The 70,689-nt window shown below is 41.6% G+C and overlaps 1 protein-coding gene and 2 long non-coding RNA genes across 5 annotated transcripts; all 3 read left to right on the forward strand.

Annotated features, from left to right (window-relative positions):
* The first annotated feature begins 20,257 nt into the window (after positions 1–20,257).
* Positions 20,258–26,821, forward strand: LOC115207761 (uncharacterized). 3 transcript variants are annotated; one of them, XR_003881050.1, is made up of 3 exons: positions 20,258–20,393; positions 22,739–22,841; positions 26,233–26,821. It is a non-coding gene; the product is annotated as an uncharacterized LOC115207761 (long non-coding RNA). The 3 variants fall into 3 exon arrangements; XR_003881049.1 differs by lacking the exon at positions 20,258–20,393 and having other exon boundaries at positions 22,466–22,841; XR_003881051.1 differs by lacking the exon at positions 20,258–20,393 and having other exon boundaries at positions 22,466–22,841; positions 26,648–26,821.
* A 7,382-nt stretch (positions 26,822–34,203) lies between these two features.
* On the forward strand, positions 34,204–34,772 carry LOC115207769 (uncharacterized). Its single transcript, XR_003881052.1, has 2 exons — positions 34,204–34,322; positions 34,602–34,772. It is a non-coding gene; the product is annotated as an uncharacterized LOC115207769 (long non-coding RNA).
* A 1,070-nt stretch (positions 34,773–35,842) lies between these two features.
* LOC115207742 (NLR family CARD domain-containing protein 3-like) lies at positions 35,843–60,627 on the forward strand. The gene is made up of 6 exons (XM_029775194.1): positions 35,843–37,638; positions 37,894–38,067; positions 41,478–41,651; positions 58,701–58,874; positions 59,038–59,084; positions 59,521–60,627. Exons 1-6 carry the CDS (start codon positions 35,858–35,860, stop codon positions 60,069–60,071), a joined length of 2,901 nt encoding a protein of 966 aa, XP_029631054.1. The 5' UTR covers positions 35,843–35,857; the 3' UTR covers positions 60,072–60,627.
* Positions 60,628–70,689: the final 10,062 nt, after the last annotated feature.

Below are 70,689 nucleotides of genomic sequence, written 5' to 3' on the forward strand. Positions count from 1 at the left end.
AAAGAAGAAGCCACTGCTCCAAAACCGCATGAAAATGCCAGACTATGGTTTTCAACTGCACATGTGGACAGAGATCGTACATTTTGTAGAAATGTCCTCTGGTCTGATGAAACAAAAATAAAACTCTTTGGCCATAATGACCATCGTTATGTTTGGAGGAGGATTGAAAGCCGAAGAACACCGTCCGAACCGAACTGGTGCACTTCACAAAATAAATGGCATCATGAGGATGGAAAATTATGTGGATATATTGAAGCATCATCTCAAGACATCAGTCAGGAACTTAAAGCTTGGTCGCAAATGGGTCTTCTAAATGGACAATGACCCCAAGCATACTTCCAAAGTTGGGGAAAAATAACTTAAGGACAGCAAAGTCAAGGTACTGGAGTGGCCATCACACAGCCCTGACCTCAATCCTATAGAACATTTGTGGGCAGAACTGAAAAAGCTTGTGCGTGCAAGGAGGCCTAGAAACCTGACTCAGTTACACCAGCTCTGTCAAGAGGAATGGGCCAAAATTCACCCAACGTATTGTGGGAAGCTTGTGGAAGTCAGCCCAAAACGTTTAACCCAAGTTAAACAATTTAAAGGCAATGCTACCAAATTGTATTTGTCACATACACATGCTTAGCCGATGTTAATGCAAGTGTTGCGAAATTCTTGTGCTTCTAGTTCCGACCTTGCAGTAATATCTAACAAGTAATCTAATCTAACAATTTCACAGCAACTACCTTATACACACACAAGTGTAAAGGAATGAATAAGAATATGTACATAAAAATATATGAGTGAGTGATGGCCGAACGGCATAGGCAAGATGCAGTAGATGGTATAGAGTACTGTATATACATATGAGATGAGTAATGTAGGGTATGTAAACATTATATAAAGTGGCATTGTTTAATTAAAGTGGCTAGTGATACATTTATAACATCAATTTTTCTTTATTAAAGTGGCTAGAGATGAGTCAGTATGTTGGCAGCGGCCACTCAATGTTAGTGATGGCTGTTAAACAGTCTGATGGCCTGGAGATAGAAGCTGTCTCTCGTTCCCCGCTTTGATGCACCTGTACAGACCTCGCCTTCTGGATGATAGCGGGGTGAACAGGCAGTGGCCCAGGTGGTTGTTGTCCTTGATGATCTTTTTAGCCTTCCTGTGACATCGGGTGGTGTAGGTGTCCTGGAGGGCAGGTAGTTTGCCCCCGGTGATGCGTTGTGCAGACCTCACTACCCTCTGGAGTGCCTTACGGTTGTGGGCGGAGCAGTTGCCGTACCAGGAGGTGATACAGCCCGACAGGATGCTCTCGATTGTGCACCTGTAAAAGTTTGTGTGATTTTGGTGACAAGCCGAATTTCTTCAGCCTCCTCCTTCCTTACCAGGTTGTCTGTGTGGGTGGACCATTTCAGATTGTCCGTGATGTGTACGCCGAGGAACTTAACTTTCCACCTTCTCCACTACTGTCCCATCGATGTCTATATGGGGCTGCTCCCTCTGCTGTTTCCTGAAGTCCATGATCATCTCCTTTGTTTTATTGACATTGAGTGTGAGGTTATTTTCCTGACACAACACTCCGAGGGCCCTCACCCCCTCCCTGTAGGCCGTCTCGTTGTTGTTGGTAATCAAGCCTACCACTGTAGTGTCGTCTGCAAACTTGATGATTGAGTTGGAGTTGTGCATGGCCACGCAGTCATGGGTGAACAGGGAGTACAGGAGAGGGCTGAGAATGCACCCTTGTGGGGCCACAGTGTTGAGGATCAGCGGGGTGGCGATGTATTTAAACTTGTGAAGTGTTTGTGAACTGTATGTAAACTTCTGACCCCCTGGAAATGTGATGAAAGAAATACAAGCTGAATTAAATAATTCTCTCTACTATTATTCTGACATTTCACATTCTTAAAATAAAGTGGTGATCCTAACTGACCTAAAACAGGGAATTTTTACTTGGATTAAATGTCAGGAATTGTGAACAACTGAGTTTAAATGTATTTGGGTATGTAAACTTCCCACTTCAACTGTATATATTTTGTTACATTGTTTGCAAACTGATATGTGACATGTATTAATGCCAAAATAACATGCATAACAGGCAAGCCCCCCCCCAAAATATTTATATTTAAAAATATATGTATGTATATATTTTTTGTTGCTAAATATGTGGGTCTCAAAACAGGATGAGTGACGGGTTGCCACTGCGTACTTGGTCATATTAAATATAAGCTGTAGTTCTACAGAAGCAGAAATCAGCGACACCAAAGTTTAGAAAGTGTTTTGACAATGTGTGTGTCTGTGTATGTGTGGCACATTTGTGTTACATTAGAAATGTGTGTGCATACGGATGTGTGTGTGTAATTATTGGGAATAAGTGTTTTTTATATTATCATGCAGTATAACATATGATCATTCAACAAGTCTTAAGTTACCTTAACTTCTCATTTTAATACCTAGAAACATCTACATTAAATTAATTAGTGAAAAGTGAGTTAACATTCTAATGTGAATTATGATGATTTCTAATATTGTGTCTGGTTTCATCCATCTGATGCCTGTGATCTCACACTGGACCCAAACACAGTAAACAGACACCTCTCTCTGTCTGAGGAGAACAGAAAGGTGACACGTAGGAGAGAGAAGCAGCCGTATCCTGATCACCCAGAGAGATTTGAGGACTGGTACCAGGTGCTGTGTAGAGAGGGTCTGACTGGGCGCTGTTACTGGGAGATAGAGTGGGAGGGGGTCTTACATAGGAGTGACATATAAAGGAATCAACAGGAGAGGATGTGTTAATGAATGTATTATTGTATACCATGACAAGTCCTGGAGTCTGGACTGCTCTGACAAAACTTACAGAGCCTGGCACAATTACAATCCCACTACCATAGACGTCCCCCCTCCAGCCCCCACAGAGTAGGAGTGTATCTGGACTGGCCAGCCGGCACTCTGTCCTTCTACAGAGTCTCCTCTGACACACTGACCCACCTGTACACATTCCACACTACATTCACTGAGCCCCTCTATCCAGGGTTTAATGTTTGGGTTGAATCCTCAGTGTCCCTGTGTCAGGTGGTCCCTGTGTCAAACACAACATGATGTTTCACTCTGATCATGTGTTTCATGTTTGATCAGAATATGACATTTACATACATAGAGTAACACACACACACCAGTTTGGACCAGTTTATTACTGTAAATAATAACCATGGTAACTCTGTGTCTGTCTCTTTCTGTGATCCTGAACCCTGTGAGAACGGTTCAGATGCACCACACACACACTGGGCACACACACACTGGATACACACTGGACACACAAACACATACTGGACACATACACACTTACCAGACACATCCTTACACACTGAACACACTGTACACACACAGGACTCACACACACACACACTGGACAAATACTGGACCCACACACACTGGACACACACACGCACAGTATTGTACAGCTAACCTTGTGGGGAAACACAATTCAGTTTCCATAAACCCTAACCCTAAAGCTAACCCGTACTCATACCCTAACCTTAACACAAATACCTAACCCTAACCTTAACCCTAACCTTAACCCAAAAACCTAACCCTAAAACTAAGCTTAGCTCCTAACCCTTAAATTAATTCTAACCTTAACCCTAAACCCCCTAGAAATAGCATTTGACCTCGTGGGGACAACAAAATGTCCCCAGTTGGTCAAATTTTTTGTTTGTTTACTATTCTTATGAGGAATCCTGGTCCCCACAATAATAGTTAAACATGTCCACACAGGACACTCACACTGGACACACACACACACACTTGACTCACACACACTGGACACCCACCAGTTTGGGCCAGTTTATTTCTGTAAATACACTGAACAAAAATATGAAGACAACATGTAAAGTGTTGGTCCCATGTTTCATGAGCTGAAATAAAAGATCCCAGAAATGATCCATACTGTACACACAAAAAACGTATACGTTTTATATTCCTGTTAGTGAGCATTTCTCCTTTGCCAAGATAGTCCATCCACTTGGCAGGTGTGACATTTCAAGAAGCTGATTAAACAGCATGATATTACAAAGGTACACCTTGTGCTGGGGACAGTAAAAGGCCACTCTAAAATGTGCAGTTTTGTCACATAACACAATGCCAGAAACGTTTTGAGGGAGCTTGCAATGGGCATGCTGACTGCAGAAATGTCCAACAGAGCTGTTGAATATACATTTTTCTAAGTCGCCTTGAACGTTGTTTTAGAGAATTTGGCAGTACGTCCAACCGGCCTAAAAACCGCAGACCACATGTACGGCACCATATGGGCGAGGGGTTTGCTGATGTCAACGTTGTGAACAGTGTCCCATGGTAGTGGTGAGGCTATAATATGGGCAGGCATAAGCTACGGACAACGAAAACAAGTGCATTTTTTCAATGGCAATTTGAATGCACAGAGATACCGTGATGAGATCCCATTGTCGTGCCATTCATCCACCACCATCACCTCAGCATGATATTGCACGGCCCCATGTCGCAAGGATCTGTACACAATTCCTGGAAGTTATTCCACGGCCTGAGTACTCACCAGCATGTTTGGGATACTCTAGGTAGGTGTGTACGACAGCGAGTTCCAATTCTCACCAATATCCAGCAACTTTGCACAGCCATTGAAGAGGCAGGGACACTATTCCACAGGCCACAATCAACAGCCTGATCAACACTATGCAAAAAGAGATGTGTCGTGCTGCATGAGGCAAATGGTGGTCACACCAGATACTGACTGGTTTTCTGATCCACGCTCCTACTTTTTAATTAAGATATCTGTGACCAACAGATGGATATCTGTATTCCCAGTCATGTGAAATCCATAGATTAGGGCCTAATGAAGTCATTTCAGTTGACTGATTTCCTCATACGAACTGTAACTCAGTAAAATCTTAGAAATTGTTGCGTTTATATTTTAGTTCAGTATAATAAAAAAGAGCAGTTCTAAATGTTTTATGTTTGATATGATGTTAGTAGAATATAAAACATGAGCTGGCGCACACCCAGAAAAAATATTTTGTGTGAAGGTGCTGACTAACGGCGAATAAACTATAAACTTTTTAAATAAAGAGAGTCACACACTCCATATATAAACTCCCCCCCACACACTCACACAGTAACATGCACACCTGCATACACACACGTTTCTTGGAAACGTCTCTCTTCTGATAAAAGTCGAGGATGTCACTACACTCTTAGAAAAAAGGTTTCCAAAATGGTTCTTCGGCTGTCCCCATATGGGAGCCCTTTTTGGTTCCAGGTAGAACCCTTTTTGGGTTCCATGTAGAACACTCTGTGCAAAGGGTTCAACGTCAAACTCAAAAGGGTTCAGTCTGAAAACCAAAGGGTTCTACCTGGAACCAAAAATGTTTCTTCAAAGGGTTCTCCTATCGGGACAGCCAAAGAACCCTTTTAGGTTCTAGATAGCTGTCACGGCTGTCGTAGGAATGAGAGGACCAAAGTGCAGCGTGTGTGTCGTTCCACATTTTATTTATACTGTGAAACTATGCAATACATAAATACACTGAAAGAAAAAACAACAAACCGTGACGCAGAGATGAACACAGACACAACTCAAAAATAATCACTCACAAAACCCAGGTGGAAAAACCCCTACTTAAGTATGATCTCCAATTAGAGACAACGAGGACCAGCTGCCTCTAATTGGAGATCATCCCGAACAAAACCCCAACATAGAAATACAAAACTAGAACCTAACCATAGAAATAGAAAACATAGAGAGAAAACAAAACCTGTCACGCCCTGACCTACTCTACCATAGAAAATAACATATTTCTATGGTCAGGACGTGACAGTACCCCCCCCCCCCCCCAAAGGTGCGGACTCTGACCGCACCTAGGACAAAACAACAACAAACCCCCCCCAAAAAATGGAGGGCAGGATGGGTAACGTGTCTATGGTGGCTCTGGTGCAGTACACAGAATCCTATCATCCAGAGGATCCTCCCAAAGAGGAGGCGGCTCCGGTTCGCGGCGTAACCCCCCGCTCCGCCCGCTGATCCCTCTGCTTCAGTGCCACCAGACCGTGGATCGTCATCGGAGGAACCGGACTGTAGATCATTGCCAGAGGCTCTGTACTGCAGACCGCCGCTGGAGGTTCTGGGCTGCAGACCGCCGCCGGAGGTTCTGGGCTGCAGGCTGTTGCCGAAGACTCTGGGCTGCAGGCCGTCGCCGAAAACTCTGGGCTGCAGGCCGTCTCCGAAGACTCTGGGCTGCAGGCCGTCTCCGGAGGTTCCGGGCTGCAGGCCGTCTCCGGAGGTTCCGGGCTGCAGGCCGTCTCCGGAGGTTCCGGCTGCAGGCCGTCTCCGGAGGTTCCGGGCTGCAGGCCGTCTCCGGAGGTTCCGGGCTGCAGGCCGTCTCCGGAGGTTCCGGGCTGCAGGCCGTCTCCGGAGGTTCCGGGCTGCAGGCCGTCTCCGGAGGTTCCGGACTGCAGGCCATCTCAAGAGGTTCCGGACTGCAGGCCGTCTCAGGAGGTTCAGGACTGTAGGCTGTCTCAGGAGGTTCCGGACTATAGAACGTCGCCGGATGCTCTGGACTGGGAACTGTCGCCGGAAGCTCTGGACTAGGAACTGTCGCCGGAAGCTCTGGACTGGGAACTGTCGCCGGAAGCTCTGGACTGGGAATGCGCACTGGAGGCCTGATGCGTGGGGCTGGCACAGGTAAACATCTTTCTATGGTCAGGACGTGACAATAGCTCCTTTTTTTCTAAGAGTGTAGTCACTAGTTTGAGGCAACAGAAAAGCTGACTGGATAGTTTAGGATCTGAGAGAAGTCTTTATCTTCACCTGCAACTAGCCAATGTTTAAACCAAGGCTGTCTCTTCCTTCAGACAGAAACTAATGTCAGTCTCACAATGAGAGATAGAGTTAGAGAAAATGGGACAGGAGACAGGGAGAGAGGGATTCAAGGAGAGAGGGAGTCAGTAGATACAACAGGGAGTCTGTAGATACAAGAGGGAGTCAGTAGATACAACAGGGAGTCAGTAGATATAACAGGGAGTCAGTAGATACAACAGGGAGTCAGTAGGGAGAGGTTGTCAGTAGAGAGAGGGAGTCAGACGAGAGAGGGAGTCAGTAGAGAGTAGATACAACAGGGAGTCAGTAGAGAGTAACAGTGAGTCAGTAGCTACAACAGGGTGTCATTAGAATTAACAGGGAGTCACTAGATACAACAGGAAGTGAGTAGATATAACAGGGAGTCAGTAGATACAACAGGCAGTCAGTAGATACAACAGGCAGTCAGTAGAGAGTGGTAGTCAGTAGAGAGAGGGAGTCAGTAAAGAGAGGCAGTCAGTAGATACAACAGGGGGTTACTAGAGAGAGGGAGTCAGTAGAGAGAGTGAGTCAGCAGAGGGAGGTAGTCAGTTGAGAGAGGTTGTCAGTAGAGAGAGGTAGTCAGCAGAGAGAGGTAGTCAGCAGAGAGAGGTAGTCAGTTGAGAGAGATTGTCAGAAGAGAGAGGTCGTCAGTAGAGAGCTAGTCAGAAGAGAGAGGGACTCGGGCAGAGAGTGGAGTCAGTAGAGAGTAGATACAACCGGGAGTCAGTAGATACAACAGTGAGTCAATAGATTTAACAGGGAGTCAGTAGAGAGAGGTAGTCAGTACAGAGACATAGTCCGTAGAGAGAGGTAGTCAGTAGAGAGAGGTAGTCAGTAGATACAACAGGGAGTCAGTAAAGAGTAGATACAACAGGGAATCACTAGATATAACAGTCAGTAGAGGTAGTCAGTAGAGAGAGGGAGTCAGTAGATACAACAGGTAGTCAGTAGATACAACAGGGAGTCAGTAGTCAGTAGATATAACAGGGAGTCAGTAGTCAGTAGATACAACAGGGAGTCAGTAGATACAACAGGGAGTCAGTAGTCAGTAGATACAACAGGGAGTCAGTAGATACAACAGGGAGTAAGTAGTCAGTAGATACAACAGGTAGTCAGTAGATACAACAGGGAGTCAGTAGTCAGTAGATATAACAGGGAGTCAGTAGTCAGTAGATACAACAGAGAGTCAGCAGATACAACAGGGAGTCAGTAGTCAGTAGATACAACAGGTAGTCAGTAGTCAGTAGATACAACATGGATTCAGTAGATACAACAGGGAGTCAGTAGATACAACAGGGAGTCAGTAGTCAGTAGATATAACAGGGAGTCAGTAGTCAGTAGATACAACAGAGAGTCAGTAGATACAACATGGAGTCAGTAGTCAGTAGATACAACAGGGAGTCAGTAGATACAACAGGGAGTAAGTAGATACAACAGGGAGTCAGTAGTCAGTAGATATAACAAGGAGTCAGTTGATACAACATGGAGTCATTAGATACAACAGGGAGTCAGTAGTCAGTAGATATAACAGGGAGTCAGTAGTCAGTAGATATAACAGTAGAGTCAGTAGATACAAAAGGGAGTCAGTAGATACAACAGGGAGTCAGTAGATATAACAGGGAGTTAGTAGATACAACAGGGAGTCAGTAGTCAGCAGATACAACAGGGAGTCAGTAGATAGAACAGGGAGTCAGTAGTCAGTAGATTTAACAGGGAGTCAGTTGATACAACAGGCAGTCAGTAGAGAGAGGTTGTCAGTAGAGAGAGGTTGTCAGTAGAGAGAGGCAGTCAGTAGAGAGAGGTAGTCAGTAGAGAGAAGGAGTCAGTAGATACAACAGGGAGTCAACAGATACAACACGGAGTCAGTAGATAGTAGATACAACAGGGAGTCAGTAGATATAACATGGAGTCAGTAGATACAAGAGGGAGTCAGTAGATAGTAGATACAACAGGGAGTTAGTAGATACAACATGGAGTCAGTAGATACAACATGGAGTTAGTAGATACAACATGGAGTCAGTAGATACAACAGGGAGTCAGTAGATACAACATGGAGTCAGTAGATACAACATGGAGTTAGTAGATACAACATGGAGTCAGTAGATACAACAGGGAGTCAGTAGATACAACAGGGAGTCAGTAGATACAACACGGAGTCAGTAGACAGTAGATGCAACAGGGAGTCAGTAGATACAGCAGGCAGTTAGTAGAGAGAGGTAGTCAGTAGAGAGAGGTCGTCCGTATAGAGAGGGAGTCAGTAGAGAGAGGTAGTCAGTAGATACAACAGGGAGTCAGTAGATAGTAGATACAACAGGGAGTCAGTAGATAGTAGATACAACAGGTGGTCAGTAGACACAACAGGGAGTCAGTAGGTACAACAGGCAGTCAGTAGATACAACAGGGAGTCAGTAGATACAACAGGCAGTCAGTAGATACAACAGGGAGTCAGTAGATACAACAGGGAGTCAGTAGATACAACAGGCAGTCAGTAGATACAACAGGGAGTCAGTAGATACAATAGGCAGTCAGTAGATACAACAGGCAGTCAGTAGATACAACAGGGAGTCAGTAGATACAATAGGGAGTCAGTAGATACAACAGGGAGTCAGTAGATACAACAGGGAGTCAGTAGATACAACAGGGAGTCAGTAGATAGTAGATACAATAGGGAGTCAGTAGATACAACAGGGAGTCAGTAGATACAACAGGGAGTCAGTAGATAGTAGATACAATAGAGAGTCAGTAGATACAATAGGGAGTCAGTAGATACAACAGGGAGTCAGTAGATGCAACAGGGAGTCAGTAGATACAATAGGGAATTAGTAGATACAATATGGAGTCAGTAGATACAACAGGCAGTCAGTAGATATAACAGGGAGTCAGTAGATACAACAGGCAGTCAGTAGATATATATATTTTAGGTGGATGACCTTGCCCTTAGTCTGCCTCCTGTCCCTCCTACCGCCATGGGTACACCTTCCTGAAAACAATGACTCCATACTTTGCTTAAACCTGTTCTGCCAGTTCATGTCCTTAAAGACTAGAATGTTCCAATGTGGTTAGCCAAAAAGATGACAGGATAGTTCACACATTCATCCTTCAGGGTTACTGTCAAACAGATATATCAAATTTCTGCTTTGTCCAAAACTTGTTTCCTGCTCGTAGCAGGCCGTGGTTACAGGAATCCTTTCTCTAACTATAAATTCTATGATTTCATGAGAATATTTTTTTTGCAGTGAGAGTGTAATGCAAGTCAAGGTGTCCTTGGATGAATGTCAACAATATTTATAACCAGCATTGCTAAATGAACCGTAATAAAAAATAATAATAGTAATAAAAAATTATGAAAATAATAAAATGTATTGTCACAGACACCGGATAGGTGCAGTGAAATGTGTTGTTTTACAGGGTCAGCTATAGTAGTATGACACCCCTGGAGCACATTAGAGTTAAGTGTCTTGCTTAGGGCACATCAACAAATTTTCACCTTGACAGCTCAGGTATTCAAACCAGTGACCTTTCAGTTACTGGTCCAACGCTCTAACCACTAGGTAATCTGACCATACCATACCAGTTCACACCCCTAAAAGAAAACAATGTTCAAATGTAGTCCATGAAGAGGTATTAGGAGTATGATTTCAATCGTATTGAAATGCAAATACCCAGATAATGGTAAGAAATATAGCAAATAAAATATGTAAAAGTTAGCTAATATAAAGAAAATGACAGCGTTGATAGGAATACAACGTCAAAATATATCTGAAGTATAAACATTCTCCGTGTTGAATTAGTTCTTACCTTATGGATAAATAAAGCTTGAGGGTAACTACAATACAACATTCAAAACATGAAAACAAAACTACATAACATCAGTATATACAGTTGCAATGTAGTTAGAACTCAAACTATTTCCATCTAACAGAAAAACAACAAGAAAGTTTGATCAACACATTTAGATTTTTAAATACTGCACTTTGCTTTTGCATTACCCATATAGTTGTTTAAGGGCATACAAAGACAGTATCGGTATTTTAGGGGTCATGGGTCAGATCAGTGGTCATATGGTACAATATGTTAAAATAATTTTATTGTAATTTTACCAATATCTTATTGGGCTCATTTCTGGAGGTGGAAATTGTATTTTAGATGTGGTCAGCATAATTTTTTTGGTCCGTTTTGTCACCAGAACTGAGCTTCTCAAAAAGTATCCCCAGGAGGACCCCGGAAACCCTAAGCAAGGGGACTGGAATAGTCTGAAGCAGGCATTAGATTACGAGTGTTTTCAAGTGTAACAATAATAACAATGGTTTTGGGAAACATCTAGAGATTTAACAATGCTCCTACGAAGGTTCTAACGATGAATGTTCTCTTAAGATACTATTGACATGCTGGACCCTGGATAAGACCATCTACTAAATATCTAAAATGTCAAATGAATATATTTTTCACACAGATCTCAAATTACTGTATAGATTATTATTTATTGTTAATTGATGTCAGAAATATATTATTTAAACAGTTCTTTATTAAAAATGCAGTTATGTGCTACATTTGAATGTGTAAAACTTATCAGTACTACATATTTCTCTGAGAGTGAGGCAGATATATAGCATTTAGCAAAAACATGATTATATGTCTCTCTGAAATGAAACCATCAAGTGATAGATTTTAAACAAGTAAATGTCTGTCATTGAACAACCCCATGCCATGATTAACTACCCCTGGAAGGTATCCCCTGACGATGTCCACTTGGACAGTTCTGCATTATTTCTTCAACAGTTGAGTTCATTACATTATTATTATACATTCCCTGCAGTCCGAGGATGGCACATGTTGAATGAATGTGTCCTACCAAATTAAGGATTGGAACAGTCCCCCATCTGAACTGTCCAAATGGTCATCGTCGGGGATAGCTTCCAGGGGTAGCTGGCTATCAATGGGCAACAACTCTGGAAGAAATAATACTAAATAACGTTCTCTAATGCAGCAGTGTAATCCTTTTCAAGAGGCAGATGATCATTTGGCAGATGATCGTAGGTTGGAGGGGACAAGACAGGATCAAGGTCAGCCCGCTACATCTGCAGCAGCCAGGAGGGAAGATTGTGTCACTAACCCGGGCCGGAGGACAAAGACAAAGAGGCTGATCATGCAGGACAAACTGGCCATGGAATTTCATGAGCAAAAACGAATGTATTTAAAAGAATAGCATGATATGAAGATGTGAATCCTTCATGTTGAGTTGTCTATGAAGGAGGAGGGGAGAAACATGAAGCAGCAGCAGTACCAATGTTCTTCATGTTGAGTTGTCTATGAAGGAGGAGGAGGAAAACATGAAGCAGCAGCAGTACCAATGTTCTTCATGTTGAGTTGTCTATGAAGGAGGAGGAGAGAAACATGAAGCAGCAGCAGTACCAATGTTCTTCATGTTGAGTTGTCTATGAAGGAGGAGGAGGGAAACATGAAGCAGCAGCAGTACCAATGTTCTTCTCAAACCAGCACCAGTTCGGGGTCCCAATATTTCCATTTGGGAATTAAAAAGCTTTTTGTTACCAATCCATGGCTATTGTTTGCTTCAATCATTTGAGATATCTTTGTTGTGAGAAGTGTTGCATAGCAAAAGCATCTCTGCAGGCTTGTCCATTTCTGTCATTGTCTGCCTCAACCATGAGAACATGGGGGTCAACCTCATTTTTAATGTGAGGATCTGGGCAGCCATGCTGTTTGAGGTCATAGATCTGGGCAGCCATGCTGTTTGAGGTCATAGATCTGGGCAGCCATGCTGTTTGAGGTCATAGATCTGGGCAGCCATGCTGTTTGAGGTCATAGATCAGGGCAGCCATGCTATTTGAGGTCATAGATCTGGGCAGCCATGCAGTTTGAGGTCATAGATCTGGGAAGACATGCTGTTTGAGGTAATTGTGGATCAGCCATGCTGTTTAAGGTCATTGTGGATCAGCCATGCTGTTTGAGGTCATTGTGAAGCACTGCTGTTACAATTATGACAATGCTGCATATTTTTGGTTGAAAGCACAATGTGTTTCTGAGACACTGGAAACGACTCTTCCATACATCAAACATGCGCTCCACTACACCTCTGGTGTGGATATGAACTTGGTTGTACCATTGTTGCTCAGGTCCTTTTGCATGAAGATATGGGGTGTACAAGAAGTTAGTCTGTGCATAGCCACTGTCACCAAGTATGATTCCACTATGTTGTCATCGTTCAAGCTGCGCATACAAAGAGGAGTTTTGGAAAATCCTTGAGTCATGAATTGCACCTTTCAAACGTGCAACAATGTTGGAGAACTGCAAATTGGGAGTGTACCATAATTTCCGGACTATAAGCCGCAACTTTTTTCCCACGCTTTGAACCTCGCGGCTTAAACAATGACGCGGCTAATATATGGATTTTTCCCGCTTTCAATTTTTTTTTCTACAAAAAAACATTCTGTGACGTGCTCAGTTTTTTGGCGGCATGAAGCTTTCATTAGACCAATGAAATTGCCGAACGGGTTAAGGTCAAACAACTTTTTTGTTTACTGTTTAGATTAAATCGAGCGCTCTCAAACTTCCCATCATTCTGATTACGGTAGTCATTTTGTCACCCTCATCATGGCAAAGACACGGAGAAATGCATATGATGCAGCTTTCAAGTTGAAGGCGATTGATCTGGCTGTTGGAAAAGGAAATAGAGCTGCTGCACGGGAGTTTGGTCTTAATGAGTCGATGATAAGACGTTGGAAACAGCAGCGTGAGGAATTGACTCTAAAGACAACTAAAGCTTTCAGAGGGAAGAAAAGCAGATGGCCTGAACTAAAAAATGAGGTCGAAGTCTGGGTCAACACACAGAGAGCAGACGGCCGAGGTGTTTCAACTGTGCAGATCCGACTGAAAGCCAAAACAATCGCCACCGCAATGATGTTTGAGGATTTTAGAGGTGGACCATCGTGGTGTCTCAGATTTATGAGACGTAAAGGCCTGTCCATCAGGGTACAGACGAGTCTGTGTCAGCAGCTCCCTCCCGACTACGAGGAAAACATTTCAAACTTCCGCAAATTCACTGTTTCAGTGCACAGGAGGAGGAAGATAGTGACAAATGACTTTCTTGGAAGGCTACTGTTTACTGCTAATTTTTAATTTTTTGTTACAAGCCGTGTTTCGTTAAAGCCTATTTATTTTTGATACAAGCCGTGTTTTGTTAAAGCCTATTTATTTTTGTTACAAGCCATGTTTCGTTAAAGCCTGTGTAAAGTTCATTTGTTTCAATGTACCGGTAGGCACCTGCGGCTTATAGACATGTGCGGCTTATTTATGTTAAAAATATATATATTTTTTAAATTCAGTGGGTTCATATTCTTATATTCAGGTGCGCTCAATAGTCCGGAAATTACGGTACATTTATTGAGAACCAGTTTTTATGATTCCTGTACTCTGCTGTAGAGGGACACTTACTGGGAATATGACATCCATCTATACAGCCAATGACTCCAGGGAAGTTCCCATATTCATAGAACTCTACCTTGTAGTTGGCTTGGGCAGCAGCAGCATCAGGGAACTTGAAGTAAATGTGTTTCAGTTCACATATAGCATTGCAAACTTTGTGGACTATCCTGATACAGTCGGTTCACTTACACCACACAAATCTCCTGTGTCATGATAGAAAGTTCCAGATACCAAAAACCTCAAGGTGATCAGTACTTGTAGGGAAGGAGGGATGGGCCTTCCCCTAAGAGAGTCAGGAGAAAGCCTTGGCTCAAGCAAACAAATTATGTCAGCTGCATTTCCTTTGTACATACAGAAACGGTCACGGAAATTGATTTAATCAAAATCATTCAGTGGATGATTCTGTCTATAACCGCCCTTCTGTCTGGCCTTGGAGGTGCTCTTTGATCATCATTGAAATAGTCCAGATAACCCATTTACCTCCATTGCCAAGGTCTACCTTGGGGCTAACATCCATTAATATGAAGTTAAACCTACTTCTGACCAGGTTCATTTTAAGACTTCACTTAGATCTAGATTCTAATCGTCCTTCTGGAAATCAGACTTTTTCAATCTAGTCTGAGACTATTTTAAAACATGTCAGAAGAATGCCATTTCAGTTAGTCCAGTTAAATAGTAGATTGTAGGTGAACAAGACATTGAAAATACATAGACCCTTAAATTATGTGTCCTCAATGTAATCTATAAATCTCACATTAGCTGGTAGAACTGACAAAATGAAATTAATCATAGAGGTCTTATAACTTATTCCATTCTACAAGTCAATTATTTTGTCTCATGTCTCTTTATATTCATATACCCTGGGGACTATGTAGCTTCTTATCTGTCATGTCTCTTTATATTCATATACCCTGGGGGCTATGTAGCTTCTTATCTGTCATGTCTCTTTATATTCATATACCCTGGGGGCTATGTAGCTTCTGATCTGTCATGTCTCTTTATATTCATATACCCTGGGGGCTATGTAGCTTCTGATCTGTCATGTCTCTTTATATTCATATACCCTGGGGACTATGTAGCTTCTGATCTGTCATGTCTCTTTATATTCATATACCCTGGGGACTATGTAGCTTCTTATCTGTCATGTCTCTTTATATTCATATACCCTGGGGGCTATGTAGCTTCTTATCTGTCATGTCTCTTTATATTCATATACCCTGGGGGCTATGTAGCTTCTTATCTGTCATGTCTCTTTATATTCATATACCCTGGGGACTATGTAGCTTCTGATCTGTCATGTCTCTTTATATTCATATACCCTGGTGGCTATGTAGCTTCTGATCTGTCATGTCTCTTTATATTCATATACCCTGGTGGCTATGTAGCTTCTTATCTGTCATGTCTCTTTATATTCATATACCCTGGGGGCTATGTAGCTTCTTATCTGTCATGTCTCTTTATATTCATATACCCTGGGGGCTATGTAGCATCTGATCTGTCATGTCTCTTTATATTCATATACCCTGGGGACTATGTAGCTTCTTATCTGTCATGTCTCTTTATATTCATATACCCTGGGGGCTATGTAGCTTCTGATCTGTCATGTCTCTTTATATTCATATACCCTGGTGGCTATGTAGCTTCTGATCTGTCATGTCTCTTTATATTCATATACCCTGGTGGCTATGTAGCTTCTTATCTGTCATGTCTCTTTATATTCATATACCCTGGGGGCTATGTAGCTTCTGATCTGTCATGTCTCTTTATATTCATATACCCTGGGGGCTATGTAGCTTCTTATCTGTCATGTCTCTTTATATTCATATACCCTGGGGACTATGTAGCTTCTTATCTGTCATGTCTCTTTATATTCATATACCCTGGTGGCTATGTAGCTTCTGATCTGTCATGTCTCTTTATATTCATATACCCTGGTGGCTATGTAGCTTCTTATCTGTCTTGTCTCAGATAAGAGACAGCTTCAGAAGAGGGCAGACAAGAGACAGCTTCAGAAGAGGGCAGACAAGAGACAGCTTCAGAAGAGGGCAGACAAGAGACAGCTTCAGAAGAGGGCAGACAAGAGACAGCTTCAGAAGAGGGCAGATAAGAGACAGCAACAGACGGCACAGAGAAAGTGATGGAGAGAGGCAGAGGAGGGGAGACCAAACAGTAGACTGTATCACTTAAAGTTGGTCTATGAATTCAAATTACTGCACAGTGTGTGTGTGTGTGCGTGCGTGCGTGCGTGCGTGCGTGTGTGAGAGAGTGGTGTTTGGGTACTGTGGGATTCTTTAATCAGTTTGGCTCATTGGACAGGTCAGAGTCTATGTTTGAAATTGTTGAGTGGTTTTTGGCAATACATTGTAGATGTATGTGTTCCAGAGTAGAGAGTGTTCCAGAGTAGAGAGTGTTCCAGAGTAGAGAGTGTTCCAGAGTAGAGAATGTTCCAGAGTAGAGAATGTTTCAGAGTAGAGAATGTTCCAGAGTAGAGGGTGTTCCAGAGTAGAGAGTGTTCTAGAGTAGAGAGTGTTCCAGAGTAGAGAGTGTTCTAGAGTAGAGAGTATTCCAGAGTAGAGAGTGTTCTAGAGTAGAGAGTGTTCTAGAGTAGAGAGTGTTCCAGAGTAGAGAGTGTTCTAGAGTAGAGAGTGTTCCAGAGTAGAGAGTGTTCTAGAGTAGAGAGTGTTCTAGAGTAGAGAGTGTTCTAGAGTAGAGAGTGTTCCAGAGTAGAGAGTGTTCCAGAGTAGAGAGTGTTCTAGAGTAGAGAGTGTTCCAGAGTAGAGGGTGTTCCAGAGTAGAGGGTGTTCTAGAGTAGAGGGTGTTCTAGAGTAGAGGGTGTTCTAGAGTAGAGAGTGTTCCAGAGTAGAGAGTGTTCTAGAGTAGAGAGTGTTCCAGAGTAGAGAGTGTTCCAGAGTAGAGGGTGTTCTAGAGTAGAGAGTGTTCCAGAGTAGAGGGTGTTCTAGAGTAGAGAGTGTTCTAGAGTAGAGGGTGTTCTAGAGTAGAGAGTGTTCCAGAGTAGAGAGTGTTCCAGAGTAGAGGGTGTTCCAGAGTAGAGGGTGTTCCAGAGTAGAGAGTGTTCCAGAGTAGAGGGTGTTCCAGAGTAGAGAGTGTTCCAGAGTAGAGAGTGTTCCAGAGTAGAGAGACCCACAGTAGCAACTAGAATTGAGTACTGGCAGTGTCTGCTGTGGCAGCTGGGAAGGTGCAAGTTACATGAAAAAGATCTAATCTCTCAATGTTCACATTTTTTATATATTTTTTGTATTTAACTAGGCAAGTCAGTTAAGAATAAATTCTTAATCTCTAAATGTTCTTCTCAAAGTCCACCAAATTTATGCATTTACCTGTTAAAATTGTGTTTTTTTCAGGGTGGAGGGAATGTCCCAGACCCCCCTACTGGCTTCGGGCTAAGCCCCCCAATGTCTTCAAATCCTAGAAATGCCCGGGGACAGGCCTCACTCCAGCCACCGCTACAACCGTCACCACGAACTACCATTACTGCTACTGCAACTGCTGGGGAGAGAGGAGCTGCTACCCCTGAGGAGAGAGGAGCTGCTACTCCTGGGGAGAGAGGAGCTGCTTCTCCTGGGGAGAGAGGAGCTGCTAGCCCTGAGGAGAGAGGAGCTGCTACTCCTGGGGAGAGAGGAGCTGCTACTCCTGGGGAGAGAGGAGCTGCTACTCCTGGGGAGAGAGGAGCTGCTAGCCCTGAGGAGAGAGGAGCTGCTACTCCTGGGGAGAGAGGAGCTGCTAGCCCTGAGGAGAGAGGAGCTGCTACTCCTGGGGAGAGAGGAGCTGCTAGCCCTGGGGAGAGAGGAGCTGCTACCCCTGAGGAGAGAGGAGCTGCTACTCCTGGGGAGAGAGGAGCTGCTAGCCCTGAGGAGAGAGGAGCTACTACTCCTGGGGAGAGAGGAGCTGCTAGCCCTGAGGAGAGAGGAGCTGCTACCCCCATGGGGAGAGAGGAGTTGCTAGCCCTGGGGAGAGAGGAGCTGCTACTCATGGGGAGAGAGGAGCTGCTAGCCCTGAGGAGAGAGGAGCTGCTACTCCTGGGGAGAGAGGAGCTGCTAGCCCTGAGGAGAGAGGAGCTACTACTCCTGGGGAGAGAGGAGCTGCTAGCCCTGAGGAGAGAGGAGCTGCTACTCCTGGGGAGAGAGGAGCTGCTTCTCCTGGGGAGAGAGGAGCTGCTAGCCCTGAGGAGAGAGGAGCTGCTACTCCTGGGGAGAGAGGAGCTGCTACTCCTGGGGAGAGAGGAGCTGCTACTCCTGGGGAGAGAGGAGCTGCTAGCCCTGAGGAGAGAGGAGCTGCTACTCCTGGGGAGAGAGGAGCTGCTAGCCCTGAGGAGAGAGGAGCTGCTACTCCTGGGGAGAGAGGAGCTGCTAGCCCTGGGGAGAGAGGAGCTGCTACCCCTGAGGAGAGAGGAGCTGCTACTCCTGGGGAGAGAGGAGCTGCTAGCCCTGAGGAGAGAGGAGCTGCTACCCCCATGGGGAGAGAGGAGTTGCTAGCCCTGGGGAGAGAGGAGCTGCTACTCATGGGGAGAGAGGAGCTGCTAGCCCTGAGGAGAGAGGAGCTGCTACTCCTGGGGAGAGAGGAGCTGCTAGCCCTGAGGAGAGAGGAGCTACTACTCCTGGGGAGAGAGGAGCTGCTAGCCCTGAGGAGAGAGGAGCTGCTACTCCTGGGGAGAGAGGAGCTGCTAGCCCTGAGGAGAGAGGAGCTGCTACCTCTGGGGAGAGAGGAGCTGCTAGCCCTGAGGAGAGAGGAGCTACTACTCCTGAGGAGAGAGGAGCTGCTAGCCCTGAGGAGAGAGGAGCTGCTACCTCTGGGGAGAGAGGAGTTGCTATCCCCATGGGGAGTGAGGATCTGCAACCCCTGGGGAGAGACTGCAACCCGGCTCGAGAAGAGCTTAACGATTGGTGATTGTTGGGACAAGTTTGGCAGGACCTTCAGTGATGAAAATTGCTCAACTTGCTGATGTTTCACAATTTGCGATGGCTGTTTCAGTCACCAAATCAAATCAAAGTGTATTTGTCACATGCACCGAATACAACAGGTATTCACCTTACAGTGAAATGCTTACTTACAGGCTCTAACCAATAGTGCGAAAAAAAGGTGTGTGTGTGTGTGTGTGTGTGTGTGTGTGTGTGTGTGTGTGTGTGTGTGTGTAGGTAAGTAAAGAAATAAAACAACAGTAAAAATACATTTGAAAATAAGAGTAGCAAGGCTATATACAGACACCGGTTAGTCAGGCTGATTGAGGTAGTATGTACATGTAGGTATGATTAAAGTGACTATGCATATATGATGAACAGAGAGTAGCAGTAGCATAAAAGGAGGGGTTGGCGGGTGGTGGGACACAATGCAGATAGCCCGGTTAGCCAATGTGCAGGAGCATTGGTTGGTCGGGCCCATTGAGGTAGTATGTACATGAATGTATAGTTAATGTGACTATGCATATAAGATAAACAGAGAGTAGCAACAGCGTACAAGAGGGGTTGGTGGGGCACACAATGCAAATAGTCCGGGTAACCATTTGATTACCTGTTACGGAGTCTTATGGCTTGTGGGTAAAAACTGTTGAGAAGCCTTTTTGTCCTAGACTTGGCACTCCGGTACCGCTTGCCATGCGGTACCTGAGAGAACAGTCTATGACTGGGGTGGCTGGGGTCTTTGACAATTTTTAGGGCCTTCCTCTGACACCGCCTGGGGTAGAGGTCCTGGATGGCAGGCAGCTTTGCCCCAGTAATGTACTGGGCTGTACGCACTACCCTCGGTCGGAAGCAAATGCCGTACCAGGTAGTGATGCCACCGGTCAGGATGCTCTCGATGCCACAGCAGACACTGCTAGGTCTCAACCTAATTCAACACTTATGGGAGATTCTGGAGAAGCTCCATCAACAAAACACCAAATGGTGGAATTTCTCGTGGAAGAATGTCACATCCCTCGAATAGAGTTCCAGACACTTGTAGAATGTATGCCAAAGAGCGCTATAAAGAGAGAGGGAGTGGGAGAGAGAACAGGCAGAACCTGATATGTAAATGAGTAAAGCAAATGAAATTAACTTTCGACGACCGAATGATCATTCCAGACTCTGCTTCTGTAGAGAGATAAAAGGTAAGACAACAGTTGTTATGCGTATTCATATTGTTGATGATATTGTTATGTGTATTCATATTGTTGATGATATTGTTATGTGTATTCATAAAGTAGATCATAGTGTTTTGTGTATTCATATAGTTGATGATATTGTTATGTGTATTCATATAGTTGATGATATTGTTATGTATATTCATATAGTTGATGATATTGTTATGTGTATTCATACAGTTGATGATATTGTTGTGTATTCATATAGTTGATGATATTGGAATGTTTTTTTACTGTATATAGTTGACTAACAACAACTTACACTTCCTCAAACAGGTAGTGTGTGTTCATTAGTGTCCACCATAGCAAACGTTTGGCAACGGAGACTGTTTAGGTCACGTTGTACAGCGTTTGGAGTAAACTGTTTATTTAACATTTTAAAACTGTTGGCTGTGGTGTAAACTAATGAATACGACCCAGGTAGTAGCCTACGACTCGGCTGTTGATCTCTGCCTGATATGGAAACTATGATGCAAGCTAGATGTACTGGTTTTCTAAAGCTAGCCAACTTCAGTTAGCTTCACATTCCAGCTCAGGCCACATCCATAAGAATATACAGAGCACTAGTCATCAGGAAGGTGCTCTCTCAGTAGGACGGAACATATCTCAATGATTTGGCAAATTAAGATTCTACATCTGTACACATAACTTTACATGGTGATATGGTGCTGCTAGTGACAGTAAACATTTAGAGACAGAATACAGACAGGAGTTTACACAAAGTTTAGGTACAACATTATACACAACTAGGGAGAGTGAGCATAGAGCTATAAGAGAATGAGCAGTGGATATACACATATACAGCACAGTGAGTATACAGTTGATATACAGTGGATATACAAATATACAGTACAGTGGGTATAGAGTTGATATACAGTGGATGTACACATATACAGTACAGTGGGTATACAGTTGATATACAGTGGATTGTGGTGGCTAATCTCTGCATTACCAAATGAGGAGAGTTAAACTTCACACACCAGTCAGAGTTATACTTAAACTACATCTTTAATCATTAAGAGCTTTTGCAAAAGCACTTTGACTTTCAATGATGCGCTATCTCTAATGAACCATTGAAAAGTGATTACACAAAAGTACAAAGATCTTTTATAGCCTAGATACACCCCTCTCAACGTACATGACGAACCACAGATACATAGAATGGGTCACAAGGTTACGTTTTGTATGAAAGATATCTATAAAACATAGCAGACAGCAACTGCTGTGTCAACAAGTTTCATTGTATAGACCAGTGTCTGGTCCTCCTACTCCAAACTGGAACCGTCCCTCACTGGTACGGTATAGAACAGAACCATTAGCTCATGTCCTCTGGAATGCTCTTTAGGCGTTATTATCAAAAGACATCGTAAATCTCCTCTGTCAGTGCTATCTCATAGAGGCCCATCCTCATGTAACGGCTGTCGAAGAGATGAGACCAAGGCGCAGCGGGTACCTGAATACTCATACTTTAATATTATTATTATTTAAAGTGAGTAACGGGGAAAAACAAGAAACAGAACGACGGCTAACAGATTTGCAGGCTAAACAAACAGCAGTGCAAATACAACTACCCACAAAAACACACCTATATATAGGACTCTCAATCAGAGGCAACTAGAAACACCTGCCTCCTAAACATAGAAAAACTAAACTAGACAGAACGTAGAAATACATACAAAACACAAACCCTCTGCCACGTCCTGACCAAAACTAATACAATTACTCCCTCTGCTGGTCAGGACGTGACACCTCAGTAAAACACACACACATATGTAGACAATGTTCCAATCTGTCCTCTTCCCTTTCTGATATTCTGCATAGCACCAGGGACATGTAAAAGACAAGCCTGACCTCTCCCCCCTCTGGGCCCCAAGTGACTGAGCCCCAGCTGAGGGAAAAATGCAACTGAAAGACACCAGAGTCCAAAGGGATACATTCTAATGACAATTATCTCACATAAGCATATTATGCAAATAAAACATCTTAATTATCTATGTTACCCAACTAATTCTGATTCATCCGCCACAGGATGTACACATTTACAGTATCAGTATAAATATATCTAAGAGAGATGAACAGAGTGCAAATGCAGTATAGTGAGGTTATTTAGTGTACAGATCAGAGATGGCTTGATGTGGTGTGCAGCTTAGAGTGTATAGTATTTTAGTCTCTATGGACCAGATGGTCTGTTGGTGAGGGCCACAGCACTGGGAAGGAATACCTTTAAAGTACATGGCTATATCAGAAGGACAGGATTCTCTTTTGACCATTCTTGTTTAACCATTTGACATATTTTATGCACTGTTGTTCAGGCCGGTTGAATGAATTACATATGACAGGCTACTTCATCTGCAAGAAAACAGGTGGCAGCACCAGTGATCATCAGAAATGTGATTTTATCATATGAAATGAAAAGTAAGTTCGTAGCCTATGCAGTTACAATATGGTGGTTGAAACTGTGGCACACATTTATATGCAACATTACAAGTCAGATAAATGTATTGATTTGAAGGAAAGATGGGCATAGAACTATTATAGAACTATCATAGAACTGTTATATTTAATAGTCAAGTTAGTTTGATATAGTGCATTCGGAAAGTATTCAGACCTCTTAACTTTTTCCACATGTTGCTAAGTTATTCTAAAATTGATTAAATAGTTTTTTCCCCCTTATCAATATACACACAATACCCCATAATGACATAGTAAAAACTGATTTCTAGACGTTTTTGCTTCACCGTAGGGATGGTGCCAGGTTTCCTCCAGATGTGCGCTTGGCATTCAGGCCAAAGAGTTCAATCTTGGTTTCATCAGAGCAGATCATCTTGTTTCTCATGGTCTGAGAGTCCTTTAGGTGCCTTTTGGCAAACTCCAAGCAGGCTGTCTTGTGCCTTTTACTGAGGAGTGGCTTCCATCTGGCCACTCTACCGTAAAGGCCTGATTGGGGGAGTGCTGCATCTCCACAGAGGTAGTCTGGACCTCATGGCTTGATTTTTGCTCTGACTTGCACTGTCAACTGTGGAATCTTATATAGACAGGTGTGTGCCTTTTCAAATCATGTCCAATAAATTGAATTTACCTCCGGTGGACTCCAATCAAGTTGTAGAAACATCTCAAGGATGATCAATGGAAACAGGATGTCAATTTCGAGTCTCATAGCAAAGGGCCTGAATACTGTAAATAAGGTGGGTCTGTGGTCAAACGACCACCCCTCATCACTGTCAAACGCTCCCTAAAACACTTCAGCGAGCAGGCCTTTCTAATCGACCTGGCCCAGGTATCCTGGAAGGATATTGACCTCATCCCGTCAGTAGAGGATGCCTGGTTATTCTTTAAAGTGATTTCCTCACAATCTTAAATAAGCATGCCCCATTCAAAAAAAATTGAACCAGGAACAGATATAGCCCGTGGTTCACTCCAGACCTGACTGCCCTTGACCAGCACAAAAACATCCTGTGGCGTACTGAATTAGAATCGAATAGTCCCCGCAATATGCAACTTTTCAGGGGAAGTTAGGAACCAATATACACAGGCAGTTAGGAAAGCAAAGGCTAGCTTTTTCAAACAGAAATTTGCATCCTGCAGCACAAACTCCAAAAAGTTCTGGGACACAGTAAAGTCCATGGAGAATAAGAACACCTCCTCCCAGCTGTCCACTGCACTGAGGCTAGGAAACACTGTGACTACTGATAAATCCACGACAATTGAGAATTTCAATTGAGAATTTCTCTTTCTAAAATTATCACCCGAAATTGTTGCAACAATTATCACCCAAAATTGTTGCGATCATTTTAGAAAGAGAGGGTCCAGATTGTCTAGTCCTGCTGATTTGTAGGGGACCAGATTTTGCAGCTCTTTCAGAACATCAGCTGTCTGGATTTAGGTGAAGAAGAAATGGGGAGGCTTGGGCAAGTTGCTGTGGGGGGTGCAGGGCTGTTGACCAGGGTAGGGGTGGCCAGGTGGAAAGCATGGCCAGCCGTAGAAAAATGCTTATTGAAATTCTCAATTGTCGTGGATTTATCAGTGGTGACAGTGGTGACAGTGTTTCCTAGCCTCAGTGCAGTGTTCAACCTCTCTTCAACCTCTCTTTTGTATCATCTGAAATCCCCAAAGATTGGAAAGCTGCCGCGGTCATCCTCCTCTTCAAAGGGGGAGACACTAGACCCAAACTGCTACAGACCTATATCTATCCTACCCTGCCTTTCTAAGGTCTTCGAAAGCCAAGTTAACAAACAGATCACCAACCATTTCGAATCCCACCGTACCTTCTCCGCTATAAAATCTGGTTTCCGAGCTGGTCATGGGTGCACCTCAGCCACGCTCAAGGTACTAAACGATATCATAACCTCCATCCATAAGTGACAATACTGTGCAGCTGTATTCATCGACCTGGCCAAGGCTTTGGACTCTGTCAATTACCGCATTCTTATCGGCAGACTCAGCAGCCTTGGTTTTCCAAATGACTGCCTCGCCTGGTTCACCAACTACTTCTCAGATAGAGTTCAATGTGTCAAATCGGAGGGCCTGTTGTCCGAACCTCTGGCAGTCTCTATGGAGGTGCCACAGGGTTCAATTCTCGGGCCGACTCTTTTCTCTGTATTCATCAATGATGTCGCTCTTGCTGCTGGTGATTATCTGATCCACCTCTACGCAGTCGATACCATTCTTTATACTTCTGGCCCTTCTTTGGATACTGTGTTAACTAACCTGCAACGAGCTTCAATACCATACAACAATACCGTGGCCTCCAACTGCTCTTAAATGCATGTAAAACTAAATGCATGCTCTTCAATCGATCGCTACCAGCACCTGCCCGCCCATCCAGCATCACTACTCTCGACGGTTCTGACTTAGAATATGTGGACATCTACAAATACCTAGGTGTCTGGTTACACTGTAAACTCTCCTTCCAGACTCGCATTAAGCATCCAAAATTAAATCTAGAATCGGCTTCCTATTTCGCAACAAAGCATCCTTCACTCATGCTGCCAAACATACCCTCGTAAAACTGACTATCCTACCGATCCTTGACTTCGGCGATGTAATTTACAAAATAGCTTCCAACACTCTACTCAGCAAATTGGATGCAGTCTATCACAGTGCCATCCGTTTTGTTACAAAGCCCCATATACTACCCACCACTGCGACCTGTATGCTCTTGTTGGCTGGCCCTCGCTTCATATTCGTCGCCAAACACATTGGCTCCAGGTCAGGTAAAGCCCCGGTGCTAGGTAAAGCCCTGCCTTATCTCAGCTCACTGGTCACCATAGCAGCACCCACCTGTAGCACGCGCTCCAGCAGGTATATTTCACTGTTCACCCCCAAAGCCAATTCTTCCTTTGGCCGCCTTCCTTCCAGTTCTCTGCTGCCAATGACTGAAACGAATTGCAAAAATCACTGAAGCTGGAGTGTTATATCTCCCTCACTAACTTTAAGCACCAGCTTAAGAGCAGCATACAGATCACTGCACCTGTACATATCCCATCTGTAAATAGCCCATCCAACTACCTCTTCCCCATACTGTTATTTTGTATTTTTTGCTCCTTCGCACCCCAGTATCTCTACTTGCGCACATTCATCTTCTGCACATCTATCACACCAGTCTCTATCACTCCAGTGTTTAATTGCTCAATTGTAACTACTTCGCCACTATGGCCTATTTATTGCCTTACCTCCCTTATCTTACCTCATTTGCACACACTGTATATAGACCTTCTATATTGTGTTATTGACTGTACGCTTGTTTATTCCATGTGTAACTCTGTGTTGTTGTTTGTGTCGCACTACTTTGCTTTATCTTGGCCAGGTCGCAGTTGTAAATGAGAACTTGTTCTCAACTAGCCTACCTGGTTAAATAAAGGTGAAATAAATAAAAAGGTATTTCTAGTTTTTATTCAGACACGTTTAGAAAAGAACAGATTGAAAGACAATAAATAGCTTACTTTTAATGAATAAAAATAAGTGTGAGACATGTCCTTGTGTTGCTGCACTTTCTAGAACTACCTTAACAAACTGACTTATTATTATTAGTATTATTGACAGTTAACATGGAGAAGAGATGTCACAACTACATGTGATTGCATTAAATCACCAGACTGTTTGGATGTGTCTGTTAGTAAATGTTTTATTTCTAAGATATAGTGAATAATAGAGATCAATTGACATTCAATAATTTGTTGTCACTGTGTTAACCACAACCAACATGCTGGATCTCTGTTTAGGGGTCAGTGCTCTAAAATGAGTCTCTCTGGGGAGAAAGAGGAGGGGGGCCCTGCCTCTAAATTGAGTCTCTCTGTGGAACATGACACCAAAGCTAAGAGGTGAGATGACACACTTTTTAAATCATTTCTGAACAGTTTATTTCCAAAACGCTATATTCACAAAATGAAAAAAAAGTTCTTAATAAATTATTGCTTTTTGTTACCTTACATTTTTTGATGTGTATGAAAATGTTAGTTTTTTTGTAAAATGCTATATATCCATTGTTTAGCTGTAATTGAATGTTTATATTCTGTATATTTGACTGTGATATGTGGTTGTCTCACTTAGCAATCTTAAAATTAATGCACAAATTGATACATTTGACCCATTTTTGAACAGCAGGAAAATAATCTTGCAGCAGCAGGAAATGTAAATTATTATGTGTTTTATAATGATTGGACATTTTTTTGTAGGGGTTGATACACATTTTTCAATCAAGTCTGAAATTGAAAGTGGAAATTTTAAACTTTAGAAGCCTTTTTATATCTCGACTACACTACAAGTTTGCATTGCCTGCTGTGTAGGACCATTTGTGCAACAACAGGATTATCAAATTATTAAGATACGGCAACTGTACTCTATGAATGAATGAATGACTGAAAACTATTTTCGTGTCAAATCGGCAGTTGGCAAGCCATCCCTTATTGGAATAATTGACACATAAACAAATATTACAGTAATTCGCTGTGGTAATTCAGTGATAATTCTTCTTCCAGTGCTCTCTACATTGCACATAGCATAAAGAGGGAAAACATTAAAGATTCAAATCAAAACATAATAATAAATAAGGTTATCCAAACAATAATTATATCCCTAGAGCAGTAAAAAATATAGATACATACATATATACATATACACAAACATACATACATACACACTGTATATACACATACAAACATACATACATAACATATACAGATAAATACATCCAGAAAAATGAAAGAGAAGGAATTTGAACCCAGTCTGGCACAAAGAGAAGATTCATATGGGAGACAAGCCTATACACAATCAATATACTGTACACACGTACCATTTACCACATAGAAACTAAATATCTTTATAATTTAATTATAGCTAACCCTTTTTCTTTTATTCCAGGATTTATCTAAATATTCCGCAAACAGAAATACACAACGGGAAAACAACATTTCAGTTTCTCGTCATGTCTCAGCCACATAATTCCAGGGTATATCTGGTGGGCTTTCTGGAATAAGAATCATACGTATATCGTGGTAGAAAGGGAAATAGAGGATAAAATAAGTATCCGTGTCTATTTCTTCGAGGTCACAATAGTTACATAATCTTTCCTCTTCCATTTCACCACAATACCTGTTTCAATAAGCAGAGGCAATATCCCTGATCTTACCTGTTTCAATATGCAGAGGCAATATCCCTGATCTTACCTGTTTCAATATGCAGAGGCAATATCCCTGATCTTACCTGTTTCAATATGCAGAGGCAATATCCCTGATCTTACCTGTGCACATAAAGATCTCTTGCTTTTAGGTAGGTTATACATAATATCTCTCACACACACAAATTCACCCTTAATCCAAAAATGTTTTAACTTTCTTTTGCCAAATAATTTACAAACATAGCAAACAAAGTCAGTGATAAGGCGTCTCCTTGTCTTACACCCGAGGATGTGGGAAACCAATCTGTACGATATTCATTAACACGCACACAAGCAATTGGTACTTTGTAAAGAGACTGGATTGCATGATACAATTTCCCATCAACCCCTGTCTTTAACAAAATATAGGCTAAAATATCCCTATCTTGTTAGGGCTAGGGTCCTTTTTTCAGAATTTCCGCCTGACTGACATGCCCAAAATAAACTGCCTGTTACTCAGGCCCAGAAGCCAGGATATGCATATAATTGGTAGTATTGGATAGAACACACTTTGAGGTTTGTAGAAATGTTAAGATAATGTATGAGACTATAACACAGTTGATAAGGTAGGAGAAAATCCAAAGAAAGACCAACCTGAATTTTTTTTGTTCCCATGCTCTTTTGTTCCCATGCTCTTATAACGGAACGCTATTGGTCCTATGCAATTCCAGCTGCCAGATTGCAATTCCTATGGCTTCCACTAGATGTCAACAACAGTCTTTGTTCAAGGTTTCAGGCTTGTTCCTTCCCAAACAAGGAAGAATTTTGAGTTTTGATACCGGGAGTCACAGTTGGAAAAATGATAGGCTAAAATATCCCTATATATAGAAAATCAAAATCTTTCTGGAAATTAATGAAAGATGAAAAAGTAGGCTTCTCTTCATTACACTATTTTGGATTATTGTACAGACCCAGCAGATATGATCTATACAGGCTCTGGATTTACCAAAACCATTTTGTTCTTCAACCAGAATATGTTGATCATCCAATAAAGTCATTAGATTTTGTTGAGGATGGATAAATATAATTTATAAACTGTACTTAATAAACGTATGCCTCTATAGTTCAAAGGAACACTCAATTTTTTTATTTTTTATTTGGGACGGAATTCACTATAGAATTATACCAAGTGGATGGCAGTAAACTGTAATCAAAACAAATTTGGAGAAAATCATAAAGGACGTCAATTAATTTAGGGGATTTTAAAACTTCATTAGGCAGTTAATCAATGCTGAAAGCTTTCCCATTTTTGCTGCATCAATCACCTTCTTAACTTCTGCCACAGACAGCTCCTTATTTAACTACGGGATACATATACAGTTGAAGTTGGAAGTTTACATACACTGAGGTTGGAATCATTACAACTCGTTTTTCAACCACTCCACAAATTTCTTGTTAACAAACTATAGTTTTGGCAAGTCGGTTAGTACATCTACTTTGTGCATGACACAAGTCATTTTTCCAACAATTGTTTACAGACAGGTTATTTCACTGTATCACAATTCCAGTGGGTCAGAAGTTTACATACACTAAGTTGACTGTGCCTTTAAACAGCTTGGAATATTCCAGAAAATGATGTCATGGCTTTAGAAGCTTCTGATAGGCTAATTGACATCATTTTAGTCAATTGGAGGTGTACCTGTGGATGTATTTCAAGGCCTACCTTCAAACTCAGTGCATCTATGCTTGACATCATGGGAAAATCAAAAGAAAGCAGCCAAGACCTCAGAAAAAAATTGTAGACCTCCACAAGTCTGCTTCATCCTTGGGAGCAATTTACAAATGCCTGAAGGTACCACATTCATCTGTACAAACAATAGTACGCAAGTATAAACACCATGGGACCACGCAGCCGTCATACCGGTCAGGAAAGAGACGCATTCTGTCTCCTAGAGATGAACGTACTTTGGTGCGAAAAGTGCAAATCAATCCCAGAACAACAGCAAAGGACCTTGTGAAGGACCTGGAGGAAACAGGTATAAAAGTATGTATATTCATAGTAGAACAAGTCCTATAGCGACATAACCTGGAAGGACACTCAGCAAGAAAGAAGCCACTGCTCCAAAACCGCCATAAAAATAGCCAGACTACGGTTTGCAACTGCACATGGGGACAAAGATTGTACTTTTTGGAGAAATGTCCTCTGGTCTGATGAAACAAAAATAGAACTGTTTGGCCATAATGACCATCGTTATGTTTGGAGGAAAAAGGGGGAGGCTTGCAAGCCGAAGAACACCATCCCAACCGTGAAGCACGGGGGTGGCAGCATCATGTTGTGGGGGTGCTTTGCTGCAGGAGGGACTGGTGCACTTCACAAAATAGATGCCATCATGAGGTTGGAAAATGATGTGGATATATTGAAGCAACATCTCATGACATCAGTCAGGAAGTTAAAGCTTGGTCGCAAATGGGTCTTCCAAATGGACAATGACCCCAAGCATACTTCCAAAGTTGTGGCAAAATGGCTTAAGGACAACAAAGTCAAGGTATTGGAGTGGCCATCACAAAGCCCTGACCTCAATCCCATAGAAAATTTGTGGGAAGAACTGAAAAAGTGTGTGCAAGCAAGGAGGCCTGCAAACCTGACTCAGTTACACCAGCTCTGTCAGGAGGAATTGGCAAAAATTCACCCAACTTATTGTGGGAAGCTTGTTGTGAAAGGCTACCCGAAACGTTTGACGTAGCAATTTAAAGGCAATGCTACCAAATACTAATTGAGTGTATGTAAACTTCTGACCCACTGGAAATGTGATGAAAGAAATCATTCTCTCTACTATTATTCTGACATTTCACATTCTTAAAATAAAGTGGTGATCCTAACTGACCTAAGACAGGGATTTTTTACGAGGATTAAATGTCAGGAATTGTGAAAAACTGAGTTTAAATTTATTTGGCTAAGCTGTATGTAAACTTCCGACTTCAACTTTATAAGAGTCTTCTAATACTGTATTTTCCAGTTTAGTTCTCAGGAAACATATATCTTTATAAAAGTTATTCTTCAAAATATGCCACATTTTCGTTACATGAGAACAAACTAGCAAACCCCTTCTCCCACTCCTTAAGAGCCTGTGTAATATCAGAGTTCAGCCCACCTGCTCTTCCCTGACTTCCATTGCAATTTTATTATGCCGTTTTGGTCCTAACTTGTTTATTTGGCTTCAAAACTGTTCAGGATTTCTTGTCTGTATCTCCTTAAGGTGTAGTAACTGCCCTCTCTGATATCTCCATTTGAATAGGCACAGTCTTTTATCAAACATATGCTGTTGTTTCTTAAATTCCTTCCTAAAATGTTATCTTGTATTCCTATCATTACTGACCATAGACCCCCTAACTCATCATTCCTATAAGGCGTGTTCGGCTTGTAAACTTTCCTGGACTTCGGGATGTATTCTTTATTTGCATCGTTGTTCCCCATTTCAGAATATATGATATCACAAAATGTTTCATATCACACATATACATTTAGAGACGGCAGGTAGCTTAGCTGTTAGAGCATTAGGCCAGTAACCGAAAGGTTGGTAGTTCGAATACCTGAACCGACAAGGTGAAAAAACCTGTTGAGGCGTCCTTGAGCAAGGAACTTAACCCTAATTTGCTCCAGGGGTGCCGTACTGCTATGTCTGACCCTGTAGGTAGGCTGTCATTGTAAATAAATAAAAGTTACAAAAAAATCAAATGTTGTATCTTTGCAGAGTTTCGATGAGTTCCACCAGAGCTCTACATGCCATTTCAGAACATAGAAAGTCATTTGGAATATTTATGTTCTTACATTTAGGCCTATATGGGGTATCTTTAGCCCCGAATGATGCACAGTAATACCTGGTTGAGAAAGTTTGTGACCAACAGGGAATATCATAAATAAAAGAAAATGATCAGGAAGTCTACTTTTTTCTCCAATTAAGTCAAAACATCGGCATTCTTCAACCATCTGGTTACTGGGTAACAGCTTACATTCCAAACACGTTTCTAACTATATAGTCCACTACAGCTTTTCCTTTGCCAGATATAGATGTAAAGTTATCGCTTAAGGGGCATATCCTTCCATTAGTAATATACATTTTAGAATCCCTGAAAGAATTCTAATAGGGTTTCCCCATGATGATTAACATAATCATCCAAATCAAAATGTGATGGAATATCATCAATATCATTTATATAGTCATCTAACCTCCCAATTCGACTGTTAAGATCCCCACATATGTAAATAGCACCTGGTTCTGTAACTATTGTCGTGTGTGGAGGACCAAGACGCAACAGGGAAGTGTATACTCATCTTCTCTTTTTAATATATAAGAAGGAGAAACAAAATAAACACATATACAATTAACAGAAACGACACTAACAGTTCTGTCATGTGACAAGCACAAAACAGAATACAACTACCCACAAACCACAATACAAACACACCCCTAATTATAGGACCTTCAATCAGAGCCAACGATAGACAGCTGCCTCCAACTGAAGGCCCCAACACCAATTAACTAAACATAGAAATACAAATGACTAGACAGAACATAGAAATAAACTAACATAGAACAATAACCAAAACCCTGGGCTAATAAATCAAATACCCCTCTCTACATGGACACATACACACAACCACCCTGAACCACATAAAACAAATAACCCCTGCCACGTCCTGACCAAACTAAACACTAACAAATCACCTTTACAGGTCAGAACGTGACAGGTTCTGTATATAGGTATACTTGACTTAACATATGACTATAGAAGGGGGATGCATCTCTACCCCATGTGGACTGTTCAGGTGGCAAAAAGCATGAAAACACAACATAACAATAATCTGACACACTATGTTCAAAGCGCAAACCCATAATTCCTTCTATGGCTGTTTCGATCATTTAAATGTAATATGTAACATGTGGTTCCTACGTACACATGCACCACGCAGAGAGAACGGTCGCTATGTGCGTCCTAGGAGTACGTGTCGAAATTGATTGGATCGAAAGAAAGGGATCGCTGCTCTCAAATCAGCTTTCTACATTCAAATCTTTCCTTAACATTATGATTATTTCACAAAACTGACAACGGATCAACTCCGAGAGAGATATTACCACCTACGGCTGCAAACATTGAGGCGGCTTATTCTAATGCATACCCCATAAAAATGCATTCAATCACGGATTTGGCACATCATTGTGTACGTGTTAGGCTACACATCATGGAATATATTGAGACAAATTACAGACCATAGTCTACAAGTAGCAAATTAGAACTCAATTGATATAACATGAAATGTATTTCAATATGGTTGAAATAGACCTCGCCTACTGTTTATATTTTAATGCATTAATGCGGTCATCTCTGTTTTAATTTGAATAATATTTTTCTACGTCACTTGTTTGTATCAATTGCAAAGACATTGGCAACTTTGTATTTGTAGTCAACTTTGTTCTAAAGTTATCGGTGGTCACAGATAGACAGATAAACCATGTGATTTTATGTTTAGTAGAGATCTTCTGTGTATAAATTGGAACAGGAGGGCAAAAAAAGTATCTAACGACTCACTTAGCTGTTCTGATTGGTCTGAGGCAAGCGTTAGATTATAGACTTGTTCAAGTGCAACGTTAATATTGATGGTTTGGGGAATTAACTCTGAAAACCTTTGCGAAACTGGGCCTTGGTTAAGAGCATCTGCTAAATGACTCAAAGTAAATTGTAAATATTTACATACAGATCTCATATTTCTTTATTGAATTATTTATATTTAATATATATATATAATATATGTATGTATGTATATATATATAACTAATTAATCATTTGTACCGTTCTTTATTAAACATTTAGTTATTTGTTACATTTGACTGTGTTAAACATAGCAGTACTACATATTTCTGAGATTGAGGCAGATATTTAGCAAAAAAAACATGATTATTTGTCTCTCTAAAATGAAACCATTAAGTGATAGACATGTATTTGTTTTTAACCCCATGCCATGATTAGATAGGGAAAAAACACATTTTTTATCATTTTTTTAAACAATGAAAGCTAATTTACCAACATTTCTGAAATTGGATATATAGCGTTTTGGAATGAAACTCCTCTTATGTTTCACCATCTGAGCTCAGAGAGATGTAATGTTTGTCTCTGTTGTGTTGAAGCCTAATCAAACAGGAGGGACCAGCCTCCCCTGTAGCCAGCTGTGTGTCTATGAAGAGTGACCGGTCTATGGAACCTCCTATATATTTTAGACAGGGAGACTTTTCTACTGAACGAAGGTAAGAATAACTCTTGGGTCATGGTCAGTGAGTTAAATAACACTGTCTCTAGTCATTTCTCCTCTCAAATTTTCCAATTAGTTTTGTTCTTTTCATAATATTCAGGCTAATACTTTTTTCCATTTCTTAGTACTAAAACAATGTTAAACAAACACAACATTCCCTCGGTGTGTGTGTGTGTGTGTGTGTGTGTGTGTGTGTGTGTGTGTGTGTGTGTGTGTGTGTGTGTGTGTGTGTGTGTGTGTGCACTCCCTGGATAATCTCATGTTTTGTCCACAGAAACCAACAGGAGAGATCAGAGTCAGAGATTCTCAGTGGTCAGTCTTCCCTAAGTCATCAAACAGACCTGGCCTCCATATTCAGTGTATGTGGTCCTGTTATGTACATTTACTTTTGTTTACATCAAGTAAAGTTGATCTGTCAATCATTCATTAATGTGTTAATGAGAAAGCATTTCTTCTCTTGCTTAACTTATTTACTTTATTTATTTCAGTTGCTTGAAGAGAATATTATGACATTTGTGAAGAATGAGCTGAAGATGTTCAAGAGGATTCTTGGTTCAGAACTCCCAGAAGGCTTTGAGAGTCAGAAGCAGGATAAGGAAGTGGTGGATGCTGAGGATGAGAAGCAGGAGAGCAGTGCTAGAGAGGGGGCTCTGAAGATCGCACTGCATGTCCTGAGGAAAATGAACCAGAAGGAGCTTGCTGACACACTGGAGAAAAGTAAGAACTGTCTGCCTCATGTTGAAGGTTGTTTTAAAACAAACATATAAAAGCTGTAGCTAAAGTAGCTGTGTAACTCAATTATATTCTAGCATCCTTAACATAACACCTAGTGGCCTCATCAAGTTGCAATGGAATGTGTTGTGTTGATGAATTTAGACAGAGAGAAGAGGAGAGACAGAGGAGAGACAGAGAGGAGAGAGACAAAATATTAATGATACCATCAATAATAATAATAATAATTGTCACGTCCTGACCCTTGTAAGATGTCATTTTCTATAGTAGAGTAGGTCAGGGCGTGACAGGGGGTGTTTTGTGTTTTCTATGTTTTCTATTTCTATGTTTAAGTTCTAGGTTTTCTATTTCTATATTGGGTTTTTTGGGGTTGATCTCTAATTGGAGGCAGCTGGTCCTCGTTGCCTCTAACGAGAGATCATATTTAAGTAGGGGTGTTTCTTCCTTGGGGTTTGTGGGTTATTCATTTTTGAGTAGTGTTTATTTTCGCTCTGTCACTTTTTTTTGTTGTTGTACAATTCAAGTTTATTATTGTATTGCATTAAGTTTCACTGATTAAATAATATGTGGAACTACACAAACGCTGCATCTTGGTCCGCTCCTTCAAACAACCGTGACAATAATAAGTCACACTAGTGTGTAATGCATTATGAAAACATTTACACATTATATAGGCAGTTAAGAAAATTAATTATTACTAAGTACAACTTTATAACACATTCCTACAGCACTGTAAGCATTAAAACAGACGTAATATTAATTTCCTCTGTGTTATTTCTTTTTTCAGATGAGTTTGCTATGATTTGCCAACGTGAACTCAAATCTCATCTAAAGAAGAAGTTTCAATGTGTATTTGAGGGGATCGCTAAACAAGGAAACCCAACACTTCTCAATAAGATCTACACAGAGCTCTACATCACAGAGGGTGGAAAAGGAGAGGTCAATAATGAACATGAGCTGAGACAGATTGAGACAACAACCAGGAAACAAGCAAGGCCAGAGACTGCAATCAAATGTAACGACATCTTCAAACCCTTAACTGGACAAGACAAACCTATCAGAACTGTGCTGACAAAGGGAGTCGCTGGCATTGGAAAAACAGTTTCTGTGCAGAAGTTCATTCTGGACTGGGCTGAAGGAAAAGCAAATCAGGATGTCCAATTTGTATTTTCATTCCCTTTTCGGGAGCTGAATTTGATGAACGGGGAAAACCACACTTTAATTGAACTTCTCAATCACTTCTCAATGGAAACCAAAGAATCAAGAATCTCCAACTACGACAAGTACAAAGTTCTGCTCATCTTTGATGGTCTGGATGAGTGCCGACTGCCCCTAGACTTCAAGAAGAACAAAATATGTTGTGACGTCACAAAGTCAACCTCAGTGGATGTTCTGCTGACAAATCTCATCAAGGGAAACCTGCTTCCCTCTGCTCTCCTCTGGATAACTACCCGACCTACAGCAGCCAATAAGATTCCTTCAGGGTGTGTTGACCAGGTGACATATGTACGAGGGTTCAATGACCCACAGAAGGAGGAGTACTTCAGGAAGAGATTCAGTGATGAGGACCTGGCCAGCAGAATCATCTCACACATAAAGACATCAAGGAGCCTCCACATCATGTGCCACATTCCAGTCTTCTGTTGGATTTCTGCAATAGTCCTTGAACACATGCTGAAACATAAGAGAGAAGAGATGCCCAAGACTCTGACTGAGATGTACACACACCTTGTGGTGTTTTATACCAGACAGAAGAATGAAAAGTATCTTGGGAAAGAAGAGACAGGTCCACATTTGAATAAAGAGAGCATTCTGTCACTGGGAAAACTGGCTTTTCAACAGCTTGTCAAGGGCAATCTGATTTTCTATGAAGAAGACCTGAAAGAGGCTGGCATCGATGTCAATGAAGCCTCAGTCTACTCAGGATTGTGCACACAGATCTTTAAAGAGGAATGTGGGCTGTACCAGGACAAGGTGTACTGCTTCGTGCATCTGAGCATTCAGGAGTTTCTGGCTGCTGTATATGTGCTCCTCTCATTCATCAACAACAATGACAATCTAATGGTCAAACTGCAATCAACGAGCAGTGACTTTTCTTCGCTATTCAGAGACCAGCTTGAAGTTGCTTTCTACAAGAGTGCTGTGGATAAAGCCTTACAAAGTGACAGGGGAAACCTGGACCTTTTCCTCCGCTTCCTTCTGGGCCTCACACTGGAGTCCAATCAGAAGCACTTACGAGGTCTACTGACAGAGACAAGAAGCAGCTCACAGAGCCATGAAGAAACAGTCAAGTATATCAAGGAGAAGATCAGGGAGAATCCCTCTCCAGAGATGTGCATCAATCTGTTCCACTGTCTGAATGAACTGAATGACCATTCTCTAGTGGAGGAGATTCAAAGCTACCTGAGCTCAGGAAGTCTTTCTCGAGGAAAACTGTCACCTGCACAATGGTCAGCTCTGGTCTTTGTGTTGCTAACTTCAGAAAAGGAGCTGGATGTGTTTGACCTGAAGAAATACTCCAGATCAGAGGAAGGTCTTCTGAGGCTGCTGCCAGTGGTCAAAGCCTCCAGAGCTGCTCTGTGAGTCCATAAAATGACATTTAAGTACTAATTATCAGGAAGATTTTTCAGTTTAGAGAACAATATGTATTATTGAACATCATATTGAATCAATACATCGATGTTCACATTAGTATAACAATTTGACCATACAATTGTAGGAGATGGAAGATGAATCTATATCTTGTTTTAAAGACTAAACCAAAAGCATCCACCATTGTCCTTCTACACTACTGGTGTTAAATTAACAGTGTATTTGTGAAATCCCTTTGTTAGGCTGTCAGGCTGTGGAGTCAAAGAGAAAGGCTGTGCTTCTCTGGCCTCAGCTCTGAAGTCAAACCCCTCACACCTGAGAGAGCTGGATCTGAGTAACAATGACCTGAAGGATTCAGGAGTGAAGCTGCTCTCTGCTGGACTGGGGAATTCACACTGTAAACTGGAGACTCTGAGGTCAGTATTCCTGTAGTTGGTCAACAAGTGATAACTGTTCACCAGATTCACATGTGTTTACCAGGCACACATAGTCCACTCCATATGTGTTTGGACAGTGAAACTTACAGTTTTAAATGTTGAGGTATCGTCCAGCATTTTGGATTTGAGATAGAATGTTTCATATTATGCGACAGTGGAGAACGTCACCTTTTATTTCAGTGTTCATACATACCTGTTTTACTGTTTAGAAATTAAAGCACTTTATGTATCTAGTTCTCCCATTTGAATAATTCCTAATGATTTGGATTAATTCACTGATAGTATATTAAAGTCATAAGTTTAGTTTTTGGTCTCATTTTTGGTCTCATATTCCTTGCCTGCAGTGATTACATCAAGCATGTGACTCTACACACTTATTGAAAGCATTTGCCGTTTGATTTGGTTGTGTTTTGGAATATGTTTTTCCCAATAGAAACTGAATAATAAGTACTGACCTGTCATTTTGGAGTCACTTCACTTGTACTGTCAGTAAGAATAGAAGAATGTTTTTGAACACTTCTACATTAATGTGGATACTACCATGATTATGAATAATCATGGATGAATCGTAAATGATGATGAATGACAAAGTTATAGAGGTGCAAAGCTCAGAAAAAATGCTATCCTCCCTGTTATTGGTAGCGGTAAGAGCTTAGCATGTTTTGTTGGAGCATCTGTAACTTCCTCAATTATTATTATTATTCATGAATCCTTCCTGCTTTTTCTTAATCATGGCATCATCAGGATTAGTTTAGTAGTTTTTAGAAACATGTTATCTACCAACTTAGGAATTAAAATTACTCCAGTCACCATCACAACCCAAACAAACTGCAAATGTAACCAATGAGTTTGAGTCACAAGCTTGATGTAGTCATTGCATGCAAGAAATATGGGACCAAATACTAAACTTTTAACTACTTTAATACACTATAAGTGAATTTGTCTAAATTCTTATGACTTCTTCAAATGGGGGGACTAGATACATAAAGTGCTTTCATTTCTAAGCGGTGAAACATACTGTAACGCGGGTTGTATAAAGGGGACCAAGGCACAGCATGTAAAGTGCTCATCCTTTACTTTAATGAAAACACTTAAACAAAACGACAGCCAACAGTTCCGTCAGGTATTCTAACAAAACGGAAACCAACTACCCACACCAACACAGGAAAAACAGGCTGCCTAAGTATGGCTTCCAATCAGAGACAACGATAGACAGCTGCCTCTGATTGGAAACCATACCTGGCCAAAACATAGAAAACAAAAACATAGAATGCCCACCCACCTATCACACCCTGACCTAACTAAACAGAGAAAACACAGCTCTCCTAGGTCAGAGCGTGACACATACCCTTTAATAAAAGGTGACATTATATACTGTTGTCACGTCCTGACCAGTATAGGGGTTATTTTGTTATTGTAGTTTGATCAGGACGTGGCAGGGGGCGTTTGTTTTATGTGGTTCAGGGTCTGTTTTGTGTATGTGTTTAGGTAGAGGGGTATTTGATTTATTAGTCCGGGGTTTGTTAGTCATTGTTCTATGTGAGTATATTTCTATGTTCTATCTAGTCTTTTGTATTTCTTTGTTTAGTTAATTGGGGTTGCACTCTCAATTGGAGGCAGCTGGTTATTGTTGCCTCTGATTGAGGGTCCTATAATTGGGAGTTTGTTTTCATGGGTTTTTGTGGGAGATTGTTTCTTGTTTTGCGTTATGCCTGACGAGACTGTCAAGTTCGTTTGTTTTTTTGTATACGATGTATGTGTTTTCCTTCTTCACTCAATAAAAAGAAGATGAGTATACATTTTCCCGCTGCGTTTTGGTCAACACCCTATGACAACTGTCACCTCATATGAAACATTTGAACTCAAATCTCAAATGCTGGAGTATAGAGCCAAATTTAAAAATGTTATCTTCACTGTCAAAATAGATATGGTGTGGACTGTATACTTAATACAATCTAAATTTGATACCTCACTGTCTGTCTTTTGATTGATACTGCTTTTTAAATTGGTCTGGTCAGTCTACTCAAATATTTGACCTTACATTTGACATTTCTAATAATGATTCATGAATATACTATATATGGCATGTTTCAAGATGTATCTGAAAATGTGAAAAAATACACTGCCCTCAAAGCTGATCACTAAGCTAAGAACCCTGGGTTGAAACACCTCCCTCTGCAACTGGATCCTTTACTTCCTGACGGGACGCCCCAGGTGGTAAGGCTAGGCAACAACACATCTGCCACGCTGATCCTCAACACGGGGTCCCCTCAGGGGTGCGTGCTTAGTCCCCTCCTGTACTCCCTGTTCACCAATCGACTGCTTGGCCAAGCACGACTCCAACACCATCATTAAGTTTCCTAACAACACAACGGGGACAGGCCTGATCGCCAACAACAATAAGACAGCTTATAGGGAGGAGGTCAGAGACCTGGCAGTGTGGTGCTAGGACAACAACCTCTCTCTCAACATGATCAAGACAAAGGAGATGATCGTGGACTACAGGAAAAGGATGACTGAGCACACCCCCATTCTCATCGACAGGGCTGTAGTGGAGCAGGCTGAGAGCTTCAAGTTCCTTGGTGTCCACATCACCAACAAACTGTCATGGTCCAAACACACCAAGAAAGTTGTGAAGAGGGCACGACAACGCCTATTCCCCATCAGGAGACTGAAAAGATTTTGCATGGGTCCTCAGATCCTCAAACAGTTCTACAGCTGCACCATCAAGAACATCATGACTGGTTGCATCAACCACTGGTATGTGAACTGCTCAGCCTCCGACCGCAAGGCGCTACAGAGGGTAGTGCAAACGACCCAGTACATCACTAGGGCCAAGCGTTCTGCCATCCAGGGCCTCTATACCAGGCAATGTCAGAAGATGACCCTTAAAATTCATAGACTGTTCTCTTTGCTACTGCATGGCAAGCGGTACTGGAGCGCCAAGTCTTCTTAAGGCTTCTTAACAGCTTCTACCCCAAAGCCATAGGACCGCTAAACAGCTAATCAAATGGCCGCCCGGAATATTTACATTTTTCTTTACGCTGCTGCTGTTTATTGTCTATGCATAGTCACTTAACCCCTACCTACAGTTACATATTACCTCAACTAACCTGTAGCCCTGCACATTGACTCGGTACCGGTACCCCCTGTACATAGCCTCGCCATTGTTATTTTGTTGTTGATCTTTTATGTTTTACTATTTTCTTTACTCTTAATTTTCTTAAAACTGCATGGTTGGATAAGGGCTTCTAAGTAAGCATTTCACAGTAAGCTCTACACCTGTTCTATTCAGCGCATGTGACAAACACAATTTGATTTGATTTTCCACTCTATTTTCAACACCAAAGAGTAGCAGAGTGATTTTTAAATTATTTTACTCTTTGCAGGCTGTCAGGCTGTGGAGTCACAGAGGAGGGCTGTGCTTCTCTCGTCTCAGCTCTGAAATCAAACCCCTCACACCTGAGAGAGCTGGATCTGAGTAACAATGACCTGAAGGATTCAGGACTGGATCTGCTCTCTGCTGGACTGGGGAATCCCCACTGTAAACTGGAGACTCTGAGGTCAGTATTCCTGTAGTTGGTCTACAAGTGGTAACTGTTCACCAGATCCACATGTGTTTACTAGGCACACAGTCTACACCATATGTGTTTGGACAGTGAAGCTTACAGTTTGCAATTTGCCACTATGCTTCAGCATTTTGGATTTCAGGTAGAATGTTTCATATTAGGTGAGACTTAAGAATGTCACCTTTTATTTGATGGTATTCAAACATATCTGTTTTACCGTTTAGAAATTAAATCACTTTATGTAAGTACTTCTCCCATTTAAAGGGAGATTTTATTTGGACAAATTCACTTATAGTGTATTAAAGTTGTCAAAAGTTTAGTATTTAGTTCTGTAAGGCAGCCCCCGAAGTCACTCTTCCTATCAACTGTATGCAAAAATGTGCCATGTTGTCTTAAGAATTCAGCATTCTCTGTGTTGGTCTTGCCAACCCCTATTGTGACACCTCTGAGAAGCAGAGGTTACATCATGTAGGTCTGATATCTTATTGGAGGTTAACTTTACAGTAATACAATTGGTCAACAACTCAGGTTTTGAATCTAAACTACTCAGACACTTATAAAGGGGTCTAAGAGTCGTTGTTCATTCTCTTATTCGTCTGTGACCTGCTATGGTGAGATACTCTTTCTCTATCTCTCTCTCTCCGCCCCATGCACTTTTGAGGCATGGCCTTTCAGGCTAGAGGTTTCTTTATCTCGCTCTCCACCACATAGACTTTTGCGGCATTTCAGGCAAGAGGTTTCTCTCTCTCTCTGACTATTCTTAGAATAATGACTTATAATGCTTGTTAATGCCTTGTAACTTAAGTTTATGTCTTGTATTTGAATCCATTCATTTTACGAAGTGATTAAATACACTTGTATTTAGAATCCATTTTCAGACATGTCTTCATTGCTTATTAGTGTAACTCAACCATAGCATCTTGCATATTGCTAATTATCTTTATCGAGTCAGATAAAAATTTTAATGGGCTAATTGCTTAGTCTTTTTACGAGTTTACGAGTTATTTACAGTGCATTCGGAAAGTATTCAGATCCCTTGACTTCTTCCACATTTTCTTACGTTACAGCCTTATTAAAACATTTTTTTTAATCCTCATCAATCTACATTCAACACCCCATAAGGACAAAGTGAAAACAGATTTTTTTTACATTTTTGCAAATTTAAAAAATAAAATAAATAAATAAATACCTTATTAAATAAAGGTGAATTAAAAAAAATAAAAAAATTGGTGGAATGCTGCAGAGATGGTTGTCCTTCTGGAAAGTTCTCCCATCTCCACAGAGGAACTCCGGAGCTCTTTCAGCGTGACCATCAGGTTCTTGGTCACCTCCCTGACCAAGTCCCTTCTCCCCTGATTGCTCAGTTTTGCCGGGCGGCCAGCTCTAGGAAGAGTGTTGGTGGTTCCAAACTTCTTGCATTTAAGAATAATGGAGGCCAGGTCTTTTTGGGAGACCTTCAATGCTTCAGAAAATGTTTTGGTACCCTTCCCCAGATCTGTGCCTCCACACAATCCTGTCTTGGAGCTGAACGGACAATTCCTTCGACCTCATTGCTTGGTTTTTGCTCTGACATGCACTGTCAACTGTGGGACTTTATATAGACACGTGTGTGCCTTTCCAAATCATGTCCAATAAATTGAATTTACCACAGTCAAGTTGTAGAAACATCTCAAGGATGATCAATGGAAACAGGATGCACCTGAACTCAATTTTGAGTTAGTAAAGGGTCTGAATACTAATGTAAACCAGGTAGGCCAGTTGAGAACAAGTTCTCATTTACAACTACGACCTGGCCAAGATAAAGCAAAGCAGTGCGACACAGACAACACGGAATTACACATGGGATAAACAAACATACAGTCAATAACATAATAGAAAAGTCTATATACAGTGTATGCAAATGTAGTAAGATTAGGGAGGTAAGGCAATAAATAGGCCATAGTGTCGAAATAATTAAAATGTAACAATTAAACACTCGAGTGATAGATGTACGGAAGAAGAATGTGCAAGTAGAGATACTGGGGTGCAAAGGAGCAAAAAATAAATAACAATATAGGGATGAGGGTGGTTGGGTGGGCTATTTACAGATGGGCTGTGTACAGGTGCAATGATCGGTAAGCTGCTCTGACAGCTGATGCTTAAAGTTAGTTAGGGAAATATAAGACTCCAGCTTCAGTGATTTTTGCAATTCGTTCCAGTCATTGGCAGCAGAGAACTGGAATGAAAGGCGGCCAAAGGAGGAGTTAGCTTTGGGGATGACCAGTGAAATATACCTGCTGGAGCGCATGCTATGGTGACCGGTGAGTAAAATATACCTGCTGGGGTGCTGCTATGGTGACCAGTGAGCTGAGATAAGGCGGGGCTTTACCTAGCAGAGACGTGTAGATGACCTGGAGCCAGTGGGTTTGGCCACAAATTTGAAGCGAGGGCCAGCCAACGAGAGCATACAGGTCGCAGTGGTGCGTAGTATATGGGGCTTTGGTGACAAAACGGATGGCACTGTGATAGACTGTATAAATTTTGCTGAGTAGAGTGTTGGAGGCTATTTTGTAAATGACATCGCCGAAGTCAAGGATCGGTAGGATAGTCAGTTTTACGAGGGTATGTTTGGCAGCATATGTGAAGGATGCTTTGTTGCGAAATAGGAAGCCAATTCTAGATTTAATTTTGGATTGGAGATGCTTAATGTGAGTCTGGAACGAGAGTTTAAAGTCTAACCAGACACCTAGGTATTTGTAGTTGTCCACATATTCTAAGTCAGAACTGTCCAGAGTAGTGATGCTAGACGGGCGGGCGGGCAGGTGCGGGCAGCGATCGGTTGAAGAGCATGCACTTAGTTTTACTAGCATTTAAGAGCAGTTGGAGGCCATAGAAAGAGTGTATGGCATTGAAGCTCGTCTGGAGATGTGTTAACACAGTGTCCAAAGAAGGGCCAGAAGTATACATAATGGTGTCGTCTGCGTAGAGGTGGATCAGAGACTCACCAGCAGCAAGAGCGACATCATTGATGTATATAGAGAAAAGAGTCAGCCCGAGAATTGAACCTTGTGGCACGCCCATAGAGACTGCCAGAGGTCCGGACAACAGGCCCTCCGATTTCACACACTGAACTCTATCTGAGAAGTAGTTGGTGAACCAGGCGAGGCAGTCATTTGAGAAACCAAGGCTGTTGACTCTGCCGATAAGAATGCGGTGATTGACGGAGTCGAAATTCTTGGCCAGGTCGATGAAGACGGCTGCACAGTATTGTCTTTTATCGATGGTGGTTATGATATCGTTTAGGACCTTGAGCGTGGATGAGGTGCACCCATGACCAGCTCGGAAACCAGATTAACTAGCGGAGAAGGTACGGTGGGATTCGAAATGGTCGGTGATCTGTTTGTTACCTTGGCTAATGAAGACTTTAGAAAGGCAGGTAAGGATAGATATAGGTATGTAACAGTTTGGGTCTAGAGTGTCTCCCCCTTTGAAGAGGGGGATGACCGCGGCAGCTTTCCAATCTTTGGGGATCTCAGGTGATACGAAAGAGAGATTGAACAGGCTCGTAATAGGGGTTGCAACAAATGCGGCGGATAATTTAAGAAATAGAGGGTCCAGATTGTCTAGCCCAGGTGATTTGTAGGGGTCCAGATTTTGCTGCTCTTTCAGAACATCAGCTATCTGGATTTGGGTGAAGGAGAAATGGGGGAGCCTTGGGCAAGTTGTTGTGGGGGGTGCAGAGCTGTTGACCGGGGTAGGGGTAGCCAGGTGGAAAGCGTGGCCAGCCGTAGAAAAACGCTTATTGATATTCTCGATTATCGTAGATTTATCAGTGGTGACACTGTTTCCTAGCCTCAGTGCAGTGGGCAGCTGGGAGGAGGTGCTCTTAATCTCCATGGACTTTACAGTGTCCCAGGACGAGTTTGTGCTACAGGATGCAAATTTCTGTTTGAAACAGCTAGCCTTTGCTTTCCTAACTCTGTATACTGATCCCTAACTTCCCTGAAAAGTTGCATATCGCAGGGGCTATTCGATGCTAATGCAGTACGCCACAGGATGTCAGGCCTTTATGGTAGAGTGGCCAGACGGACGCCACTCCTCATTAAAAGGCATATGACAGCCTGCTTGGAGTTTGCTAAAATGCACCTAAAGATTCTCAGACCATGAGAAACAAGATTCTCTGGTCTGATGAAACCAAGATAGAACTTTTTGGATGGTATGCCAAGCATCACGTCTGGAGGAATTCTGGCAACATCCCTACGGTGAAACATGGTGGTGGCAGCATTATGCTTTGGGGATGTTTTTCAGTGGCAGGGAATAGAAGACTAGTTAGGATCAAGTGGAAGATGAACGGAGCAAAGTACTAAGAGATCCTTGATGAAAACCTTCTTCAGAGCACTCAGGACCTCAGACTGGGACAAAAGTTCACCTTCCAACAGGACAACGCAGGAGTGGCTTCGGGACAAGTCTCTGAATGTCCTTGAGTAGCCCAGCCAGAGCCCGGACTTGAACCCGATCGAACATCTCTGGAGAAACCTGAAAATAGCTGTGCAGCGACGCACCCCATCCAACCCGACAGAGCTTGAGAGGGTCTGCAGAGAAGAATGGGACAAACTACCCAAATACAGGTGTGCCAAGCTTATAGCGTCATTCCCAAGAAGACTTGCTGCCAAAGGTACTTCAACAAAGTATTTAGTAAATGGTCTGAATACTTATGAAAATGAAATTTTTCAGTTTTTTATCTTTTAATACATTTGAAAAAAAATCTAAAAACCTGTTTTTGCTTTGTCATTATGGGGTATTGTGTGTAGATTTAATGAAAAAAGAAAACAATTTCATCCATTTTAGAATAAGGCTGTAACGTAACAAAATGTGACCGACCTGCTCAAATTATTCTTAAGTAGCAAAATTTTTAATTGTGTTTTGTACATTGGATAAAAATAGAGACTGAGAGCTACAAAGTGGTATAACATACACTGCATTTTTGAGGAGCAATGGGAAAGTAATTCTGCTTCTCAAACTCACTTTTGAGAAAATGGCCTTTGAATGTTTTGGTACCTACTGGAGAGCTCTCCTTTGTCTATACCCATTCAACATTGTTCACACCTTCTTAAGCCAGCCCCACCCACCTCTTTAAGGATTCACATGAGGTCATGTGCTAAACAGTGAGTAGTGTAGTAAAGACTAAGACTTAAAAAGTGATAAAAGTAGTAGCCTACAGTAACGAAAAATTCCAGGTAAACAGAAAGTGTCCAGATGAAAATATTTGATAAATATTAGATGACGCTTACCCAGACACACTTGTCTAAATTGATGGGTCATGTGAAAGAAATGCTAGAATCCCCAGCCACATCCTGCTAAGTGGATGGGTCTCTACAGAAGGTGTAAATGGTACAGCTAAATGGTTACTTGCTTAGTAGCAATATAAGAAATAGATAGTGTCAATATAAATAAAATATACATTATGTACAAGAACAATATCAATAACGATATCAGCGATAGATGAGGTAGTTATATGCATACAATCAGGGTTAAAGTGGCTGAGAAGCAGGATAACAAATAAATAAAAAATAGTAGCAGCAACGTATGGCGTGTGTGTTAGGAGAGAGTCATGTGAATAGAAACACTGCAGATAGTGCTGATGACTGGTCTGTCCGAACCACTCATGAACAAGGGAATCTATATTTGGAGAGCCTGTTTCTGTCCTGCTCTTGACTTTGGTGCAGGGCATGTGATGCCCATAGCCTCTTTGTTACAAAACTCCCTGATCTTCTCAACAAGATAAGTTTGTCTAGCTGTGTCCAGTCCAGGTGGTGCTTGTACAGGCAGAACATTTATGGGAGGAAGGATGTCAGCGTTGCGCAGCAGCTGAAACCTGGTCCCGACTGAGTCTGAAAGCTCCTTGGTGACAACAACACAAGGCTCCAGAGCATCAAAGCTATAAAATGGGAAATAACAAAAAAAATTAAGACATTACAACCTTTCACAACATCAATTCACCTCCCAAGTTTAGATTAGAAGAATAATCTCATACAATGCAATGAAAATTATATTCACCTGAAGTGCTGGAACTGCTTGATCTGTGGCAGCAGCATGAAGTACGGAGTCAGGTGTTGTTGCCAGCCATAGCATTCCACCAGCACCGTACCATCCTCCAGTCCAACCAGTGGTGGGATGTTGACCCCTGTCATAGTGCTGACCTTCACAACACCAGCAATCTCAGACAATGTGTTCACCTGTTCTTGCTTGGGCCAGCTCTCTTTTTGATGGGAGGCATTAGACCAGGCCTGGGCAACCTGATTCAATACGGCCAGCGGAATCATGCTCAGATCACATAAAAGATTTGCGATTAGTAAAGTTTTGAAAAACGTATTTGTTATTCAAATTAAAAGCCCAATGAATACTCGCCTTTGTGTAATGATTTAATTCCCACCGCTTGTACGACATTTATTTTTAAGTCACGTATAAATAATAACTGCACGAGGATGGACAGTGACTGACAGGCTTACACACACGTCACAGTTACAAATAGTAGCTAGCTAGAAATTGCACAAAAATGGGTTTTTAACATATTTCAAAGAAAAGGAAAGTAGACAATGAATGTAGGGTGATCCAGCAAGTGTGGACATCGAAATATTTCTTTATTGAGGTATCAGGGAAAGCTGTGTGCTTAGTGTGCAAAGAGAGCATCACCAGACGAAGCATGCAGAGAAATATAGGAATATGTCTTCTGAGCAGAGGGCAAGTTCATCGAAAGAGTTGCTTTCTCAGTTGCAAAAGCAGCAAGAACTTTACACAAAACTGCATTCAGCAAACAATGGAATTGCGAGAGCTAGCAATGTACTGTCCACAAAATTACTAAACATAGCAAGCCATTCGCTGAGGATGAATTCATTAAAGAATGTTTAATTGACTTTGCTCCAATAAGAAAGAGCTGTTTGAAAATGTTTCCCGGTCAAGACGAACAGTGACACAGCGTGTTGAGGACATCGCAGAGAATATGGAACAACAGTTGAAAGGATTTCACCTATTTCTCCTTGGCCCTGGATGAGAGCAGTGATGCACATGACATGGCGCAGTTGTTGATATTCTTACAAGGCATAACCACAGAAATGACAGAGGAGCTTGCTTCAGTGCAGTCAATGAAGAGCACCACCACAGGGAAACATTTATTGGAGGAGGTTAATAAGTGTGTGGCAAAGCTGGGACTGAGTTTTGAAAAGTTATCCAATGTGACCACTGATGGGTGCCCAAACTTGGATACAAGATCAAGTAGCTGAGCTGAACCCAGATCAGAAAATACTTTTCCTGCATTGCATTATTCATTAGGAGGTGCTCTGAAAATGTGTTCTGAAAATGAGCCATGTTGTGGATACAGTTACTATCTTGGTAAACTTCATAAGAGCAAAATCTTTAAGCCACAGGCACTTTGTCTCACTGTTGGAAGAGACAGTGTCGGGTCATGCAGATCTCCCCTACCACACAACCGTGAGATGGCTGAGTTTGGGGAAGGAGCTTAAAAGGGTGTGGGACCTGAAGTCAGAGATTGCTGAGTTTTTGCAAATGAAAGGAAAATATGTTGATTTCCCTCAACTGCAAGATAAAGAATGGTTTGGCTGATTTTGCCTTCACCGTGGATATCATGGCTCTCATGAATGAACTGAATTCCAAAGGCCTTTTTGCACATCAGATGTCAAGTCTTGTCAAAGCCTGCAAGGGAAAATTACTCCTCCTGACCCGCCATGTAAAAGCCTACAAACTCACTCACCTTCCCGACACTACCAGTCTGTTCCCTATCAGATGACCAGAAGTATACATCGCTGCTGTGTGCTTTGAACGGTGAGTTTTCTCGTCGTTTTGAGGATTTCAAAGTGTTGGAAAATGACATGCTGTTGGTTTCCTCTCCTTTCACCTTCAATGTGAATAAAGCTCCCACTGACCTGCAACTTGACCGTATCGTTCTTCTGTCTGATGCAGTGATTGAAGAACTATTCAAAATAATGTCACTGATGAGGTTCTATGCATCTCTCAATGAACAGAACTTTCCAAAGATTAGGAGTCATGCTCAGAAGATGTTTGTACTCTTTGGGTCAACCTATGTATGAGAACAGACATTTTCAGTGATGAAATATAACAAGACACAGATCATCTCTTACTGACTCTCACCTCTCAGCAATCATGCGCATAGCAACATCAGAAACTATACCTGACTTCACTGCTCTAGTCAATGCCCATCAGAGACTCACTTCTCACACTGATTGAGTAATTTAAATGTAATGTTGAGCTCTCTCTCTTTCTTGTGTTTTTGTACATACCCGTTAACAAGAGTTCTGTCCGTGGTGCTGAAAGCACAGTGTAATTTTCCCTCCTTGTAGTTCATTAGTTTAATAATGAAAATACCTACCAAAAGGAGAACATGGATGTGGTTAATTTCTGTGCATGTTGAAAAAGTTAAATAAGTAGCATATCAGGATGTGATTTACAGTAGATATATCTATCAACACAGTCATACACATGATATATATTCCTGTAATATGATTCTTGCTCGGGATGGCAAAAATATATTCTAATATGGCCCTCCATGAAAAATACTTGTCCTACATTAGACCATTCTCTTTGTATGAAAGACAAATTCCAGATATTTTGCCATTATTACACAATAGATTGCCGTGATCACCGTCAGACACACCTGGCTAACTTGATGGGTCGTCAGCTAGCTAGCTAACAGTAAGCTTTAACTTGGGGTCTTTTGTTTACACATGTAGCTAGCTAGCTAAACGATGAACCATAATCCCAATCCATAGAGTACTAACAATACAAACCGATTGTCATAGCTAGCTAAAGTTAACCAAATAGGTTCAATGTTAGCTAGTTAGCTAGCTAACATTAGGCTATAACTAGCAATGTAAAATGGCATTCTGGGATAACATCACTACACATAGATCATACACTTAATGTTAGCTTGCAAGCCAGCCACATAATGTCAGCTAGCTAGCTAACATTAAGCTTTAAGACGTTAACTTGGTCTTTTGTTTAGACATGTAGCTAGCTAGCTAAACAATGAACCAAATAGGTTCAATGTTAGCTAGCTACCATTAGGCTATAACTAGCAATGGGAAATGGCATAACATCTAATAATGATTCTAGACTCTTACCCGTACACATGGATGGACACTTCACAGCAGACTGCAACCCCTTTCATTAAATAAGACGTCCTGTGTTGTCTCCATTTTGTTAGTACAGCTTGCTTGGCCCGTTGTGTCAAGCAAGCTTGGTCAACTTCTTCCGTTACAGCAACACTGTTGATTGCCATTTCTTCCCCATCACTTATCAGCAGACTCTACAATGTCTTCTTCAAGGAAAATGTTTTCACCTAAATCAAATCAAATCAAAGTTTATTTGTAACGTGCGGCGAATACAATAAGTGCAGACCTTACAGTGAAATGCTTACTTACAGGCTCTAACCAATATTGCAAAAAAGGTATTAGGTGAACAATAGGTAAGTAAAGAAATAAAAACAACAGTAAAAAGACAGGCTATAAAAGTAGCGAGGCTACATACAGACACCGGTTAGTCAGGCTGATTGAGGTAGTATGTACATGTAGATATGGTTAAAGTGCCTATGCATATATGATGAACAGAGAGTAGCAGTAGCGTAAAAGAGGGGTTGGTGGGTGGTGGGTGGTGGGTGGGACACAATGCAGATAGTGTGCGGGAACAGTGGTTGGTTGGCCCAATTGAGGTAGTATGTACATGAGAGCGTGATCACACAGTCGTCCGGAAAAGCTGATGCTCTCATGCATGCCTCAGTGTTGCTTACCTCGATGCAAGCATATAAGTGATATAGCTCATCTGGTAGGCTCGTGTCACTGGGCAGCTCATGGCCATGCTTCCCTTTGTAGTCTGTAATAGTTTGCAAGCCCTGCCTCATAAAACGAGCGTCGGAGCCAGTGTAGTATGATTCAATCTTAGCCCTGCATTGACGCTTTGCCTCTTTGATGGTTCGTCGCAGGGCATAGCAGGATTTCTTGTAAGCTTCCGGGTTAGAGTCCCGCACCTTGAAAGCGGCAGCTCTACCCTTTAGCTCAGTGCGAATGTTGCCTGTAATCCATGGCTTCTGGTTGGGGTATGTACATACAGTCACTGTGGGGGCGACGTCCTCGATGCACTTATTGATAAAGCCAGTGACTGATGTGGTGTACTCCTCAATGCCATCGGAAGAATCCCGGAACATGTTCCAGTCTGTGATAACAAAACAGTCCTGTAGTTTAGCATCTGCTTCATCTGACCACTTTTTTGTAGACCGAGTCACTGGTGCTTCCTGCTTTAATTTTTGCTTGTAAGCAGGAATCAGGAGGATAGAGTTGTGGTCGGATTTACCAAATGGAGGGCGAGGGAGAGCTTTGTACGCGTCTCTGTGTGTGGAGTACAGGTGATCTAGAAATATTTTCCCTCTGGTTGCACATTTAACATGTTGATAGAAATTTGGTAGAACTGATTTAAGTTTCCCTGCATTAAAGTCTCCGGCCACTAGGAGCACGGCCTCTGGGTGAGTGGTTTCCTGTTTGCTTATTTCCTTATAAAGCTGTCTGAGTGCGGTCTTAGTGCCAGCATCTGTCTGTGGTGGTAAATAAAGACCCACAAAAAGTATAGCTGAAAACTCTCTAGGCAAGTAGTGTGGCAATTTATCACAATATACTCTACTTCAGGCGAGCAAAATCTAGAGACTTCCTTAGATTTCGTGCACCAGCTGTTGTTTACAAATATGCACAGACCGCCCCCCCTCGTCTTACCGGAGTGTGCTGTTCTATCTTGCCAGTGCAGCATATATCCCGCTAGCTGAATATCCATGTCGTCATGCAGCCACAATTCCGTGTAACATAGGACATTACAGGTTTTGATGTCCTGTTGGTAGGATATTCGTGATCGTACCTCGTCTAGTTAATTGTCCAATGATTGCACGTTGGTGAGTAGTATTGACGGTAAAGGAAGTTTTCCCACTCGCCTTTTCCGGGTCCTGACCAGGCATCCGGCTCTTTGTCCTCTGTACCTGCGTTGCCTCCTCTTGCAAATAATAGGGATGATGGCCTTGTCTGGTGTTTGGAGAATGTCTTGTGCTTCTTGCTTGTTGAAGAAAAGATCTTTGTCTAATCCGAGGTGAGTGATCGCTGTCCTGATATCCAATCAGGGATAACTCCCATTGTTATTGATGAGGGTGCGAGGTTGGCATGTTTTGTTTTAGCCTTTGTAACTTTCGTACTCATTATTATTCATGATTCATTCACAATTTTTCTTAACTTCTATGGGCTACGTGGGACGCTACCATCCCACCTGCGGGACACAGCCAGTGAAATATTAGGGCGGCAAATTCAAAACAACAAAATGTCATAATTCAAATTTCTCAAACATACAACTATTTTACACTATTTAAAGATACAATTCTCCTAAATCCAACCACATTGTCTGATTTCAAAAAGGCTTTACGGCGAAAGCATAAAGTTAGATTATGTTAGGACAGTGTCAACACAATAAAAACCACACAGCCATTTTCCAAGCAGGAGAGGGGTCACAAAAACCAGAAATACAGCTAAAATTAAGTACGAACCTTTGACGATCTTCATCAGATGACACTCCTAGGACTCAATGTTACACAATACATGTATGTTTTGTTCGGTGAAGTTCATATTTATATCCAAAAACCTCATTTTACATTGGCGCGTGATGTTCAGAAAATATTTTGCCTCCAAAACTGCCGGTGAATCAGGACAACAATTTACAAAAATACTCATCATAAACGTTGATAAAATATTAAACTGTTATTCAAAGAATTATAGATAAACATCTCCTTAATGCAACCGCTGTGACAGATTTCAAAAAAGCTTCACGGGGAAAGCACACTTTGCAATAATCTGAGTACGTCGCTCAGAAACATACATCATACAATACAGATACCCGCCATTTTGGAGTCATCTAAAATCATAAATAGCATTAGAAATATTCACTTACCTTTGATGATCTTCATCAGAAGGCACTTCCAGGAATCCCAGGTCCACAATAAATGTTGTTTTGTTCGATAAGGCCATAATTTATGTCCAAATACCTCCTTGTGGTTTGCGCGTTCAGTAAGCTACTCCAAATGTAGAAAGCGCACCAAAAATTTCACGACGAAAAGTAAAAAAAAGTTATATATATGTTCGTAGAAACATGTCAAACGTTGTATAGCATCAATCTTTGGGTGTTTTTTAACATACAACTTCAATAATATTCCAACCGGACGATTCCAATGTCTTGAAAAACGTTATGGAACACAGCTACCTCTACACGTGAATGCGCGCCAATGAACTCATGTTATTTTCTGAGTCACCAACTTCCCGGCCTTCTTGTTCACTCTCTGTTCACTGCAAAAGCCTGCAACAAGGTTCTAAAGACTATTTACATCTATTGGAAGCCTTAGGAAGTGCAAAATTAACTCTAAGTTACTGTGTGTTAGATAGGCAATGACTTGAAAAGACTACAAGCATCAGATTTCCCACTTCCTGGTTGGATTTTTGTCAGGTTTTTGCCTGCCATATGAGTTCTGTTATACTCACAGACATCATTCAAACAGTTTTAGAAACGTCAGAGTGTTTTCTATCCAGATCTACTAATAATATGCATATCCTACCTTCTGGGCCCGAGTACCAGGCAGTTTAATTTGGGCACGCTTTTCATCCAGAATTCATCCAGAATTCCCTACCCTATGATTTTACTCTTTGCAGGCTGTCACGCTGTCAAGTCACAGAGGACTCCTGTGCTTCTGTGGTCTCAGTTCTGAAGTCAAACTCCTCACACCTGAGAGAGCTGGATCTGAGTAACAATGACCTGAAGGATTCAGGAGTGATGCTCCTCTCTGCTGGACTGGGGGATGACCACTGTACAATGGAGACTCTGAGGTCAGTATTCCTGTAGTTGGTCAACAAGTGATAACTGTTCACCAGATCCACATGTGTTTAGCAGGCAAACATAGTGAACACTATATGTGTTTGGACAGTGAAGCTTACAGTTTTAAATTTGGCGACAGTACAGAATGTCACCTTTTACTTGAAGGTATTCATACATATCTGTTTTATTGTTTAGAAATTAAAGCACTTTATGTATCTTGTTCTTCCATTTGAAGAAGTTGTAATTATTTGGACAAATTCACTTATGTTGTATTAAGGTAGTCATAAATGTAGTATTTGGTCACATATTCCTTGCCTGCAGTGATTACATCAAGCTTATGACTCTACAAACTTGTTGAATGCATTTGTGGTTTGTTTTGGATGTGTTTTGGATGATGGTTTTCTCAATAGAAACTGAATGGTGAATAATGTCCTCTGTCATTTTGGAGTCACTTCACTTCTATTGTAAGTAAGAATAGAATATCATGAATAATCATTAATGAATCGTGAATGATGATTAATGAGAAAGTTGCAGAGGCACAAAGATCCTGCCCCCTCTGTTATTGGTAATGGTGAGAGGTTCGCTGTTTTGTTGTAGCCTCTGTAACTTTATCATTCGTCAATATTCATGATTGATTCATGATTTTTCTTAATCATGGCATCATCAAGATTAATTTAGTAGTGTTTATAAACATGTTATCTACTCACTTAGACAGGAGATTAATCCCATCTTCATCCACCATTCAGTTACTATTGGGCAAAACATAACCCAAAACATAACCAAATCAAACTGGTCCTGGTCAGTCCCTGGATGGGAGACCAAATGCTGCTGGAAGTGGTGTTGGAGGGCCAGTAGGAGGCACTCTTTCCTCTGGTCTAAAAAATATCCCAATGCTCCAGGGCAGTGATTGGGGACACTGCCCTGTGTAGGGTGCCGTCTTTCGGATGGGACGTTAAACGGGTGTCCTGACTCTCTGAGGTCATTAAAGATCCCATTGCACTTATCGTAAGAGTAGGGGTGTTAACCCCGGTGTCCTGGCTAAATTCCCAAGCTGTCCCTCATACCATCATGGTCACCTAATCATCCCCAGCTTACAATTCTCTCATTCATCCCCCTCCTCTCCCTTGTAACTATTCCCCAGGTCGTTGCTGTAAATGAGAACATGTTCTCAATCAACTTACCTGGTAAAATAACGGTAAAATAACTAAATAAAAACTGCAAATGCAGCCAAGAGGTTTGGGACCAAATACTAAACTTTTGACTACATTAATACACTATAAGTGAATTGATCAGAATACTTATGACTTCTTCAAATGGGGGGACTAGATACATAAAGTGCTTTTATTTTTCTAAATGTAGAAACAGATATGTATGAAAATACCCTCAAATAAAAGGTGACATTATATACTGTCACCTCATATGAAACATCTGATCTCAAATCCAAAATGCTGATGTGCCAAATTGAACATGTTAGCTTCACTGTCAAAATAAATATAATGTGGACAGTATACTCAATTTCTTGCTGTTACAAGAAAATGATCAGAGTATGTAACATCTAGCACTCTGAATCAGGTGATTAAATCCCTGGTCCTATCACACTTAGAGTACTGTCCAGTTATATGGTCAATCCCTGGTCCTATCACACTTAGAGTACGGTCCAGGTATATGGTCAATCCCTGGTCCTATCACACTTAGAGTACTGTCCAGTTATATGGTCAATCCCTGGTCCTATCACACTTAGAGTACTGTCCAGTTATATGGTCAATCCCTGGTCCTATCACACTTAGAGTACTGTCCAGGTATATGGTCAATCCCTGGTCCTATCACACTTAGAGTACGGTCCAGGTATATGGTCAATCCCTGGTCCTATCACACTTAGAGTACGGTCCAGGTATATGGTCAATCCCTGGTCCTATCACACTTAGAGTACGGTCCAGTTATATGGTCAATCCCTGGTCCTATCACACTTAGAGTACGGTCCAGTTATATGGTGAATCCCTGGTCCTATCACACTTAGAGTACGGTCCAGGTATATGGTCAATCCCTGGTCCTATCACACTTAGAGTACGGTCCAGGTATATGGTCAATCCCTGGTCCTATCACACTTAGAGTACGGTCCAGGTATATGGTCAATCCCTGGTCCTATCACACTTAGAGTACGGTCCAGTTATATGGTCAATCCCTGGTCCTATCACACTTAGAGTACGGTCCAGTTATATGGTCAATCCCTGGTCCTATCACACTTAGAGTACGGTCCAGTTATATGGTCAATCCCTGGTCCTATCACACTTAGAGTACGGTCCAGTTATATGGTCAATCCCTGGTTCTATCACACTTAGAGTACGGTCCAGTTATATGGTCATCTGCAGAAAAGAAAGATGTAAAAAAGCTTCACATGGCTCAAAACAGGGCTGCCAGATTAGCTCTTCATTGCTCATTCTGTATTAATATTATGCAAATGCTTCAGAATCTCTCATGGCTTCACGTTGAAAACAAATTACTATCCAGTCTTTAGATTTTCTTTAGGAATGTTACATATTTTTAAAAAACAGTATTTTTTTAGACGAATTAGTACATACTAGCAACACGCATTATCACCAACCAGACAGGTAAATTCAGGGCATCTAAGACAACCCAAGCCAAGGACAAATCGCCTTAAATCTACATGTTTTATATAGAGCCATAGCTGAATGGAACTCTTTACCAATCCATATTTCTCAGGCAAAAAGTAAATCCACCATCAAGAAATAAATAAAATAACATCTAATGCGATAGACCATATGACTGGACAGGAAATAGAAAGCATCAACTGATTGTTAAATGTGTACCTGTCACGTATTTTAATTGTCTGTGTTGTCTACTTTTTAAATGTCTGTAAAGTCTTCATTTGTAATTGTTTGTAATCTCTTATTAATTGGTGTTGGACCCAAGGAAGATTAGCGATCGTTACGGCGTTACAGCTAACGTGGATCCTAATAAAATTCACAATCTAAATCTGATACCTCACTGTCTATCTTTTGACTGATACTGCTTTTTAAACTAGTCTGGTCAGTCTACTCAAATATTTGTACTATACATGTTTCTATCTACAAGCAGTACTTCAATCATTTGCCATTTCTAATAATGATACATCCATTTATGAATATACTCTACCGTTCAAAAGTTTGGGGTCACTTGGAAATGTCCTTGTTTTTGAAAGAAAAGCTCATTTTTTGTCCATTAAAATAACATCAAATTGATCAGAAATACAGTGTAAGACATTGTTAATGTTGTAAATGACTATTGTAGCTGGAAACAGAATATTTTTAATGGAACATCTACATAGGTGTACAGAGGACCTTTCTGCCTAGAAGGCCAGCATCCTGGAGTCGCCTCTTCACTGTTGACGTTGAGACTAGTGTTTTGGAGGGGACTATTTAATGAAGCTGCCAGTTGAGGACTTGTGATGCGTCTGTTTCTCAGACTATACACTCTAATGTACTTGTCCTCTTGCTCAGTTGTGCACCGGGGCCTCCCACTCATCTATCTATTCTGGTTACAGACAGTTTGCGCTGTTCTGTGAAGGGAGTAGTACACAGCTTTGTACGAGATCTTCAGTTTCTTGGCAATTTCTCAAATGGAATAGCCTTAATTACTCAGAACAAAATAGACTGACGAGTTTCAGAAGGAAGTGCTTTGTTTCTGGCCATTTTAAGCCTGTAATCAAACCCACAAATGCTGATGCTCCAGATACTCAACTGGTCTAAAAGGAGGCCAGTTGCATTGCTTCTTTAATCAGAACAACAATTTTCAACTGTGCTAACGTAATTGCAAAAGGGTTTTCTTATGATCAATTTGCCTTTTAAAATGATAAACTTGGATTAGCTAACACAACGTGCCATTGGAACACAGGAGTGATGGTTGCTGGCAATGGGCCTCTGTACGCCTATGTAGATATCTCATTTTAAAATCAGCGGTTTCCAGCTACAATAGTCATTTACAACATTAACAAAAACAAGGACATTTCTAAGTGACCCCAAACTTTTGAACGGTAGTGTATTTGGCAGGTTTCAGGACACTGATGTATCTGAAAATGTAGACTTTTTTTATTTTCAACACCAAAGAATAGCAGAGTGATTTTAAAATTATTTTTAATCTTTGCAGGCTGTCAGGCTGTCTAGTCACAGAGGAAGGCTGTGCTTCTCTGGTCTCAGCTCTGAGGTCAAACCGGTCACAACTGAGAGAACTGGACCTGAGCTACAATCACCCAGGAGACTCAGGAGTAAGACTGCTCTCTGCTGGACTGGAGGATCCACACTGCAGACTGGAGAAACTCAAGTATGTAGAGGGTTTATGTCATATCAGACATGTTCTAGTTATTAGGCTCTTTAAAACAAACATTCTTACCACCACTTGAACAAGTTATATGGTGTGTGTGTATGTGTGTGTGTGTGTGTGTGTATCACTCAATGACTCTCTGTTCTTCTGCTTACCGCTACAGTGTGGAACATGGTGGAGAGAACACAATGAAACCTGGGCTTAGAAAATGTGAGTGTTGAATGCTGTGAAGAATATGACTAAGAATAAGTCTTAATTCAAGTTAAATCAAAGTCAAAGACCACCATCATTACTTACTTGGTCATATTAAATATAAGCTGTAGTTCTACAGAAGCAGAAATCAGGGACACCAAAGTTTAGAAAGAGTTGCTTTGACAATGTGTGTGTCTGTGTATGTGTGTGGCGCATTTGTGTTACATAAGAAATGTGTGTGTGTGTGTGTGTGTGTGTGTGTAATTAATCAGAATAAGTGTGTTTTATATTAACATACAGTATAAAATATGATCATTCAACAACTCTCAAATTATCATAACTTCTCCTTTTGATACCTATAAACATCTACATTAAATGAATTAGTGAAAAGTGAGTTAACATTCTAATGTGAATGATGATGATTCCTAATATTGTGTCTGGTTTCATCCATCAGATTCCTGTGATTTCACACTGGACCCAAACACAGTAAACAAACTCCTCTCTCTGTCTAAGGAGAACAGAAAGGTGACATGGAAGACAGAGGAGCAGCCGCATCCTGATCACCCAGAGAGATTTGAGGACTGGCAGCAGGTGCTGTGTAGAGAGGGTCTGACTGGGCGGTGTTACTGGGAGGTAGAGTGGAGTGGGAGAGAGGCTGTTATAGGAATGACATATAAAGGAATCAGCAGGAGAGTAGGGGGTAAGGACTGTATTATTGGATTAAAGTCCTGGAGTCTGGACTGCTCTGACAACAGTTACACGGCCTGGCACAATTATAATCACACTACCATAGACGTCCCCTCCTCCAGCTCCCACAGAGTAGGAGTGTATCTGGACTGGCCAGCCGGCACTCTGTCCTTCTACAGAGTCTCCTCTGACACACTGACCCACCTGTACACATTTCACACCACATTCACTGAGCCCCTCTATCCAGGGTTTCATGTTTGGTTTGAAGACTCCTCAGTGTCCCTGTGTCAGGTGGTCCCTGTGTCAAACACAACATGATGTTTCACTCTAATCATGGTCATGTTCAGTACGACACACTGGAGTAACAATTGATATGAACTCTGTAGTCATGACTCTGTAGTCATTATAAACTGGGTGGTTTGAGCCCTGGATGCTGATTGGCTGACAGCCATGGTATATCAAACTGTATACAACGGGTGTGACAAAACATGTATTTTTACTGCTCTGATTTGTGAAATATGACCAATATACCACGGCTAAAGGCTGTATCCAGGCACTCCCCATTGCTTCAGAGGAACGTAGATGTGGCACACCCCCTCAGACCTCCTTATTGCTTAATTATACGCCACTGAAGTTGATACAGTCATTAATAGAATGAATCACCACACTGTGTTGTAGAAACTGGTTTCATTTACACATCACTGATCTTGTTGTTATTGGGCTTCTTGGTGTTTGTAAATATTGTTGTCTGTAGAATGTTTATTTGTCAAATTCTTGACACAACAATCTTGTTTCTGTATGACCTCAATTCCACTGAATGAAATGTACATGTGACAGATGTGACTAATAAAAGTTAATCAACCAGATGAAAGAAGAGAGGTGGAAATGTTTTAATATTGATCAGAATATGACAGTACAGTAAATGGAGTACAGTAATAGGGGTTGTGTTCAGTACATAGAAATGGGTCTTATTCAGTTAAAAATGAAGCATTTATGATCACACACACACAGACCTTAACTGTGTAAAATGTAAACTTCAATGGGGTCGTAGCTGTATTGAAGTGGTGTGCTTTTAGGGAATCTCCTTTCTCTATCGTTTCTGGTACAACACCCTCTGTGGGGTCAGAAACATTCAGGGGAAATGGAAAGAGATCATGTGATGGGATTTCCTCTTTTGGACATTAACAAAGCAACACTCCATCTTCACTCCTCCTCCACATTTACTGGATTGGTTCAACAGTGTAGAAGAGAACCTCCCCCGACATTTCATATTTTTCTTGTAAGGACCAGAAAGATAGAAACGCCGCTCAGTCATTTATTTTAGGCCTCCTAAGTTACTGGTTGTCAACAATGATGACTCCTGCTTAAATACACATCCTTGTTACGTTGCACGTAAGTAGCTTCAGGAAGTGATACTGTGCATTCAGTTTTTACATAATATGACCTATTCTGTCATTATAATATCCACTGTTCTGTAATTATAATATCTACTATTCTGTCATTATAATATCCCCTATTCTGTCATTATAATATCCCCTGTTCTGTCATTATAATATCCACTGTTCTGTAATTATAATATCTACTATTCTGACATTATAATATCCACTATTCTGTCATTATAATATCCCCTGTTCTGTGATTATAATATCCACTATTCTGTCATTATAATATCCACTATTCTGTCATTATAATATCCACTATTCTGTCATTATAATATCCACTATTCTGTCATTATAATATCCACTATTCTGTCATTATAATATCCACTATTCTGTCATTATAATATCCACTGTTCTGTAATTATAATATCCACTGTTCTGTAATTATAATATCCACTATTCTGTCATTATAATATCTACTATTCTGTCATTATAATATCCACTATTCTGTCATTATAATATCCACTATTCTGTCATTATAATATCCACTACATTATAATATCCACTATTCTGTCATTATAATATCCACTACATTATAATATCCACTATTCTGTCGTTATAATATCCACTATTCTGTCATTATAATATCCACTATTCTGTCATTATAATATCCACTATTCTGTCATTATAATATCCACTACATTATAATATCCACTGTTCTGTCATTATAATATCCACTATTCTGTCATTATAATATCCACTATTCTGTCGTTATAATATCCACTATTCTGTCATTATAATATCCACTATTCTGTCATTATAATATCCACTACATTATAATATCCACTATTCTGTCATTATAATATCCACTATTCTGTCGTTATAATATCCACTATTCTGACATTATAATATCCACTATTCTGTCATTATAATATCCACTACATTATAATATCCACTGTTCTGTCATTATAATATCCACTGTTCTGTAATTATAATATCCACTATTCTGTCATTATAATATCCCCTGTTCTGTGATTATAATATCCACTATTCTGTCATTATAATATCCACTATTCTGTCATTATAATATCCACTATTCTGTCATTATAATATCTACTATTCTGCCGTTATAATATCCACTATTCTGCCATTATAATATCCACTATTCTGTCATTATAATATCCACTATTCTGTCATTATAATATCCACTATTCTGTCATTATAATATCCACTATTCTGTCGTTATAATATCCACTATTCTGTCGTTATAATATCCACTATTCTGTCGTTATAATATCCACTACTCTGTCATTATAATATCCACTATTCTGTCATTATAATATCCACTACATTATAATATCCACTATTCTGACATTATAATATCCACTATTCTGTAATTATATCTACTATTCTGTCATTATAATATCTACTATTCTGTCATTATAATATCCACTATTCTGCCATTATAATATCCACTATTCTGTCATTATAATATCCACTGTTCTGTAATTATAATATCCACTATTTTGTCATTATAATATCCACTATTCTGTCATTATAATATCCACTATTTTGTCATTATAATATCCACTATTCTGTCATTATAATATCCACTGTTCTGTAATTATAATGTCCACTATTCTGTCATTATAATATCCACTATTCTGTCATTATAATATCCACTATTCTGACATTATAATATCCACTATTCTGTCATTATAATATCCACTATTCTGTCGTTATAATATCCACTATTCTGTCATTATAATATCCACTATTCTGTCATTATAATATCTACTATTCTGTCATTATAATATCCACTATTCTGTCATTATAATATCCACTATTTTGTCATTATAATATCTACTATTCTGTCATTATAATATCCACTATTCTAACATTATAATATCCACTATTTTGTCATTATTATATCCACTATTCTGTTATAATATCCACTATTCTGACATTATAATATCCAATATAATGACAGAATAGTGATTTCCACTATTCTGTCATTATAATATAATTATTCTGTCCAGATAACAGGAGATAACCATGGGACTGGAGGAATCCAACTAGAAGCTTGGCATCTTTGATTGTTTCCCCCAGAAAGTTGTCCAGCTTCAGCCCCAGTTATCTCTACTCTAGGGAGAGAGAGATGTCCAGGTTCAGCTCCAGTTATCTCTACTCTAGGGAGAGAGAGATGTCCAGGTTCAGCTCCAGTTATCTCTACTCTAGGGAGAGAGAGATGTCCAGGTTCAGCTCCAGTTATCTCTACTCTAGGGAGAGAGAGATGTCCAGGTTCAGCTCCAGTTATCTCTACTCTAGGGAGAGAGAGATGTCCAGGTTCAGCTCCAGTTATCTCTGCTCTAGGGAGAGAGAGATGTCCAGGTTCAGCTCCAGTTATCTCTACTCTAGGGAGAGAGAGATGTCTAGGTTCAGCTCCAGTTATCTCTACTCTAGGGAGAGAGAGATGTCCAGGTTCAGCTCCAGTTATCTCTACTCTAGGGAGAGAGAGATGTCCAGGTTCAGCTCCAGTTATCTCTACTCTAGGGAGAGAGAGATGTCCAGGTTCAGCTCCAGTTATCTCTACTCTAGGGAGAGAGAGATGTCCAGGTTCAGCTCCAGTTATCTCTACTCTAGGGAGAGAGAGATGTCTAGGTTCAGCTCCAGTTATCTCTACTCTAGGGAGAGAGAGATGTCCAGGTTCAGCTCCAGTTATCTCTACTCTAGGGAGAGAGAGATGTCCAGGTTAAACTCCAGTTATCTCTGCTCTAGGGAGAGAGAGATGTCCAGGTTCAGCTCCAGTTATCTCTGCTCTAGGGAGAGAGAGATGTCCAGGTTCAGCTCCAGTTATCTCTGCTCTAGGGAGAGAGAGATGTCCAGGTTCAACTCCAGTTATCTCTGCTCTAGGGAGAGAGAGATGTCCAGGTTCAACTCCAGTTATCTCTGCTCTAGGGAGAGAGAGATGTCCAGGTTCAACTCCAGTTATCTCTACTCTAGGGAGAGAGAGATGTCCAGGTTCAGCTCCAGTTATCTCTACTCTAGGGAGAGAGAGATGTCCAGGTTCAGCTCCAGTTATCTCTACTCTAGGGAGAGAGATGTCCAGGTTCAGCTCCAGTTATCTCTACTCTAGGGAGAGAGAGATGTCCAGGTTCAGCTCCAGTTATCTCTACTCTAGGGAGAGAGAGATGTCCAGGTTCAGCTCCAGTTATCTCTACTCTAGGGAGAGAGATGTCCAGGTTCAGCTCCAGTTATCTCTACTCTAGGGAGAGAGAGATGTCCAGGTTCAGCTCCAGTTATCTCTATTCTAGGGAGAGAGAGTTTGACCAAACCATTTACTGTATCAGTGAGTGATGAAGATCTGGTACATGTTTCCACCCTCATGAAAGGTAAGTATTGTAATAATTATATTTTAGACACTGTTATCACTTATCTAGATAGATACTTTACTGTACTTTGTTCAACCCATTGGAACAAAGGACAACAGAATGATTATTGTCATCTTCGTATGTCTGTACCTGTCATTCATTGATTGTCGAATAAATGTAGTCAAGCCACTGTACTTATTATGATGTTTACTAACCCGTTACAGCCCTGTTGAGAATAAATTAAATATGTTTTACCTTTATTTAACTAGCCAAGTCAATTAAGAACAAATGATTATTTACAATGACGACCTACACTGGCAAAACCCTCCCCTAACCCAGACGACGTTGGGCCAATTTTGCGCCTCCCTATGGGACTCCCGATCACGATCGGTTGTGATACAGCCCGGGATCGAACCAGGATCTGTAGTGACACCTATAGTACTGAGATGCATTGCCTTAGGCCGCTGTGCCATTCGGGAGCTGGGCTTGGACTGGTCCTAATCAATATAACCTGGTACAGGAGGCTTGGACTGGTCGCAATCAATATAACCTGGTACAGGAGGCTTGGACTGGTCCTTATGAATACAACTCTGGTACAGGAGGCTTGGACTGGTCCTAATGAATACAACTCTGGTACAGGAGGCTTGGACTAGTCCTAATGAATACAACTCCGGTACAGGAGGCTTGGACTGGTCCTAATGAATACAACTCCGGTACAGGAGGCTTGGACTGGTCCTAATGAATACAACTCCGGTACAGGAGGCTTGGACTGGTCCTAATGAATACAACTCTGGTACAGGAGGTTACGATTGGTGTATTTCACTGTTGTAATTAATTAAACTATGGACTTTTCTAATGTGAATTTATTACACATCTTCACAGCAGCCATCACTGGTACAAAATAAAACATTTGTTAAAAATAATAAAAGTGCCTTAAAAACAGTGAAGCCCTTTTGTACAATGCAAGGAAGTACTACATCAATGGTACACAATTCAGAAGACTCGTCTCCAGGTCTTGATTGGCTTTCCCCGATTGGCCGTTGGACTGCGGGTGGAACCCGGAGGACAGGCAGGTCGACGACCCAATGAGTGTGCAGAACGCCTTCCAGAACCGGGACGAGAACTGAGGACCCCAGTCGCAGACCATGTCCACCTGGAGTCCATGCACGAGCACAGGATTTTGTCCTTCTCCACAAAGAAGAACCTGTGCCGGTGGGGGAGGCAGAAGGATGCATACACCCTGCAGCTAGGGAGTCCTCGATGTAGGTCTCCATAGCCTTGGTCTCCGGACCCGACAGAGAGTACAGTTGTCCCCGAGGCACTATCTCCAAATGCAGTACTAGGACAACATGTGCTTACCCACCCAACACCTGCCATATTTACTGACACCTATTCAATCCTCTCAGATATACATGTGTCTATGGGTAGGGGGGTAGGAGTTGATAGACTTGTGTCTATGGGTAGGGGGCTAGGAGTTGATATGGATTGCATGCTGATTTTAGTGGGGCGGCTTAGCAACTCAATAGTCCAATGAGTGATAGTGTTTAATGGAAATTATTACGGTATAAGACCACGTAGTGTCGTGTCATTGTCACGGTTGTTGTAGGGATTGGACCAAAACGCAGCGGGAACGTGTAAACTCATCTTCTTATTTTATTAAAGAAGGAAAACAAAGAAACACTTATACAAAAACAACAAACGACACTAAACAGTCCTATCAGGTGCACGAACACAAAACAGGAAATAACTACCCACAAAATCCCATAGAAAAACACCCCTCTTAAATAGGACCTTCAATTAGAAGCAACGAGGAGCAGCTGCTTCCAATTGAAGGTCAACCCAATAAACACCACATAGAAATAGACATACTAGAACTAACATAGAAATAAATAACATAGAATATTGCCCAACAAACCCTGAAACACTCTAAACAAACACCCCCTGCCACGCCCTGACCAAACTACAATAACAAACAACCCCTTTTACTGGTCATGACGTAACAGTACCCCCCCCAAAAGGTGCAGACCCCGGATGCACCTCAAAGAAGTGACAGTCATGCTGTTTCACATTCTGCATCAGTGAGCAGAATAGAAGCTGCAGTTCTGCCAACGTACAACAGAGGAGGACATAGGACCACCAATAATGACTGAGGAAAGATCTACATGTACTTTATAACAGGAACAGCTGTCTGTAGACCACTGGTTACAGTCCCACCCAAAGACCAGCTGATAGTTTCATATCTACTATCTCTAGTTATCAGAGTCATTCACCAGGGACGTGTTCTAGTTCTGACACTGAGTTACAGGAAGTGATGTGTTGTTCCCTTTCTCCCCCAGGACACACCTGCTTCCTCCTCCCCTCCTCCTCCCCTCCTCCTCCCCTCCTTATTTATAGCTTCATGCAAATGAAGAGGTTATTTTATCTAGTCTCAGAACTGTGTGTGTGGGGGGAGAGGGGGGGGGGGCTGAAACTGAAGTGCATCCCAAATAGCACTCTATTCTATTTATAGTGCACTACTTTGACCAGGGCACTATAAAGTACGCTCTCCCCAAAATTCACAAGAGCGTGACTCCACCTATACCAGGCAGGCCCATTGTCAGTGGTAACGGATCTCTGAGATAATATCTCTACCATTTTTTTAAAACCTGGGTGATCTCTCTCCCCACGTATACCAGAGAATCTATTGATTTTATTAATATTTTGAAATCTGTGGACCCTATTCCTGAAAAATGATATTCTGTGTACTTTTGATGTAACCAGTCTATATACTAACATCCCCCATCAGGGCGACCTAGAGGCCCTCATGTTCTACCTCAATGATCGTCCCCCTAATGCTCTACCCAGCACCAACTGTATTGTGGACTTGGCTGAACTGCTACTAACCTCCAACTATTCTCTATTCAGAGGAGACTTGTTCCTTCAGACCAAACGGACAGTGATGGGGAGCACTATGGCTTCTAATTATGTTAACCTATATATAGGATTGTTTGAAAAACATGTGGTGCTGAATCCAGACCTTAACCCCTTTCTTCCAAATATTCTCCTAATTTGGATATATTTGGAAGACATTTAGGTGATCTATACAGGGATCCAGGAAGAACTCTTGAACTATTGGAATTCCATGCTTATCTAAACTCCATGAATGAACACCTTTGTTTCACCTTTAACTTTGACCTATCACAAATCAGTTTTCCTGACGTGATGGTTATTAAGGATAAAACCTCCCTCTCTACAGATCTCTATAGGAAACCTATGGACAGGAATATCCTCCTTAGAGGTGAAAGCTTTCATCCACGTCCACTTATTAAAGGTCTCCCTATAAGTCAATTCAGTAGTATCAGCAGAATGTGCTGCTCTGATGCCTCTTAAAAGAAACAGACCACGGACCTCACACAAAGGTTTAAGGAAAGGGGGTACAAAGACAATTGGGTAAAACATGCCACTGATCATTTTGAAGGACTAACACAGTTGGAAAGCCTTTAACCAAAAGTTAAAGAAAAAGCAGAACATGACAGTGATGAATATTATACACTGCTCAAAAAAATAAAGGGAACACTTAAACAACACAATGTAACTCCAAGTCAATCACACTTCTGTGAAATCAAACTGTCCACTTAGGAAGCAACACTGATTGACAATAAATTTCACATGCTGTTGTGCAAATGGAATAGACAACAGGTGGAAATTCTAGGCAATTAGCAAGACACCCCCAATAAAGGAGTGGTTCTGCAGGTGGTAACCACAGACCACTTCTCAGTTCTTATGCTTCCTGGCTGATGTTTTGGTCACTTTTGAATGCTGGCGGTGCTTTCACTCTAATGGTAGCATGAGACGGGGTCTACAACCCACACAAGTGGCTCAGGTAGTGCAGCTCATCCAGGATGGCACATCAATGCGAGCTGTGGCAAGAAGGTTTGCTGTGTCTGTCAGCGTAGTGTCCAGAGCATGGAGGCGCTACCAGGAGACAGGCCAGTACATTAGGAGATGTGGAGGAGGCCGTAGGAAGACAACAACCCAACAGCAGGACCGCTACCTCCGCCTTTGTGCAAGGAGGAGCAGGAGGAGCACTGCCAGAGCCCTGCAAAATGACCTCCAGCAGGCCACAAATGTGCATGTGTCTGGTCAAACTGTCAGAAACAGACTCCATGGGGGTGGTATGAGGGCCCGACGTCCACAGGGTGGGGGTTGTGCTTACAGCCCAACACCGTGCAGGACGTTTGGCATTTGCCAGAGAACACCAAGATTGGCAAATTCTCCACTGGCGCCCTATGCTCTTCACAGATGAAGCAGGTTCACACTGAGCACATGTGACAGACGTGGCAGAGTCTGGAGATGCCGTGGAGAATGTTCTGCTGCCTGCAACATCCTCCAGCATGACCGGTTTGGCGGTGGGTCAGTCATGGTGTGGGGTGGCATTTCTTTGGGGGGCCGCACAGCCCTCCATGTGCTCGCCAGAGGTAGCCTGACTGCTATTGGGTACCGAGATGAGATCCTCAGACCCCTTGTGAGACCATATGCTGGTGCGGTTGGCCCTGGGTTCCTCCTAATGCAAGACAATGCTAGACCTCATGTGGCTGGAGTGTGTCAGCAGTTCCTGCAAGAGGAAGGCATTGATGCTATGGACTGGCCCGCCGTTCCCCAGACCTGAATCCAATTGAGCACATCTGGGACATCATGTCTCGCTCCATCCACCAACGCCACGTTGCACCACAGACTGTCCAGGAGTTGGTGGATGCTTTAGTCCAGGTCTGGGAGGAGATCCCTCAGGAGACCATCCGCCACCTCATCAGGAGCATGCCCAGGCGTTGTAGGGAGGTCATACAGGCACGTGGAGGCCACACACACTACTGAGTCTCATTTTGACTTGTTTTAAGGACATTACATCAAAGTTGGATCAGCCTGTAGTGTGGTTTTCCACTCTAATTTTGAGTGTGACTCCAAATCCAGACCTCCATGGGTTGATAAATTGGATTTCCATTGATTATTTTTGTGTGATTTTGTTGTCAGCACATTCAACTATGTAAAGAAAAAAGTATTTAATAAGATTATTTCATTCATTCAGATCTGATGTGTTATTTTAGTGTTCCCTTTATTTTTTTGAGCAGTATATAATGGAGGAGGGTAGAGGATATGTGTTGATTAATATAAACATCATGGATTATATAATGGAGGAGGGTAGAGGATATGTGGTTATTAATATAAACATCATGGATTATATAATGGAGGAGGGTAGAGGATATGTAGTGATTAATATAAACATAATGGATTATATAATGGAGGAGGGTGGAGGATATGTAGTGATTAATATAAACATCATGGATTATATAATGGAGGAGGGTAGAGGATATGTGGTGATTAATATAAACATCATGGATTATATAATGGAGGAGTGTAGAGGATATTGTAACGGCTGTCTATGGAAGAAGTGGACCAAAATGCGGCGGAGTTAGGGTTCGTCATGTTTAATTGAACGAACACTATGTAAATTACAAAAACAACAAAAACTGACAGCCAACACAGTCCTGTCAGGTGCAACCACAGTGACAAGAACAATTACCCACACCACACAAAGGAAACGTAGTTAACTTATGTGTGACTCCCAATCAACCACAACCCTCTACAGCTGTGCCTGATTGGAAGTCACACGGCCAAAATCAATGAAACAATAAAGCACTCACTCCCTTCTGCCACGTCCTGACCCAACTACACCCTCTACTGGTCAGGACGTGACAGTACCCCCCCCCCCCCCCCCCAAGGTGCAGACCCCAGGATGAACCTAAAAAAGGAAAACACAAGAAAATCCCCAACACAAAAGGAACACCTAAACAATAAGCGAGAGAAGGGAGGGTGGCTGCCGTCAACGACGGCACTGTGCTACACCCCCCCTCCCCAACCCACCTATGTCTGGAGGTGGCTCTGGTTCCGGCCGTTCCAGGCTGTCGGGCCACTCTGGCATCGCCGGGGGGCAGTTGGACCAGTCTGGCAGTTCGGGGCAGTCTGGCCACTCCGGCAGTTCGGGGCAGTCTGGCCACTGTTGACTGGCGGGCAGCTCTGATGACGACTGTTGACTGGCGGGCAGCTCTGATGACTGTTGACTGGCGGGCAGCTCTGGTGGTTCCGGCTCAGGATTCACCAGGCTGGGGAGACATAACGGAGACCTGGCTCTGGGCGCAGGCCCTGGACTCA

This window comes from Salmo trutta, chromosome 1, assembly GCF_901001165.1.
Source record: "Salmo trutta chromosome 1, fSalTru1.1, whole genome shotgun sequence".
NCBI classification, from domain to species: domain Eukaryota; kingdom Metazoa; phylum Chordata; class Actinopteri; order Salmoniformes; family Salmonidae; genus Salmo; species Salmo trutta.

Excerpts from the sequence above, each read along its gene's own strand:
- LOC115207742 (XM_029775194.1), top strand. The coding sequence starts at position 35,858 with ATGATTTGCCAACGTGAACTCAAATCTCATCTAAAGAAGAAGTTTCAA. Across the intron at positions 37,639-37,893 it reads AAAGCCTCCAGAGCTGCTCT|GCTGTCAGGCTGTGGAGTCA; the intron begins GTGAGTCCATAA and ends TCCCTTTGTTAG. Across the intron at positions 59,085-59,520 it reads GAAACCTGGGCTTAGAAAAT|ATTCCTGTGATTTCACACTG; the intron begins GTGAGTGTTGAA and ends TTCATCCATCAG.